This window comes from Pyrus communis, chromosome 5 (genome assembly GCF_041283825.1).
Source record: "Pyrus communis isolate YQ-2024b chromosome 5, ASM4128382v1, whole genome shotgun sequence".
In the NCBI taxonomy this organism is placed as follows: domain Eukaryota; kingdom Viridiplantae; phylum Streptophyta; class Magnoliopsida; order Rosales; family Rosaceae; genus Pyrus; species Pyrus communis.
The window spans coordinates 2,045,289-2,102,309 of NC_142569.1; the positions used below are offsets into that span (position 1 = coordinate 2,045,289).

Consider the following 57,021-nt stretch of genomic DNA (forward strand, 5'->3'; position numbering starts at 1 on the left):
TAAACTCAACCACTTATCTTTTTCTTTCTAATTTTCTTTTCTTTTATGATTTTTATGTTCGGTCGTTGTACATGATGGTTTATCTTTCTTAAATACAGGTTGCGCTGAGAAAAATCTAATATACTCTTTATTTTTCTTCAATGACAAGTTTTCCCTAAATATGGGTAACACAAACCACTAATTCCCTCTTTCAACAACTCTTCAACGTTCTTCAAATCCACCTCAGATGCGTTAACATTTGAACAACGAGAGATTTTTTTAGTATGACCGTCACACGAGGTGGTACATTACGTGTCCTTATATAAATAGTGGGTTATGTGTGTTAAAAGGTTAATAACTTAAAAATTAAAAATTTCCACCATTTGCATAAAAACAGATGATGTATCATCCATATTCCCGTCACAGCTAAAAATTTCTCCTGAAGAGCAATAGCCTAACGTTTGAAGAAAATGACCTTTTCAGCTCTTTTGTTTGTTTAGACCAATATTCATTTGCAAATGGGGTCACCTTGTTTTTTTTTTTGGATCAAGGTAAAGAGGACTGTCGGCTTTAGGTGATAGAAAAGTTTAGTAGTATTATTATTTATCAAAAAGTATAGAAAGCATTAGTTCGAATTAGTTCTTGAAGGCATTATTTTGAAATCTTGGGAGCATTATTTGACCGTTACTTCAGGAGAATATTAAGATCGTGAGCATTATTTTGAATTTTTTTTTCTTGAACAAACGATATAATGTTTCTAAAATCTTTCACTTACAAGTGAAAATGAATACTATTAGATCGTAGTACTAAGATAATTTTTGGCGTGGTAATATCATGATCATGAAAAAAAGGTTTCATAGTGTCAGGAACATGGCCCGACACACTAGGTGTAAAAATACAATAAGTTGTAAACTTGAAAAAAAATTCTCAAATAGTTGTGCTATTACACTTAATTTATCGAGCCGTATTCTTGTTACACCGAAGAGTCATAAACATGAGTCACTGGTCCAAGGGGGCGGAGACGCTCCTCCCTAGCAGCTGGCCAGTGACGGCCACCGCGTGTTTTGTACATCGCAAAGTGTACCTCTAAACCGACCACGTAACCTTGATCTTATGGCACTGTATCCTGCGGCTGAAAGATTATAAGAATATTTATTTGTTTAAGTCAACTTGATTAGAATAATGTTGACTAATCTTAACCATCTAATCGACTAATCACACGCAAAAGGATGATTACATACCTAAATATTTGTTTACTGATTCAACAAATGTACGTATACCCCTAAATCCAGCAAATTAAAAATTGAAAGTATTTTCCACACCACAGTTTGCACAATGAAAAAAAAACATTAAGTTTGATAACAAACCGTAGCATGACAAGTGAAAATTTATAGTCTTGATCCTTGGAGATGAACTTAATTTGTCTCATGGCGTGTATATTTATATGGGGCGGTTAAGTGGCACCAACTTTTACACATTTTTGCAGGGCTCATTCCGTAATGTATGTTAACTATCCGAACTGTTTATCTTTAACAAACGTCATTCGTAGATCATCATTGAAAAAATTAGACAAATTCAAAACTATTAAAACATTTGTTTGTAGTGGAGAAAATAAACAATATGATTTACAAATAAACCTTAAACCCTTAATCCAACTTTCATATGATTTTAGATTTGAGTGATTTTTGGTAGACATGATCCTTGATAGAAGACCTAAAACATAGATGATTCAAATCGTTGAAATATATTACGAAGTGAGCCCTATAAAACCATATGTTAAAAATTGTGTTAAAAAAGTTACATCACAGATCCATTCCCATGTATATATGTGTGCACTTGTTAACATTCGTTTAGGAGAAGAAAATAACGAGAGAAACTTTCCTACACTCTCAGAATGCCGACCGCAGTGCTGATGATATTGTGCCATATATTTTATATATATCTTTCCTACATAACATTATACCATTGACGTTGAACGTCTTGGTAAAATCTGGGAGTGTAAGTAAGTTTTCCCTGAAAATGACAGTTAATTAATAATTTGACACAGAAGCAAAGAGGGGCATTGAGATGGTTGGTGCTTGTCAACTCAACTAAATATATGATTATTTGTGTAGAGACATCTGACGAGTGACCATACGATGCATTCATGAAAATGACCTACAAATATTTGAAGTCTTGAAGAAGATCAGTATTATCTATTATTTCAAATTTAAATAATAATATCCACACTTAACATGGCCCATATAGCATTTGTAATAATACTACCACAATTCCTAACCGACCATTGGTGAAAAACGGACTGCCGAAACAAACGGGGAAGTTTCATGAAGAATACTGAAGAATAATTAACAGATAAACAAATGGGCAAACTGAAGATTAGTCAATTGTTCACTTAGATGTAATTAGTATTTTGGACGTTAAACTACAGGTAATTACTTGGTAATTATATATGGAAGTTAAATTGTCAATTAAGCGATCGATGTATATATTTGAAGAGAAACAGCAGGTCAATCTCAACAGGTCGGTGTGCTTTAGTTTCAGTTGAACTTCTGGTCGTGACACTTTTTTGTCGACCTGAACTCACCCAAATTGCAAAGCAAAAATCTTTACTTATATTATGACATGTGAGTTAGTAAGATCATGTATATTATTAAACTCAAAAAGCTCTCAAGTGACATAAAAAAAAGCGACTCTAAGCTAACAAGGCTTCCGTTTTGTAAGGGTTGGAGGAAACATCTATTGCATGCAACCTTACTCTTGCTTTGTAAAAAGTCTGTTTCCACGATTTGAATCCGTGACCTTTTGGTCACGAAGACGCAACATTTCTGTTACATCAAGACTTGCAATTCTAATAATAATCCAAGGAACCACCAAATTTATATCAACTAGTGTGCGTGAAATCTGAACGAAGGGCGGACTAATTGCGTCTTTAATTTGTGTTCTTTTGTATAGACAAGGTGCATATCATGGTATGAAATTGTAACTAGTCGCTCTCAAAAATTAGTTAATTGCAGAAGAAATTAAATAAATAGAGGATAAGGTAACTGATTGATAAAGATGCATCGTTAGTTGCCTCCTTCCAGAGCTACCAGACTACCCAGGGAACTCCTCCGAAGTCCCATGAGATAGGTCATTGTTTTATGAGCTATTTTTTTTTTAATTTTTTTTTATGAATTTGGGATACGGTGGCGTAATATTACTATACCACTAAAAATAATAGCACACGAATTAGTATTTCGTTACTTATTTTAAATATATAATATATTAATTATGTCGTTCATCTTTATTATAACTTATGAAATTATATACTAGGTGATTTGTGCAGCTGATTCACAGAAAAATTTATGTTTGCTTCGTGATGTGGCAATGTCATGCAAGATGTTAATAGCTTCCCTTTAAACGAACAAAATATTTAGGCTATCATGGACATGTAGAAATATTTGACCGACTAAACTACAAATATCATGAACATGTAGAAAAATTGGCAGTTAACATACACTAATTATGAGCGAAACAAAGAGGGACAGATAGATGGTGCTTGTCAACTCAAATAATATGCTGTAGGTTTATTTGTCTGACCAGATGATGAAAGATCATCTAGAACTTGTGGAAAATAACCAAGATTTAAGAGCAGTTCCAGCGTGGGAATCCTCTCCCCAGGCAATACACTATGTTATCCACCCAGTGAACAGTAACTATCCTTAATAAACAGTAATCGTCTTTTGCATCTCCACCCCTACACTGAATAGCCTTGACAATTGACAATAAAATATTACTATTTCTGTCTCCTCAATCGCCCACCCAAACCATTCTCTCTCTCTCTCTCTCTCTAAAAACCACAACTTTTTTCTTCCTCTCTCTCTCTCTAGAAAACCACAACCTCCAAATTTCTTCCTTTCCATCCATCTATATCTCTAAAAAAACAAAAAAAAAAGAGAAGACGACAGAGATCCATCTCTCGATTGTTCAAAATTTGAATGATAAAATGGCACAGAGAGTGAAGAAGGAAGAGACGGAGTTCAAGGTCCTCGAAACGCTAACGCATTGCGTCAACAGCTGCAGCGTCACTGGCAATCCCTCCAACAACATGTGCCAGAACTGCTTCAATGCCACATTGGCCACCACCACCGCCACCGCCACCACCACTATCACTTCATCGTTGTCGTCAGCGGCGATTGTTTGAGATAAAATAGAGGAGGATGGAGAAGCAAACGAAGATAAAGACAGAGGAGATGGAGGGACGCCAACGTTGGTGAGAAGATCGGAAGTGGTGGCGTTAAGGTCGATGGGTGCCTTAATAACGTGGCTGACGTCGCCCTAATGTCAGCCCACTTCAGATAGCCTTCGGGCGCTCGAGTCGGCACGAATCCACGAGCCTGGAGCTCGGGCCTGCTCGGACTCGCTCGCCAGCCAACGCTGGACTTCCTCCATCGGGCAATCAAGCCCTGTTCCGTAGCCTGTCTTTCGAGCAGTTGCTCCCGCTGGAGCTGCTCTAACAATATGAAAAGCAAGTCCACATCGAAATACCAAGTAAATTGCAAACCGTGGATATATAGATAGATAAGGCATTTTAACCAAAATCGTATCTGAGATTGACATAAGTTTTTACTTTGATTCTTGAGATTTGAAATCATAGAAGTGGTCATGAGTTCCACCATCAATCATTTTGGTCAGTTCGTGAAAAATCTCTATTAAATAAGGACCAAAACAATAAAAATATTCTCAATTTAATAAACAATAGGTTAAAATGATTTGACAAATTTGAGGTTTTTTTTCTTCATTTTGGTTGTATTAATGAAATTTTTTCATGAAATAACCAAAATATTTGATGATCTCAGGAACCAAAGTGAAAAGTTATACCAATCTGTTAAGCTCTTTTGGCCTATAGATATATAGGCCTACTAAATAAGAAAAACTAGTAATAGTGATTGACATTTTAGTGTCTAAGTGTAAAGGACGTATCTTATAGTGTCCCGACAACTAACAATTAACCACCTCACCCTAATTATACTGTCATGACAACTAACCATTAACCAGCTTACCCTAATAGGACCCGGCTTTTCTGCCCTCCCACTTTCCATGCACTTCTATCCCTTCCTATTTTGTACGGTCACGGTTAAGCCACGTCAACATCTTATATTGATTTTTTTTATAGAGATAATAAGATAAAAATCAATAGTAATATAAAATGTTGATGTGGCTTAACCGTGACCGCACAAATAGGAGAAGATGAGAGTATATGAGAAGTGGAAGGGCAGAGAAGCCAGGTCCACCCTAATATCTGTCAATTTTCATATAGTTAGGCTGCATATATATATATATATATATTTAATACAAGCTATATGAGAAAAAGTGAGACTCCAACGTGACTTCGAACGGATGGACAATACCTTTAACTTAATGAGGTAGAAACTGCATATTGATAGGATATACGCGTGTGAGGATGTTGTCGACTGTCAAGAGATTACATTTTTGCATGGTTGGGTGGACTGCTTCCTAGAGCCAAACCGACCATCCATGGAAAAAACGGATAAACGAAACAAATGGGACAAATATTGACTTAAATGGCAGTTTATTGTTCGTTGAGACTTGGGAGGTAGTTAATATACGGTTCAAATACAGACAGTTGATAAATAAATATATGACAGTTACCTTGTCAATTAAGCAATGCATGTATATTATCTCTATTAATTAATGAAATCTTTTTTATCAATCAAAAGAAGGTAAAAAGATAACTTAGTCTTTTAGCATACAAAAAAAAAATGATGGGCAATAATGTAATTTCACATGTTCAAATTTAATATTTTTTATTGAAACCTCACCTACATGTGATGTTAAAATATCTCTAATATTTAAAATTAAAAAAAAAACAAAAAAATAAAAACCTCCACACTGCCCCCATGTTCTTTTTTTTCTCTCTCTCTCTCTCTCTCTCTCTCTCTCTCTCTCTCTCTCTCTCTATATATATATATATATCTCTCTCCCCCTCTCTCCTTCTCATTTTCTAAAAAAATATGTTCATACACACAAATACAGATAAACAGAAGAAGGATAAGTCAATTTGTTCGTGGTGCCTTCGTTTCAGGTAAGTCTGTCGGCCTTAATCTTATATACACGGCACTTTTCTGTGGACCTAATCGTCCAAATTGCAAAATCTTTGCATGCCTACGATTTCTCCAAATGGCCAACTTCTACGAAATCAAACGTAAACTTTACAATGTGCGTGTTCATCTTTTTTTCCATCTATACCTTATCCAACTGCCCCCAACTACATGCATAAATTTTGATATGGATAACGTGTGCCCCAGTATAAAGGGAATATTTTTTTCGTTAAGAATTTATGGGATATTACGAATGCTAGTTTCGTATTTCACACTACACTTCCTGAGTTTGAATTCTGCATTGGTGAATCATAAAATAGTGATCAATTGAAGGTTAAAATACCTATGTGCGTCCTTCCGACTCCTTAAAAAAAATAGAATGCAATGAAAAAAACCACCAACTAATCTCTTTTAGGAATGAAAACACAATATACCACTTATTATTTATCTCCAGTGTGAACGAAGGGTGGACATGGGGCCATTGACAAGAAAAAAGTGCAAAAGGGCCGTTACCATGTTATGGGATTGTGCTAGTCGTTGTCATGTTAATTAAATTACTTAATTTTCCAAAGTAATTTGAATAAGGATAATGAAGGTAGCTAATCAAATTAAATTAAATTAATCATAAAGATGCATGATTACTTTTGCATGCCAGTGATCTGTCACCCTCTCCTCAAAATATTGGATTGGGGATCGTGGGCGGGCGGTGGTGAGAGGGAAAAGCCAGCAAATGGGTGTGCTGATTGGGCAGCTGCAAGACGAGGGAAGGATATTTGGTTACGTACGTACGAGGATTCCCAGTCAAAGTCTTCTTACTGATCAACAGTTTACCGTTTACACCGTCCATTTATTGAGTGTCTGCCATTTGTAAATTTCCTCCATTGTTACGGTTTACAGAATATTCATGGTTGCATATCAGTATATTCTTTATAATCTGAATTGGATCACTCAACCCTACACCTCAGACAATACTCACACAAAAAGTAGAGATTTTTCAGTGTAACCGTCACAAGAAAAATACGTGATATACCATCTGTGTTTCCGTCACAACTAAAAATTTCTCCACGAGAAGAGAGATGGAAAGAACATGCTCATGGGTCATATTGGTCGTTTTTTTATGTACTGCGCATGAGGCTCATCGATCATATGATCAAATTAGAATCTTTCTCAATAAATAGTAAGACAAGTTTGAAAAGGTTTTTTAATGCTCAAATTTAACAATAGCAGTTTTTTCACAAAAATTTTATGATGCGAGACATTATTTTAATTTTAATTATTTTTGCGAACAAAACTATCATCTATTTTTGTACGGTTGTAGGAGGCTAGGAGCATCGTAACTTTATTGGTATTTTTACATTGATCTCCTCTCACATTGCTAAAGAAAACTGAAAACCTAGATTATATTCAACAAAAAAAAAAAAATATATATATATATATAGTGTACAGCTAATAAGTTCTGACTTCTAATCATGTAAATCATGAAGGACACAACAAAAATAACAACAAAACCTTATTTCACTAAGTGTGGTTGGCAGTATGAATCATAGAAACGCCACTGCTTCAAACTTTAGTAGTTCTGGACTTCTAATCTGAGCTTACTTAACTGCTTGTTGTGGAAGCACGCATGGTGGCTATGCTAGGAAGTGGTGTCGGCCACCGTGGGAGGACAAACGGGAACGCACGGATTTTTTTATCATCCGATTCATGCTTAGCCAAAACCGTCTCTGTACGAATGTTGCAAATGAAGATGCATTTATCCACTTCTAAATACACGATATCCTCATCAAACGAGTTCAAATGCAGCAGTTTAGTTGAAGCACGGTGCAAGTGACGAAGACCAGATTCATCGAGCATTGGGGACAAGGAAACGTTATATATCAAGCAAAAGTTTCCTTCCTCAATCTCTCCTTTGAACCCCCAAATATGAACGCGACTCCCATTGACCACATCTGTGATGCACAAACAGCCTCGCCGCACACATAAGCGTCTAGATCTAGAGTAATCCGATTCATCTGGATGCTCGTGATCAATGTTAATGAAGCGACATTTATCGAAAACATCAGCATTACTAGTACTACCAGTAATGTTTTTGTTACTGTCGTATGCCAACGGATCGAACTCCATAATCCCGGCTTTACCCGACCAATACAACTTTCCTTTGAAAGCAACTCCTTCCGGCTGGGCCAAATTCATGTAAGACTCGCAGAACACCAAATGAGTTTTTGGTCGGCATGGTACAACAAACTCTCTCCATTCACCAGTCTCGGAAGAAAACATCACCATGTTTAATTTAAGAGCATTGTATTTGTGATGAATTAGCACAACCCTGCACCTATATTCAGCGTTACTACTACTAGAACCATCTTGTTCCAAATTTTTATCATCTTCCCTGTAAGGATCGCAGATGAATCCTACTCTATCTCTCCTCCATTCGAATTTCAATGGCGGAAGAGCAACCCATTGCATGGTGTATGTATTGCAGATATAGTAATAACTTTCCCCAGCTTCGTTGTTGCACAAAGCTAAGTCATTATACATCGACACTAACAGTGATTTGTAAAATACACCGTCAGAACGCCGCGGAAGGAAACTCTTAGTATAAAATCTCTGTGTTATAGATTTTGGGAGCTTGGGATATAGGCAACGATTGTAGCGACATAATGAAGACCAAGAGAACAACACACTACCCGTGATGGGATTTTGTTCTAATTCCCTTTGGAAACGTGAAAACTGGCGAACAAAATACGAACTATTGAGGAGCACGAACCAACGCTTGGACACGCACATGCATTGGAAAACCAAGTTGCAAGGGAGCCATGAAAGGATTCGAACGAATAGGTGCTCAGGGAGATCATCAATATTCACGACGTTCTTTTTATAGTACTGATGCTCCATGGGGAAGGAAAGACTTGGAGATACCTAAGATGAACTGATTGTCTGATAGTAATTAGCTAGGGCGATACCGGAACTATATTCTGAAATTATGTCAAGAACAGGTTTACCGTAATATTTCAATCTGAGTACTCTTTGAATCTGTTCGTCGCATTGAGAAGGTAAATATATTATATATAGAGATTCATAAAGCGTGGACAGCAAGAAAGGCCAAATAGACGTAATCGTACAAGGATAAGTTATACACTCTCAATGCAGGAGACGGAAAATAAAACTCTCCTAATTAGACAAGGATTACTATTAGGGTACTCCTAATCAGCTTCCAAATTAGTTTTCTTTCTTCTCGATGAAAACTTGCAAACAAATTGGAAACGGGAACTGTTATTGGCATTCCAAAAAACCTTACATTCCAATTAAAAAGAAACCGGGATGACATTTCTATAGTGCCAATAACAACTCTATTAGAAATTTGAAAACTTAAAAATAAACCAGCCCTAAAGCTAGTAAGAATTAAAGAGGTATTAGAACTAACCTAGAGCAAAAAAAAAAAAAAAAAAATGGAACTAAACCACAAATTAGAAGGAATCGTAAAACAAATATGAATCGTATTTAATCAATCTTGATCTCTAAAGGGGAAGGGAATGAACATGACCTCGTGTGCTGGGATGAACACGTTTAATCCTAGCTTTCGTCATTTAACAAAGATGAAAAGGCCTAATTACAAGCAACTAAGAGAAGGTGAATTCATTCCAAGCAATACGAACCCAAATTTATTGAGACAGGCCTACTGATACAATTGAAATCAACATCTTATGAAGGAATCATCTAAAATACTATTGCTCCAATAATTCTCCATCAATTTCTTTCATTCTGTAGAATCTGTACCGATGATTGATTAAAGCGGCTCATTTTACTCGCAGCAGGAGCAACTGCTCACCGTTTGGTAAACAATCCTTGAGTTAATGATGAGAAATCAAAATCGCTTCCTGACTTTATTGAAGGGAAAGAAGATATTGGTGACGCTGATGAAAATCCGTTAGCTCCGATGTTTGTGACACCATTAATTGGAGTTACTGGCCTCGTCCAGTACATGCTGCAAGAAAAGTTTCACAAAAAAATCACATGGTTAATCAATGTTCTTCATTTTTTTTTTTTTTCAAAAATATTTCAGTCTGAATCATATGGTTTCAGATACCGGCCTATATTATAGTACAGGGTGAATTTATCATGATCATGTCGAACTGATATATAATGTGTACCTTGATGTTTGGAAAGGAACTGTATTCCCTACCGGCCGTGTATGATGGCTGTTTCCAATCTGGTGCAAGAAAAGCAATGACAAGATAAGACATGGAACATCAAATGGAAAACACTAGTTGTAAGCTTTGTCATAAGCACAACCTGAGGATAATGTTGTGGATGAACAGGTACCAGGTATCCAGGAACTTGGCGACCAATGCTTTGCCCATTTCGGGCAGCAAAGTGCTGGATAGAATGGGAGCCAGGTTGTACGTATGCAGGAGCGGAATGGGATCCACTAGATTTCACCACAGTCGCCATGGGTAATGCTTGTTGTTGGGATGTCATTGCAAGTTGCTGCTGATGCACAGAGGATGGAGAAGCCACGCTGGACTGCCCAAAATCCAATATGAAATTTGTTAAACGTAAACCTACATAGTTCATCGACAGATCAAATTCTACCACAACACTGTATCAATAGTTAGATATGGCATGCTAAACAACTTTGCAACATATACCTTCTTGAATAAGTTCATAAGGTCATTCTGCACATAATTCTGAGGTTTCATTGAAAACGGTTGAGTGTCGGGGGTTGGATGTACAAATAAATCCTCGAGACCACCATATTTTGGTTGAATCTTGCTTTCGGATGATTCTGGCCTTTTACTTTTCTCTTCTGTCAACTTTGTTTCAACTGCTGCATGTTAAAGAGGTACGAGGTCAGTGGTAAGGCCAAAGCCAAACTTGTAAGATGTAATCGATTTGGAGATTTTCATCGATGGAACGCGAGATAATGAAGCAACAGTTCTCTCATGATGATAAATAAAAGAAACATACCCTGGTTACCAGCCAATGTATTCGTATTGGCAGGTATCACCGAGTCATTTTCTATAGCTTCCTCCATGGATAGCAAATTGAACAAATGAGTAGCATAATCCACTTTAACTGGTTCCGAAACGGGCCTAACACTACCTGCCTCACTTGCTGGTTCAACTTTCAAGACTACTGGTTTTGGTTCCTGTGCAAGTTCTTGTGGTTTAGGTTTCTGATCAAGTTCTTGTTGTTTTGGTTTCTGCACAAGTTCTTGTTGTTTTGGACCATGACTGATCTGTCCACCAAGACCAACAAGTTTACTTTCATCAACACCATCAACAGAGAAAGGAACCAAGAGATATACTAAAACAAGAAGCAGCATGATATGTATCAGTTTTCAATCGAGAGGGAAATAACCGAATAAAATCTACCTGCTGCGTTGTCAAGTTATTTGTACTGTGTGTACGAGCACCTTTCTGCTCCTCAGAAAACTGTTCCATCTTTTTCAAATGGACATGTTGAGTACTAGTTTCAGGTCTCGCTCTATAAACGGAAGTCATTGCCTCACTCACCCTCGCAGGTGATTTCGCTTTTCCATCCCTAGGAACCCATTTTTTGTGTTCATACCTAATGGAGAACATAAGCACTCAAACACCTAAGCCCAAAATATGAACCGACAATGAAAAACTAGTAGTGCATCATACATATACCAAGAATCTAAACCAAGAAAAAACGAAGTCATACTTTGCTCGAATGAAATTCTCGATTCCAACTCTGTCATACTTAGGAGGCAACTCGGCTTCCCAATAACTATTTGCTTTATCGTTTCCCATAGCTAGCAACCAAAATGAATTTCAGTACTTGCGCCATTATTTCAAACTCGACTCCCACCAGAATGATAAGAAGCTGGTAAAACAGCATTGGTACTTACATTGGATAAACGCAACCTGCTCTGGGAGCCATGTATCCAAAGTCGCAGATCTCACCTTCAAAAGCATCCAAATCATCAGAATAATGCGGGAAAAAAATTGAACCGAAATTCATTAGCATAACGTAGAAAATATGGAATTGAGCACTATACAAACAGGAAAATGAATTCGAAGTTTGCATAGCCGAAAATTATACCTGTGATATATGTACCCCAAGACTCCTGTGGATCCCTGAACATTGCATGCATATGAAGATACCAAGATTCACGCTGGCCCATCGTGGAGCTCTGATACAAAAAAATGAGGTAACATTACAAGAAGTTACCCATTCATATAAGATGTTAAGAATGAAATAATCCTTTACCAAAATACAGTATTAAAACTAAATAGCTTGCATTAGTCGGTTTCTTCCCCTTGCTGTTTGCAATTCAACCTATCGTGTGCTTATGATTTAATGAAAAAAAAAAATATTAATCTCAATAGTTCGTCACAATATACGTACTTGGTTTTGCAGTCTGCGCATTCTCTGTTATCTTGTAGTTTAAGAAGACCCTCCAATATCTACTTACAAAAAAAACAGGCAGATGAAACCAAACCAAATCAGAGGTAATAAGATGAACATCACTCTAGCTTAGGTAGATAGGGTCGTAACCAAAATAAGATTAAGAATCACTCTAGGGTATTTTAAGAATAATACGGGACAGTGACAATATCATAAGGATTCAATGTGGAAAAAATTGAGTGCCGACTGTTGACTATCTGAAGCCCTCATGTGGTTTAAGACCGGCAGCGCAAGATAAACTTAAATGGTTGGTGACAATGATCAAAAATAAAATTGTTGATGGGTTTTGAAGAAATTTTCAAAACCGATAAAAATCATGACTTATAAAAACCCAGTTTGATCAGCCAAAATAAAAAAGCAGCACTGAAAAAGTTCATGAATCGCAAAAGCACATAAACCCAATTACAGTTTTCCATCTAGAAGCAAACTTGGAGCGACATCCTTTTTTTTTTTCATTAAACAAACACTGAATTTAGTAATTATCTCTATCCAGTCCAATCCAATCCTATCTAATCCTTAACACCAAACAAGGCCTAAGATTGCAAGGTATTATGCCATAGCCAACTTGGAACATATCTGTTAATTCATGCTGAGCTAAAAACTCAAACCAACGAAGCCAAAAACTCCATTCCCGCAATAACAAGGACTTGCGGGAATAGAGAAAATCAAATCTTTGAACCAAAAAGTAGAGAAAATTACAGAACTTGATATTACAAAAGTAAAAAAACGAAGGGAGAGAGACACCTTTCTGTGTTTGGCATTAAGCTCTTTTGAAACGCTAGCCTTCTGGTTCATGTTGCTGCTGCCACCCAATTATCCAAACACCCTCTCTCTCTCCTCTGTTTCTCTCTCTAAAAAAAGTTGCGTCTTTGTTTGTGCTTCTGGAAATGGGAAAAGTGGGAATATTTGCTTTGCTGATGATGTCGTCGTTGTGTGTTGGACATTGGAAGGTGGCATGGACTTATTGGCTTTTTCTCTTCGCGTCACGCGTGTTGTTGGCCTTTGACGGCGCCGACCTCAGTTTTTTCATTCGTTTGGAATTTTCTTCTCCACTCTACTGTTTGGTTTAACGACCAGACAACCATACATATTTTTAGTCCCTTTTATTTAGTCCCAACTCTCTTACCTGCCGCTTCCGTCGATCAAGAAAACAAAACAATCTGTCGCTCCCTGTGCAAACTCTACCTTGTAAATACCACCAATTTTTTGTAATTAGAGGAAATACGTTTTATTACGTGTTATGTTGTAGAAAATATAGGTTGGTTATCTAATTCATCTCGACAGCATAATATATACACAACTTGACACAACACATAAACAAAGTATTCTCCTTTCTTTAGATTACGTGGATTAAATCAAAATCCAATGCAACGAGCAAGGTAATACCAAGTTTTCATAAGCAAGAAAGGGATGACTTGTAATTAATTACTTTATTAGGTACAAATATGCATAAATTATGCCCTGATTATGATGTGGGTTACTGCCTCATAGGATCTCTTGCTGACGAGAACGACTTTCATGGCACGAGTACTCTCCTCGCTACACATTATGATTGATGCATGGTTGTAATATTAATTTGGTCCTTTGGTTTGGTTGTACCAACACCAATAATACATTTTTTTTTTTTAAATTTTAAATCATCAATTATAAACACCAACTAAACACAAAATATAAAATATTATCTTTGCGAAATATATTGTAAAAAATACATGAACGAACTAATTGAACACCTCATCTTCAAAGAATGAGAGAGTTGATCCAAATCCAAACCCAGGTAATATGACAGAGGTAAAAATACGGAAAACCAAAAATCGCATTCACGTACACGAGAGAATGCTTCGAATCACTCCCTCTTCTTGTTTAACATCTTCTTCTCCACGTCTCCGCTGTAAGGAGCAACGTGGTACGCATATTGCTGAAGAACCGAAAACACAACCATCTCCAAACATGTCAAGACATTTTGAATAGCTTCCTCGATGTGCTCCACATCTAACCAGAAATGGTGAGATCGAATGACGCCCACAGCAGCTAATATGTCAATGACCACTCCCTGCGATTGGATCAAAACCTTGTGTGTTAATAAATGGCACAATCAAAAGTTTATAGAGTGAGTGAAGTCGATAATTGGCCTTAAAATAATCTTTAGGTGGCGTTTAACCAAAAGCTGATCAGTTACAAAACCGAGAATGACAAACCAAGGTTGCAAATAATCACTCTTAGATTGTAGTTCTATCAAATTATGCGAACAGTTTGGAACAAGTAAAATAAGTTTCATATCCTTTTCCTCGGTATCTTTGTGGATTTGTTTACATTCTATATCCTTGGCTGCATTTTCTCTAAGGCTGCATACACAAATTGGGCATGCAAAAGAATGAACGAGATGTACCTGCCAAAAGACGAAGAAGACAATTCCCTTGATGCACAGGAACTTTGCAAGGGGCGAATGCGGTGCCAATTCCTTTGCAAACACATGGTAAAACAGCACTAGAGAGTACAATGCTAAGGAAACAGAAAGGTTAAGAATCACAGTGAAGGTCCAGCCCAACCAACTGGGGTACAGCCCAAGTCCTTGTAGAGTTATCATCAAAACAGAACAAACTGGGCGTATGATGACAAACTGCCACGTCCAATATTTGAGTAGCTTCAGGGTCTGGTGGTTTAACCGAACAGTGCGAGGCTGCAGTTTGTAAAGCCACATTGTATCTGTTATTATATGATAGATTTAACATACACAATGAATTATGCTTACATATCCATTGCGATGAAAACTGAAACAGCATAAAGCTAACTCGTACCTGAAAAAGAGTCATAGGAAACGAGTGGTGAATTTCTCTTCCTTTGATTTCATCTGGCACGATATTTTTGCTTATGGATATCTTCAGGTAACTATACATAAGAGCCAAGAACTTAGCAATTACCTGGAAGTAGGAACACAAGAAGTTAGCATTTGTACAAGCCATATGAAACAGTTGACAATAACAAAAACCGTAATGAAGTTGGAGGCACTCACCAAAGCCTCGTAACATTCCTTAATAGAGTCCAAAAACATGAAAAATGTTTTGCTTCCCTTAATATCCAATAAACCCACAAAGGAGTCAACTGCATATATAGGAGCCATAAGAATAATAATTATTATCGCCTTCTGCTCCTTCGGGTTCTTCCAGTAAAAGAGATGTTGCGACAATAACTGTATTGTGAAATGCATTGTGAGCATCACACAACCTGCGGATCCTAGCAGGGTCAACTGGCCACGATCCATTGTACTAAAATCCATTATTCAGCAGTCGGATGGAAACCAAGGTTGCAATCTCCCCAAAGAATATTAAATGATCCTCCGATTCTACTTGTTAAGTTCAATGTGGAAGGTATAAAAGTCAGTCATATCCGAGTGATGCATATTCAAGCATGCCTATCAAAGTAAACATTTACAGGAGCAACACCTCAAATAGACACCTACAATCTCCATCAACATATATGTTCTCGAGCGTCTACATACTACAATCTCCGAATTGCCTAACATTGTTAACGTCTTACTCCAAAATTTCACACTACAGTTGGTTGTTAAGGATGTTGCAATAAGACTATGGAGATTCGAGACCGAAACTCTACAATTGGTTCCACTATTCATGATTATTTCAAGTAAACCAGAAAAATTCACGATCATTGAGAGTACCCTTTTTCCAAATTTCACTTCCTCGTAAGATTTTAGTTCAGACAGCCACTTGGCCATCATTATACCTCTAAAGCTCGAAAATTCCAACAAAACAACCATCTTGATTTCACTAGACATATAAGCATTTCGTCTGAGTTTTCTAAAACAACTGACAATTCACACAGAAAAGAATAACACAGAAAACCCATGATTTATCGAAACTAACATAGCGAAAAACAAGATTATTAGATAACGAATTTGAAATGTTGGTGAAAGAACCCAAAAAAAATAAAAAGAACAAGGTTTTTCTGAAACAGTTCAACTTGTTCCAGAAATCGTATTAAAGCTAATGTCTTTAAATAAAGATTGTAAACAAGTTGCAAGAATTGAAGGAGCAGAAGAAGAAGAAGAAGAAGAAGAAGAAAATCACCCGAATCCGAATCCGAATCCGAGTAATTGAGTGGATCCAATTCACGAAATCTGAGAGACCCCTCTGTGTTTGAGCTGAAATTTAAGTGAAGGAATGGGATTTTCGCCGACCCACTTGAGCTTGTGATTTGAATTGGATCAGTGAGTGTGCATGCCGATTGCTGTCTTGTTATCGGAAGCTGAATACTTTACTCATTTATCACATGCCAACAACCCTCTCAATCTCTCAAGGTGGGATTATGTTTTTATAGTGTTGTTATTGTAAAGGAGAAGGATTCTCTCATCTCTTTTTTTTTCCTCTCCTTCCTTTCTCTCGTATTTGAACAATCACAATTAAACCACGTTAGTATCTTATATTAGTTTTTTATAGAAAAAAAAAATATATATAAGAAGAAGGGATGGAAGGGGATTGAAAGCGGAGAGAAAAGAATCTTAGTCCTTATGAAAATTATGCCCAAGAGGCGAATCCCACTTTTAAAATAATCTCATTAATATTTCTCATCATGCAATGGGGTTCAACCCCATTGTCGTTTTATGCACCGGGACGAGGTATTGTCTCCCCTTTTGTGCTACCGTGGCGACTAACGCTAGTTCGTGTCCTGCTGGACACGAACCACGGAAGAGACCTTGTTCAAATAATTCGACTGCTATATTAGCCGCCTGCCCGCCATCAGCGCCATCCCTCTAATTGGTCTGAATCTCATGATCCATCTCTACATACGTATAGCATTCGTTATGTACATGTTCAAATGGCACGTCTTTTGTATGAAAATTGGAAACTGAATGATCCTTTTTCTGTAATTTATTCTCATAATACATGTTTTCGACATAAGCATTGCGATACCACATATGCGCAGCCAGCGTTATTCTAGACCCGACATCACGAGGTGGAAACTATATTGTTCGCTTGATCCAACTTAATTGCAATAATCACACAACGAGCAGTATCTTTCCGATATGCTGGCTACTTTCCATGAGCCGGTGAGCTTCCGCTGCTTCAGATAACGGAAAAGACTTGTATATCACAGTTTTCACCTTGCCAGCAACAATTGCTGGCCACACATTGTTCTCCACCTCCCTAACAATTACCGCTTTGTTCTCGGGACTTCTGTATCGCAAGCCAGCAGCTGCATACACAACCAACCATATAATATAAGGATGTAACTAACACAAATTATTAGATTACACAATGCACAAAAGCTTTTTGCAAATGCGAGGAGAACAATGTCACTAATAACTGGAAAAATCAGTACTTGATTGAAAGCATATCACTTAAACTACGTCAACATCCTAAATGAGAAAAACCCAAACTCGAATGTCCAAACCAAGTTACTAAGACCCAGTATAAATTCTACTACCTTGGATGGTGAGACGCCTCGAAAGCACAGCACGAAGATCTAATTCTGTAACAGGACCACTCATGAGCCCAATAACAAAAAGCCTCCCATCAAAGTTTAAGCTGTCAAGGTTCCGCCGGAAATAGTCTGCCCCAATGCTATCCAAGATAACATCAACACCTGCCATTGTTATACCAATATGTTTTTTTCTTATCCCATAGTACCACTAAATAAAAATTAAAAGGTACGGTAATCTATTTTTGGGGATGACGAATGGGGTGTTGATGCAAGTTGATGCAAGTGACCAAACCTTTGCCGCCTGTTTCTTCTTTCACCCGTGCAACAAAGTCCTCTGTCTTGTAATTGATGCATACGTCGGCTCCAAGATTCTTGCAAACAGCTAACTTTTCCTCATTTCCTGGAGATCAAGATCTATATCAATAAACATGAAAAACTGATTTTATGCCATAAAAAAAAGAAAACTCGCCGGCTTACCCGCTGTGACAAAAACCCTTACTCCCTGGTATTTGGCTATCTGAATTGCAAATGTACCAATTCCACTGGAGCCCCCATGAACCTGAGATTTTAGCAGGTCGTTCAGTGATATATAAAGTGATGCATCACAGACGAAGAAAGCAATCGACTTTATCACTTATGCTAAAGTAGGTCTGGAAGTTACCAGAAATGTTTCACCAGCAGAAAGCCGACTCATCATAAATACAGTCGACCAAACAGTGCACGCCACCTCAGGAAAGCTAGCAGCATCCGTCAAAGAAATACCAGGTGGGATGGGAAAAACTTGTCCTACTGGAACAGCCACCTTCTCGGCATACCCTCCCCCACTAAGAAGAGCACACACCTGCACAACACAGGATGACACGGTTCAAGTACACTACATCCATCATCTCTATACTTGAATCAATAAACCCTTTGAGGGAAAACAAAGACTCAAATCCTATTTCACTGCCAGAGTGGAACAAGGGGCTATAGTAAAATACAGTGAAATGCTAACGACGCATATCTTAGGTCTAAAACTAAGTTCATACGGGGTGTCTCCTGCTCCTCCCACGATACAATTCATTTCCTGACCATTCTCTCATGTTAAGAACTCCAACCAGTCCAATGCTTCTTAAGCCAAACACTATAGGCAACTGGGACCTGCACTATGAACAAGCTAAGCGAAAACCGCTTCCTTTTCCAGTTTTGCAAGACTTAACTCATTGCCCCAAAAAGTTTCGATGGGCAAACTTAGGATATCAATCCATTACCTTGTCCTATATATAGAAAGTAAAACTCAAGCAAATTCAAACAGTGATCACCCCAATTTAACTTCCTTATATGATTCATTTTTCATCTTAGTTTCAGCTTACTTTAAAATACACTACGAAATCTCTCCAATTCCCTCTAATTCCTCAACTTTCTCAAATACTTTAAAATCAATTTCTAATTGAGTACACCGGATTTCTAAGGATTTTAGTAAATTATCTTAAAACTCTAATTGAATACACCTACAATTTCAGAGAATCACTTAAAATCCTGATTGAATTCCCCTAAAATCATTAAAAGAATTAAAATCCCCAAAATTCCAATTGAATACACCCCCTAAGTCAACTGAATGTTAAAGTCTGGATTCTTTTGACAACGACGATATCATAAACGACTATAATCTCGAAGAGTGAGGTTTGAACTTGGGCGCAAAGCGGCGGGCACACTGCCCTGACAAATTTCAAGCCTAACACATCTGTAGAAAAAGCTCAAATTTTTAAGAGCGGACTACCTTCTCAAATTTCTTTCATTCAATATATGCATACACCCAAATGACCAAACACCTATCTTCCTTCTACTTTCCCACCATTTTCTCACCAGCCAAACACATCAAAAACAAAAATCCAAATTTCAAATTACCCGATCACCGGCTTGCCAGCGCGACACGTGTTTCCCGACGGCCTCGATGGTTCCAGAACACTCGAGTCCCAGGTAGGGGCTGGAACCCGGAGGCGGCGGATACGCCCCCTTCCTCTGGATCGTGTCGGCCCGGTTCACCGCCGTGGCGGCGACTTTGATCAGAACTTCATCGTCTTTGAGCTGTGGGTCCTGGACTTCCTGGAGCTTCAGGACGTCGGGCCCACCTGGAGACGTTATCACTACGGCCTTCATTGAAGCTTTCGACTTTGAGCTTCCCACTGACAGCAGGACTCTTACACGTTCGCTACAGAAGAAGGTTAAACTAAACGGTGGAACAAACGACATGCCGTGGGGCAAACTACGTGCCGTGGCGCAGTTTTTGAGGGACCAATGAGGAAACGACATGTCGGGCTGTGATGGTTGGTTCTTTTTCCCCTTTGCTTGGTTTCTGAGAAAATAGAACCAGCAGTCACACTGTCACAGTTCCAATTCAAATCCGACCAGAGTTCTGGGCCTCACATTTTCTCAGCAGCCAAACAGTGGGTTAAACTCAAGGTACTGATTTTCTCGGGAAATTTGGATTCTTTCTAGCTTAATTCTGCTGTGACAGTGATGGGTGGGACTGGGTTTTGGTGGACTTGGAGGGTGCTTGGGTCTCTGCTTTTGGTGCCAGGAATTCTGTGTTGGGGCAAAGAAGGCCACTACACAATTTGCAAGATTGCAGAGGTGAGTTTTGTGCTAAAACACTGGGATTTTGGCTGAGTTTTTTTTTTGGCTATATTAGTAATTTGCTTTAGAAAAAACTGAAATTTATGAAATTAGGAGCTTAATTTTGGCCATAAATTTAAAAATTCAGTTACTTTTGTATATTTCTTTGATTTTTCAATAATTTAGGCTGCGTGATAGGTCCTGGGAAATTTATGAAAATTTATATCTGGAAAAGGTGCAAGGTTTTTTGCTCTTGTATTTTGTAAATATGTTGGATACTACAAGATTTGGATTGATCAATGTGAATAGCTGTATGGAGAAATTACTGGATTGATATGATTGGTAATTTGGTATGAAAATTGCTACATGCTTAATTTGGATGATTCTCAATCGGTTTCTTGCCTTTCAGGGATTTCTGAGTGAAGAGGCTCTCGCTGCGGTGAAAGAGTTGCTACCAGAGTCTGCCAAAGGTGATCTTGCAGAAGTTTGCTCCTGGCCTGACGAGATTCGTTATAGCTACCATTGGCGATGGAGTAGTCCCTTGCACTATGTTGACACACCGGATTTTAAGTGTAACTACAAATACTGCAGTAAGTTGCTAACTTTTGATGGTATACTGGTGCTAGTTTTAATGTAGTATGGTTTACGTTTTATGAATGTTTCTCTAAGTATATGAACGTGAGATTCTTTAATATGGAATACTTTGACCTGTATGATTAATTCAGTAGCTTGTGCGTGCTGTTGTATACTCTGTGTGTGTGTGATCACGGATCAGTGATTGTGAAGTTTAAGTTCAATCTGAAAATAAAAGATAATTGCCCGTCTTGAATAGGAGACTACCATGACTCTGCTGGACATAAAGATAGATGAGTCACTGCAGCGATTTACAACTATTCGATGCAACTCTCTTCGGGTTACCATGAGTCCATCTCAGCATCAGGATGTGAGCAGCCATATTATTATATAACTTCTGTTCTAACATATAACTGTTTGGATTAGTAATTACCAAATTCCTCCTCCTTTTTCTATTTACTGACAACTTAACAGAGGCACTTATGTTCTTGTCTCATTTTATTGGGGATGTCCATCAGGTTTGTTCTTTGTACTGATACATAAAAGCTTTTACTGTCTTACTTAAAAGGCAAACAGTACGATGGCATACTACTTGAATGTTTTCTTGGAAAACAAATATTACATTTTTTTTCATTAAATATTTTTAATTTCAATATGTATATGATTTTTCCATCCACATTGTAGAGTTTATCCAAATGAATCGGTGTAAATTAATGAAACACATTATTTGAATGGTTTAGACTAGAGGCTTATAGATTTTTTGCAAAATTTTGTACGAGAAAATATCCCTTTTATTTTTCTTAGAAAATTCATCTTTTGCTGTGACAGCCCCTACATGTTAGCTTCACTGGAGATGAAGGCGGGAACACAATAATAGTCCGATGGTATCGCAGGAAGACGAATCTCCACCATGTAAGCCTTAAATCTCCACCTGTTTTCTGGCTGTATGTTTTTACGAGAATGATTGTTGAGACAACGATATCTGACTTTGCAATGAGAAAAGATGGCTTATGTGTTGTTGATGTCATTTTATAAGCAGCATGTAGTTTGATCCTGTGAAAATGGTGTTATTGCAGGTCTGGGATAATATGATCATTGAATCTGTTGTAAAGACTTACTACAGTAAGGATCTTGCAATCATGATAAAGGCCATTGAAAGGAATATTACAGTATGATGTTCATCTTTTGTTGTCGTTTTAGTTTGTTAGTTTCTTCTGCTTCTTGTCCTCACAAATAGTACACATCATCTGCTGCAATGCGATACTTATATTCTCCTTTCTGTTTATCTGTATATTACTATTTGTAGGATGGTTGGTTCAATGTTATACCGTCATGGAAGATTTGTGCAAATAATCAGACTGTATGTCCGAACGAGTATGTAAATGTTCTCTTAGTTTCTTTAATGCTCGAGACATCATATTTAGATATGATTTGACTTGTTTTTGGTCATGCAGGCATGCCTCTGAAAGCATTAGTTTGGCATGCAAATATGCTTACAGAAATGCCACGCCTGGAAGCACACTGACAGGTATGTTTTCTCTTTCATAACAAAGCCTTGTAAGCAGTGTTAGGTTTGGATTTAGCACCAAACAGATTCCCATTGTAAGTTTCGTTTACTCAATTGGGAAGGGGTAACCCTCGGGTTGGCACCATGGTCCATGGCATCCCGGACCAATGTACAATATCACTATTCATGTGTTTTAACTTTCACATAGCTTTTTAAGTCTCTCCTTGGGAAGGGAAAAGTAGATAACATATGTGGAGTTATTGGTGTAAAAATGGAGAAAAAAACTACACCTGCAGCGTTGTTGTGGCAATATTTCAAGCCTGCCACGACCCATCATGTGTCTAGACTTTCTTGCATGACAATGCATGATTGACTTGGAATACCATCACCATAATTGCATGTCCAGTTGCATGTAAGCTCTTTTTGAATTGTTGAATATTGCAGCAAGGACAACCCACCTGCATAATTGCATGTCCTACAAATGTTTGTATAATCACGTTTCTGGCTTCTTTAGTCCATTTTTTCTCCACATCACATGGAAGTGGATCATCATCATCAGTTTTCTCAAACAACTGACAATTCACACAGAAAAGAATAACACAGAAAACCCATGATTGATTGAAACTAACATAACGAAAAACAAGACGTTATTCAAATAATTCGACTGCTATATTAGCCGCCTGCCCGCCATCAGCGCCATCCCTCTAATTGGTCTGAATCTCATGATCCATCTCTACATACGTATAGCATTCGTTATGTACATGTTCAAATGGCACGTCTTTTGTATGAAAATTGGAAACTGAATGATCCTTTTTCTGTAATTTAGTCTCATCATACATGTTTTCGACATAAGCATTGTGATACCACATATGCGCATCCAGCGTTATTCTAGACCCGACATCACGAGGTCTAAACTATATTGTTCGCTTGATCACACTTAATTGCAATAATCACACAACGAGCAGTATCTTTCCGATATGCTGGCTACTTTCCATGAGCCGGTGAGCTTCCGCTGCTTCAGATAACGGAAAAGACTTGTATATCACAGTTTTCACCTTGCCAGCAACAATTGCTGGCCACACATTGTTCTCCACCTCCCTAACAATTACCGCTTTGTTCTCAGGACTTCTGTATCGCAAGCCAGCAGCTGCATGCACAACCAACCATATAATATAAGGATGCAACTAACACAAATTATTAGATTACACAATGCACAAAAGCTTTTTGCAAATGCGAGGAGAACAATGTCACTAATAACCGGAAAAATCAGTACTTGATTGAAAGCATATCACTTAAACTACGTCAACATCTTAAATGAGAAAAACCCAAACTCGAATGCCCAAACCATGTTACTAAGACCCAGTATAAATTCTACTACCTTGGATGGTGAGACGCTTCGAAAGCACAGCACGAAGGTCTAATTCTGTAACAGGACCACTCATGAGCCCAACAACAAAAAGCCTCCCATCAAAGTTTAAGCTGTCAAGGTTCCGCGGAAAATAGTCTGCCCCAATGCTATCCAAGATAACATCAACACCTGCCATTGTTGTATACCAATATGTTTTTTTCTTATCCCATAGTACCACTAAATAAAAATTAAAAGGTACGGTAATCTATTTTTGGGGATGACTAATGGGGTGTTGATGCAAGTTGATGCAAGTGACCAAACCTTTGCCGCCTGTTTCTTCTTTCACCCGTGCAACAAAGTCCTCTGTCTTGTAATTGATGCATACGTCGGCTCCAAGAGTCTTGCAAACGGCTAACTTTTCCTCATTTCCTGGAGATCAAGATTTATATCAATAAACATGAAAAACTGATTTTTTGCCATAAAAAACTAAAAAAGAAAAAGAAAAATCGCTGGCTTACCCCCTGTGACAAAAACCCTTACTCCCTGGTATTTAGCTATCTGAATCGCAAATGTACCAATTCCACTGGAGCCCCCATGAACCTGAGATTTTAGCAGGTCGTTCAGTGATATATAAAGCGATGCATCACAGACGAAGAAAGCAATTGACTTTATCACTTATGCTAAAGTAGGTCTGGAAGTTACCAGAAATGTTTCACCAGCAGAAAGCCCACTCATCATAAATACAGTCGACCAAACAGTGCATGCCACCTCAGGAAAGCTAGCAGCATCCGTCAAAGAAATACCAGGTGGGATGGGAAAAACTTGTCCTACCGGTACAGCCACCTTCTCAGCATACCCTCCCCCACTAAGAAGAGCACACACCTGCACAGCACAGGACCTGTTCAAGTACACTACATCCATCATCTCTATACTTGAATCAATAAACCCTTTGAGGGAAAACAAAGACTCAAATCCTATTTCACTGCCAGAGTGGAGCAAAATACAGTGAAACGCTAAAGACGCATATCTTAGGTCTAAAACTAAGTTCATACGGGGTGTCTCCTGCTCCTCCCGCGATACAATTCATTTCCCGACCATTCTCTCATGTTAAGAACTCCAACCATTCCAATGCTTCTTAAGCCAAACACTATATGCAAATGGGACCTACACCATGAACAAGCTACAGCGAAAACCGCTTCCTTTTCCAGTTTTGCAAGACTTAACTCATTGCCCCAAAAAGTTTTGATGGGCAAACTTAGGATATCAATCCATTACCTTGTCCTATATATAGAAAGTAAAACTCAAGCAAATTCAAACAGTGATCACCCCAATTTAACTTCCTTATATGTACTCAATTGAGAATTTAAAAGACTTTAATGGATTTATAAATCCATAGATTTTTATAGAGTTTAATTGATTTGTAGAGATTCCATATAAAATTTTGATTCAATTTTCTCGAAATCTCATAGGAAGAGGTGAGATTTGTGGATGCTTAAAATACACTACGAAATCTCTCCAAGCCCCTCTAATTCCTCAACTTTCTCAAATACTTGAAAATCAATTTCTAATTGAATACACCCGAAATATTACAAACTTTTTTAAAATCCTAATTGAATACACCTGAATTTCTAAGAATTTTAATAAACTATCTTAAAATTCTAATTGAACACACCTATAATTTCAGATAATCACTTAAATTCCTTAATGAATAACCTCTAAATTCATTAAAAGAATTAAAATCCCTCAAATTTCCAATTGAATACACCCTAAGTCAACTGAATGTTAAAATCCGGATTCTTTTGACAACGACGATATCATAAACGACTATAATCTACGAAGAGTGAGGTTTGAACTTGGGCGCAAAGCGGCGGGCACAATGCCCTGACAAATTTCAAGCCTAACACATACCTGTAGAAAAAGCTCAATTTTGTAAGAGCGGACCACCTTCTCAAATTTCTTTCATTCAATATATGCATACACCCAAATGACCAAACACTTATTTTCCTTCTACTTTCCCACCATTTTCTCACCAACCAAACACATCGAAAACAAAAATCCAAATTTCAAATTACCCGATCACCGGCTTGCCAGCGCGACACGTGTTTCCCGACGGCCTCGATGGTTCCAGAACACTCGAGTCCCAGGTAGGGGCTGGAACCCGGAGGCGGCGGATACGCCCCCTTCCTCTGAATCGTGTCGGTCCGGTTCACCGCCGTGGCGGCGACTTTGATCAGAACTTCATCGTCTTTGAGCTGTGGGTCCTCGACTTCCTGGAGCTTCAGGACGTCGGGCCCACCTGGAGACGTTATCACTACGGCCTTCATTGACTTTGAGCTTCTCACTGACGGCAGGACTCTGACATGTTCGCAACAGAAGAAGGTTAAACTAAGCGGTGGCACAAACGACATGCCGTGGGGCAAACGACGTGCCGTGGCGCAGTTTTTGAGGGACCAATGAGGAAACGACATGTCGGGCTGTGATGGTTGGTTCTTTTTCCCCTTTGCTAGTTTGCTTGGTTTCTGAGAAAATAGAACCAGCAGTCACACTGTTACAGCTCCAATTCAAATCCGACCAGAGTTCTGGGCCTCACATTTTCTCAGCAGCCAAACAGTGGGTTAAACTCAAGGTACTGATTTTCTCGGGAAATTTGGATTCTTTCTAGCGTAATTCTGCTGTGACAGTGATGGGTGGGACTGGGTTTTGGTGGACTTGGAGGGTGCTTGGGTCTCTGCTATTGGTGCCAGGAATTCTGGGTTGGGGCAAAGAAGGCCACTACACAATTTGCAAGATTGCAGAGGTGAGTTTTGTGCTAAAACACTGGGATTTTGGCTGAGTTTTTTTTTTGGCTATATTTGTAATTTGCTATAGAAAAAACTGAAATTTATGAAATTAGGAGCTTAATTTTGGCCATAAATTTAAAAATTCAGTTACTTTTGTATATTTCTTTGATTTTTCAATAATTTAGGCTGTGTGATAGGTCCTGGGAAATTTATGAAAATTTATATCTGGAAAAGGTGCAAGTTTTTTGCTCTGGTATTTTGTAAATATGTTGGATACTACAAGATTTGGATTGATCAATGTGAATAGCTGTATGGAGAAATTACTGGATTGATATGATTGGTAATTTGGTATGAAAATTGCTACATGCTTAATTTGGATGATGCTCAATCGGTTTCTTGCCTTTCTTTTGTCCAGGGATTTCTGAGTGAAGAGGCTCTCGCTGCGGTGAAAGAGTTGCTACCAGCGTCTGCCAAAGGTGATCTTGCAGAAGTTTGCTCCTGGCCTGACGAGATTCGTTATAGCTACCATTGGCGATGGAGTAGTCCCTTGCACTATGTTGACACACCGGATTTTAAGTGTAACTACAAATACTGCAGTAAGTTGCTAACTTTCGATGGTACACTGGTGCTAGTTTTTAATGTAGTATATGAACATGAGATTCTTTAATATGGAATACTTTGGCCTTTGTGATTAATTCAGTAGCTTGTGCGTGCTGTTGTATACTCTGTGTGTGTGTGATGACGGATCAGTGATTGTGAAGTTTAAGTTCAATCTGAAAATAAAAGATAATTGCCCGTCTTGAATAGGAGACTGCCATGACTCTGCTGGACATAAAGATAGATGTGTCACTGCAGCGATTTACAACTATTCGATGCAACTCTCTTCGGGTTACCATGAGTCCATCTCAGCATCAGGATGTGAGCAGCCATATTATATTATTATATAACTTCTGTTCTAACATATAACTGTTTGTATTAGTAATTACCAATTTCCTCCTCCTTTTTCTATTTACAGACAACTTAACAGAGGCACTTATGTTCTTGTCTCATTTTATTGGGGATGTCCATCAGGTTTGTTCTTTGTACTGATACATAAAAGCTTTTACTGTCTTACTTAAAAGGCAAACAGTGCGATGGCATACTACTTGAAAGTTTTCTTGGAAAACAAATATTACATTTTTTTTCATTAAATATTTTAATTTCAGTATGTATATGATTTTTCCATCCACATTGTAGAGTTTATCCAAATGAATCGGTGTAAATTAATGAAACACATTATTTGAATGGTTTAGAATAGAGGTTTATAGATTTTTTGCAATATTTTGTACGAGAAAATATCCCTTTTATTTTTCTTAGAAAATTCATCTTTTGCTGTGACAGCCCCTACATGTTGGCTTCACTGGAGATGAAGGCGGGAACACAATAATAGTCCGATGGTATCGCAGGAAGACGAATCTCCACCATGTAAGCCTTAAATCTCCACCTGTTTTCTGGCTTTATGTTTTTACGAGAATGATTGTTGAGACAACGATCAGATAGACTTTGCAATGAGAAAAGATGGCTTATGTGTTGTTGATGTCATTTTATAAGGAGCATGTAGTTTGATCCTGTGAAAATGGTGTTATTGCAGGTCTGGGATAATATGATCATTGAATCTGCTGTAAAGACTTACTACAGTAAGGATCTTGCAATCATGATAAAGGCCATTGAAAGGAATATTACAGTATGATGTTCATCTTTTGTTGTCGTTTTAGTTTGTTAGTTTCTTCTGCTTCTTGTCCGCACAAATAGTACACATCATCTGCTGCAATGTACTTATATTCTCCTTTCTGTTTATCTGTATTTTACTATTTGTAGGATGGTTGGTTCAATGTTATACCGTCATGGAAGATTTGTGCAAATAATCAGACTGTATGTCCGAACGAGTATGTAAATGTTCTCTTAGTTTTTAATGCTCGATACATCATATTTAGATATGATTTGACTTGTTTTTGGTCATGCAGGCATGCCTCTGAAAGCATTAATTTGGCATGCAAATATGCTTACAGAAATGCCACGCCTGGAAGCACACTGACTGGTATGTTCTCTTTTCTGGTAAATGTTTTCTCTTTCATAACAAAGCCTTGTAAGCAGTGTTAGGTTTGGATTTAGCACCAAACAGATTCCCATTGTAAGTTTCGTTTGCTCAATTGGGAAGGGGGAACCGTCGGGTTGGCACCATGGTCCATGGCATCCCGGACCAATGTACAATATCACTATTCACGTGTTTTAACTTTCACATAGCTTTTTAAGTCTCTCCTTGGGAAGGGAAAAGTAGATAACATATGTGGAGTTATTGGTGTGAAAATGGAGAAAAAAACTACACCTGCAGTGTTGTTGTGGCAATATTTCAAGCCTATCACGCCCCATCATGTGTCTAGACTTTCCCACATGACAGTGCATGATTGACTTGGAATACCATCACCATAATTGCATGTCCAATTGAGTGTAAGCTCTTTTCGAATTGTTGAATATTGCAGCAAGGACAATCTACCTGCATAATTGGATGTCCTACAAATGTTTATATAAGCACATTTCTGGCTTCTTTAATCCATTTTTTCTCCACATCACATGGAAGTGGATCATCATTATCTTTTGATACTGGCATATTCTCATCTAATTTTGTTGTTAATCAGATGATTACTTCCTCTCTCGGCTACCTGTTGTGGAGAAGAGGCTAGCTCAAAGTGGGGTCCGCCTGGCTGCTACCCTCAATCGTATTTTCTCTTCCCAAGCAAAACAAATTGCTGATGCATGAAGAGGAAGGATGGACATGTACCAAACTAGCCAAGTCTTAGGCGAAATAGCCCCAATAGTCCATCTAGTCTGTTCGGATTTTCACTTCCGTCCTTATAGTTTCATTTTGTTAGCCCGTTAATCCAATCCGTCAAATAAGCAAAATTCCTTGTTACTTGATCTGTTAAAATGAGATCTGCATAAAAATGGATGAAAAAAAAAAAAACCAACTTGACGGATTGGACTGTAGCAAAAACAAAATGAAACTGAAGGACGAACAGAATAATCGGTATTGATGATGGTGAAAATCCGAGTAAACTACAGTGACTATTAGTGCAATTTAACCTAATTCTCAGCATATCCCTACGATGGTGCTGATGTCCAGAATATCCTCTGCAGAATATGCTCCACCTCATCTCCACCTTGCTTGCGTTAAAGAAATACTCTTAGGGTACTTAATTTAGTTAAATAAAGACATTAAAGGTACTTAATTTAGTTGGAAGACCAAACTTGTACTCATCGACCACCTTTGATGTCTTGTAATATAAGGAACCAAGTCCTTCTGGTGGGCCTATAAATATAGTCTGTATGTGTACTGTCGACATATTAAGGAACATAATAAGATGGAGAAGTACAGATGCTTTGGGGGATTTTCCCTTCATTGGTTTGTTTTGTTGTTGGTTTTTGTTTGCATTATTATGGTTCCAAGAGCTCAAGGATGGAGCAAAGAGGGTCACATGATGACGTGCCGGATAGCGCAGGTAAATGAGCTAGTCTCTTATGTGTGGTGCCGGACACGCAGACCCAATGAGCATCATTAGGGTCTGCACGAGGGAATTTCTATGAAATGAGTTGCCTCGAAATCCAAGTTAAAATTATGTCCAAAAGAAAAAAACCGTAAAAGCAATTACGCGAAGTAATTTATGCGTCTAATTCTTTTTTTTTTTCTTTTTTTGATTTGATAATCCAACTTACCCCATTCTTTACATGCCCTAAACAAAAAGGAAATAAAAAAGCAAACAAGCAAAGGCTGATCAGTTCTAGATTTTGAGTTTTCAAAGAAGCTTAATCCTTCAAGTGTCCTCTCTCTCACTAACTAGTGATAAGCTGCAGGCACTCCTAGAGCCTGAGGCTGCAGAAGCTGTTCAAAATCTACTACCTCACTACGTGGATGGCGACTTGTCAGCTCTCTGCGTATGGCCGGATCAGATCAGGCATTGGTACAGATACCGGTGGACTAGCCCGCTTCACTTCATTGACACTCCAGATAATGCTTGCACCTTTGACTACTCAAGTAAGCTTCCCCCTGACTAATTAGTATTTAGTACTGCTTGATTAGCAAGAAAGCAACGTTGAGTCAAAGTTTGGTTTTTGAAAAAAATAGGGGATTGTCATGATCAACATGGCGTGAAGAACATGTGTGTTGCTGGCGCCGTCCAAAACTTCACCTCTCAGCTTTCACACTACACAGAAGGAACATCTGACCGTCGATGTAAGAAACCCCGTTTTTTTTAATGCATAGATTGATTGTATTGCTTTAGGGTTTGTCAATCGTTAATTTCTTGTATTGCACGACAACATCATAGTTTCTTTTGTATTTGATATTTGCAGATAATATGACTGAGGCCTTGCTTTTCTTGTCACACTTTATGGGAGATATCCATCAGGTAAAATACATACCCGTGGGCAATTCCAACAAATATGAATGTCATTTTTTTTCTCTCTCTTGGGATTTAATTTATATGAATTTCTGCCGAGTTTTTATGATCGTCTTCGTGCGTCCTTTGGCAGCCAATGCATGTCGGGTTCACGACAGATGAGGGAGGAAACACGATAGCCTTGCGTTGGTACAGGCACAAATCCAATCTTCACCATGTAAGCCCTTGAAGTTGGAACAACCAAATAGTAGTCCGGCTATGGAACGAACATCCATTCTTTATTAAAAATCGAAACTTCTTGTTTCTGCAGGTGTGGGATAGGGAGATCATACAGCAAGCTATGAAGGACTATTATGACAAAGACATGGAACTCCTCCTACAAGACATACTGGCGAACATCACAGATGTAAGCACCAATGTTTATTAACTTATAAGGGATCGATCGATATATGGAATTATGTGACTGAATTATTAACTATGCTAACAGGGAATCTGGTCTGATGATGTTACATCATGGAAACACTGCGATGATCAACGTTCATGTATAAACAAGTAAGCTTTGATCAACGTTCATGGTCTCATGCGTACCGAGCACATACATGCACGTACGTACATACACAGCTTTTATATTTTGGTGGTCGATGTTAGTGTTGAATACCTTGTTATGTATGTACGTGTATAGGTATGCGACGGAGAGTATAAACATAGCTTGCAAGTGGGCTTACAAGGGCGTTAAGGCGGGTGATACTCTTACAGGTATATACGCCCAATCACATTTTTACCAGTGTACATACATTACACATACACATTCACTTCCAAATTTCAATACGAAATTGTTAACTAACAAACGATGTGTTTGAAAATTTTAGAGGATTACTTCCTTCCTCGGCTACCTGTGGTGGAGAAGAGGATTGCTCAAGGAGGGGTTCGCTTGGCGGCCATCCTCAACCGCATCTTCTCTTCCGGTCAAGATACAGAAGTTGATGATGACGTATCACATTCACCCACCTAACCTAATCAACTAACCGGAAGTTGCTGACCAAACTCAAGCATGAAGATTGAAGCCTGGCTAGGATCTTAGCTAGCTAAAGGAAGACTTGACATTCTAATTTAAGGCTCAATTAGTTATTCTTTATCCCATTTACAGATTCCTTTCATATTAGGCAATCGACCAAGATTTGTACTTTCGTATCTGGAAACTTGTTATTTCACTTCAAATTGCTAATGTATATATGTTGCCTCCAATGTGCTATAAATAAGTTATCCGAACCCCCTAGCTTCTTATAGTTCCAAATCGAAGGTTGAAGATGGAGTAATCACGAAGGATCTTGCAGAAAATCAGGAATCACATTTTTTTTTTTTTTTACAAAATCGTATTTGTTTTATTGATTTTCCTTTTTTCTAACTTGAAAATTAAAGAAAAAAAGCACATATGTGGCTTGATAAATGATAAAACCGCTTCAAAATAGTTTCTAGCATTTTTTTAATAGGCAAGAGCTTTCCAAAACTCAGCAATACAATTTTTTCAAATAAAAACTGTGCACTAACTCACAATTTTTAATAGGTTTTGGGTGATTCTCCAAAAAGACAAATGCTAAGGGAATTCGCCATGAACTATTTATTACCTCATAATTTAACGTCAATTTCTCAGTCAACATTATAAAACATTATGCCAAAAACATGAGATGGCAGAAAATCCAATTTTTGAAAAAGTCTTCTTAACATTTATCCTCCAAAACTTATCACAAAACTTATTTTCGAGGGATTTCCGCCACATAAAAGCAATCAAAATACTTGGATTGGGATAGGTATAGGCCCAATTTGAGTTATGGTTTTTGGGTACAAGTAGTGCGCCTTTAGGGGAAGGGCCATTTTCTGAGACCCATAAAAATTAGAAAAGGAAAGTCAAAAGGACGCCCCGAAATTGTGGGAGGCGCGACAGTTGTACTGTGCTCAATCACGCCCTACCTACCTCAAATCTTGACCGACCGCCATTCTTTGTCTCCTCTCTCACTTAACAACCAGGGCTTAGGGTATAACACTCACACGCATACAGTATTACAGCTTGGAGAAAATGGTTCATGAAAGTGGGACCCACTGAACAAAACGACACCAAAACGTATTACTTACGCTCGTCGTACTGTCCACCACTCTCTTCCTCTTTCTTTCCCTCTGCAGTTTTTCCTTTCCAGTTTCCACTTTTCGATTTCCCAGAGTGAAATATAAATGCCAACCATGGACTTTTGTCATTCTTTTACTGCCTAATACTTAATAATATTTACATATCGAATCCCAACAACCTTCCTTGCGTCGCAAGTCGGTGCCCTTCAAACTTTCTCTTGATTTCCCATACTTTTTACTTTCCAGATCAGTTCTTAGATTTTGTGATCTCCCACCAGCTTTATATAAACGGACACCGAAAACCCTTTTGATTTTTTTGTCCTAAGAAGCTGCTCCAAGATTCTTGGATATTCCAAAGCAAGCAACTTTCATTGATTTCGTCGCTCCAAATTTACTGTAAATATTCTTTAACTTCAATTTCTGCTTCACAATGGGTTGCTGTTAGATTTGTGTTTGATTTCTGGATTTGAAAGTCTCTATTTTTTCGCTTTCGGGTCGTTTTTTTTTTTTGTGCCTTTGGTGTTGATCTTTGGCAGAGATGTTTATATAGCTTTGTTGCTTTGATGCAATACAATTTTTTTAGCCAAACTATTGAATTTTTGAAAATTTCATGAATCTGGCTGTATGGATTCATTCGGGTTGTTTTTTAATGTTTGATACAAGCGATATTGAGAGAGGGGGAGTCGAACACAGGACATCAAGCGCGGGTGTGCTTGTGCGTGTGACCTGTGTTTTGTGTGCTAGTTAAATGTTAATGTCTATACGCAATGCATAGAATTATGCTACTGCTTTTTATGGTCTTTCACTCCTCCTAAATTTACAAGAGCCTTTCTCTTTGTTTCCCCCATCAGCTGATGGCTAAATACAACTGGTTTATGTTTTCTAGCCAAAGTAGTATTTTCGACACGAATTGCTGTCATATGCTAATAATCTGTTTGGAGTGGTGCTCTAATTGTCCTGCCTGTTGTCTTCACCTCGTCATCTGTTTGGAGCGACAGTTCAGCTTACCTATAAATATTTCTGCCTTCAATTGTTATATAGTGGTAGCGATTTTTGTAGCTCACTTCCTTTGGCTCAATTTCAACAGGTTGAGCACGCACCATTTTGGCATCCTTTAGGAGATCCAAAGAGTACTTACCACTCTTGCTTCGGGGGGAAGTACTCAATCTGAACATGGCATTCGAAAGGATTGCTAGGACTGCTCGACATGGATTCAGAAGGTCGCCATCAGGAGCATCTGCGCGCACAACTGAGAAGGATATGTTGTGTGAGCGAGCATCCACACGCAAATATTGCTCCGTACCTTCCCTCGAAAGTGAGATGAGAAACAACAATCTTTCATACCTCTCCAGCATTTCGAAGGTTAATCACAATAGTTTCTGGAGCAGGGGAATAAGCATAACCCCGAATTATCAATTCCCTTCTGCGGAAAGGATTGTTGAGGAGTCTGATTCGGAGTGTAATGACCCCAAGTATCCTGGACTAGAAGCAACCAGACCGAGTGAAAAGCCAAGAGTGGTGGTCCTTGGTACTGGCTGGGCTGCATGTCGATTCCTCAAAGGACTAGACACCAAGGTATATGATGTTGTTTGCATATCGCCGAGAAATCACATGGTCTTCACTCCTTTGCTTGCTTCAACTTGCGTTGGTACCCTGGAATTTCGCTCGGTAGCTGAACCTGTTAGTCGTATACAATCTGCATTGGCAACGAGTCCCAGTTCATACTTTTACATGGCATCCTGCGTCGGCCTTGACACTGACAAACATGAGGTGAGTGAATTAATAGTTATCAACTGGATTAGTTCGAATTTGGAAAATATTTGTACAGTTTGTTCAGTTATCATAACATATGGCACACTGACTAGTGCAGCATTGTTTAAGTCATATCAGTAGAAAAGTTAATCTTCTCCTTTCTTCTAGGTCTACTGCGAGACAATTAGCAATGGCGGTTTGTCTCATGAACCTTATAGGTTCAAAGTTGCGTATGACAAACTCGTCATAGCTGCCGGAGCTGAACCCCTGACGTTTGGCATCAAGGGTGTGAAGGAACATGCATTCTTCCTCCGCGAAGTGAATCATGCCCAAGAGATTAGGAAGAAGCTTCTCTTGAACCTCATGCTTTCTGAACATCCAGGTGAGTTTTATATGTGTCTCAGAGTATACAGATATTCGAAGACTTGAGTGAGGACAATCTTATGCATTTTACTTTGCAGGCATATCGGAGGAAGAAAGGAAACGCATCCTGCATTGTGTTGTTATTGGAGGTGGCCCTACAGGGGTGGAGTTCAGTGGCGAATTGAGCGATTTCATCATGAAAGATGTACAAGAACGGTATAGTCACGTTAAGGATTACATCAAAGTCACTCTCATTGAGGTACTCATTTGTAATTCTCACATATATTTATGGATTGGCTTCTTGCGGAGATAAATTATGAAACCAATGATCTTTTTCTTTTCTTTTTTTTTGGTGACAGGCGAATGAGATTTTGTCATCGTTCGATGTTGGGTTAAGGCAATACGCAACAAATCACTTGACCAAGGTAAGTTTGGTCTGCTTTCCAATTCTGGAGGCCACTTCTTGTTGATTCTTAGGATGGATTTGAAATGTGGACCTTTTCACCAGGTTGGCGTTCGCCTTATGCGAGGCGTTGTGAAAGAAGTGCATCCGAAGAAGATAGTTCTCAACGATGGCACTGATGTTCCATACGGCCTTTTGGTCTGGTCTACCGGGGTTGGTCCCTCAGAGTTTGTGAAAAAACTTGATCTTCCAAAGTCCCCGGGCGGGAGGTATATCCACCAGCATTTCTTTGCTTTTTTTCGGTTGGTTTCTTTTTTATGTTCAATGGAGCAAGGATCTAAGATATTCTTTTATTGAGTGACACAGGATTGGTGTCGATGGGTGGATGCGGGTTCCTTCAGTGGAAGATGTGTTTGCACTAGGAGATTGTGCGGGTTTTCTCGAGGAGGCGGGGAGGCCAGTCCTTCCGGCTTTAGCTCAGGTTAACTTTTAGTTTGCTCTAGAAATTACACATTGCTGTTCAAGCCTGTCATACTTCCTACACATTCCTTATAAGTGACTATTTATAGTATAATCTTTCAACCGAATTCGGACTTTTGAACTTACTGATAGATCGACGCAGAAAGAGCAAATGAGCAAACGTGAAGCCACCTTCGAACTAACCTAGTTCACTTTGTTTCAAATAGGTGGCAGAAAGGGAAGGAAAGTATCTGGTAGAGTTGTTTAACAGGATTGGGAAGCAGGATGCCGGGAAGGCCTTCAGCGCGAAAGACATTCCTCTCGGGGAGCAATTTGTGTACAAGCACCTAGGAAGCATGGCAACAGTTGGAGGCTATAAGGCTTTGGTTGATCTGCGCCAGTCTAAGGTAGATTTTCTTTGCCTTTATGCTGAAGGGCAATGTGCTTCTCCGCCGAGCACTTTCAAAGTACTTTTCTACCAAGCATTTTCCTTAACCTGTTGATTAAAATTTTGCAGGATGCAAAGGGCATATCCCTTGCCGGATTTCTCAGCTGGTTAATTTGGCGCTCCGCTTATCTGACGCGTGTTGTCAGCTGGAGGAACAGGTTCTATGTTGCGGTGAACTGGGCTACTACTCTTGTCTTTGGCAGAGACAACTCAAGAATATAGGTTGATGCTACAAGTCACACCACACACATTGCCATATGTTATAGGCTAGTGATATTCACGCTCCTCGTTTCGCCTTTTTCCGAATATTAAGGCTACATATGTTTGAGGCTTAGGACCTTGATCCCTCAATTTGTTGAATTGGGTGAAATATTTTGTTGCAAAATATTGTCAATGTTCAGAGTATCTTGCATTCACTTTGTAGCATTGATACTAAAAAAAGATCTCGAGCATTTGTATTCATCGTCAATTAGTTCTGAGTTGGATGCTCATATTGTAACGGCTGGATTGAAAACGGAAATAAAAAAAAAACAAGAGTATTAAAACATATTCCACTCATCATAATGTTTTAACTACAAAATTTTTACAGCCTTTTGTTGCAAGAAAAGAGCTAAAAAAAACCTTTACCCCTCCCTGTCACACATTCATCTAAAAAGCAAAACTCTTCCACCAAAAATCTGGCCTGGTTGGTTGATTGTCCAACACATGATCTGATCTGACCAGTTAAGAGAAGTGATGAGCATCGCCGGATTCACAGCTGCCGCCGCCACGGCGGCTGCTGGCAGAGAAAATGGATGAGAAAGAGTGACGCAGAACCCCCACAATAGCCACCTTCACCTGACCCCTCTTGGGGATCAAACGGCCGGAGAAACTCCCACCGTTGATCATAGCATTCCTTGCACCCTCCATCTCTTCTTTCCCTTCTGATTATCTTAATTTTCGAATATTCTACACTTCGAAAGCTCTTCTCGATGCGGAGATCAGTCTTTCTACTACGCCAGAGAGAAGAAATGGATGTTTGGATCTTGAAAGCTTGAAACTTTTGAGCTGTGAATTTGTTTTGAGATTTGGGTTCTCTTGCTTGGGTTTATATAGTGCCAAGGACATCAATTTTTATTTTATTTTTTTTTAATTTGGGGAAATTAATATTTTTATTACACTTTTTTTTTTTATGGTCGTAGAATTTGACTGTGTTTTATTTTATTTTTTGGTTTGAGGAAGACAATCTTGACCTTGTCGTGTTCACACTTCACAATTTCACTGGCTTGCTTTGTCGGTTTTACATTTTATAAAATCTTTTATTCTCCCTCTGCTCCTTGAATTCATAAATCAAATAGTTTATCCCTTCATTGAGTTCATTCTTCCCAACGACTTGACCAGGAAAAGTCCAACATAAATTATACATAACGAACCACCACAGGTTCAATCGTTGAACATGAATTTAAGCCAGTACTTTAAACGGAATTTTTTGAGTTTAATTCTTGATATTTGTGAATTTCTTTGGTTCTAAAAAAAAGTAAATTAACGTAAGAAGGCCACAAGTTGATCTATTTTTTAAAAATTGTATAAATAGGAAAATACTTGGCTTTTCTCATGTATAAAGAATAATAATAGAGAAATGTCACATTCGGAGCTACTATATATGTCATTTGAGTCTCTTAACTATTTTTGCGTATTCGAAATGATCTAAGTTCTGAGTGGTAATGTATTTTACAACTATTTATGTGAGTTTGATTTCTATATACAAGAATTTTATATTATTGTAAAATTTAATAATAGAGAAAATGGCTGGTTAGATAATGTGAACACGATTATATATTATTATAAAATTGAACAACTATAAAGAAAAATGAAAAAGAAATAATGCATAAAAATCACATGGCCATTTGTCTTTAGCTCTAAGCCTCTACCTTTTCTGAAGAGCCAAAGCAAAACCTGGATCCGGGCCAGCCCGGTCCCATAAGGGCATGTACTATAGTCAAATTCAAGTGGGCCTGCCCGGTCTCGCAGGTCCCAATACCACCCAACTCAGGAAAGGGATTTTCTTCAAATCCCTTCCTCCCAATTCATCAAGTTCAAGAATTTAGACCATTGAAATTTGATTTAATTGGTAAAATTATTATAACTTAGCCCCTATTTGTAGATTTTGGATCAAATTTCAATAGTCTGGATCTCTGAACTTGGTGGATTAGGAGAAAGGGATCCGGAGAGGATTCCTTTCCCCTAACTCAAACCTCTTTTTTTTTTTCTTTTTGTTTTTGGTCAATGAAGGCCTAGTGATTAAAAGCTGTTTAAACATAATGTCCCTGCCAGTAATATAATTAATTTTTTTTTAACAAACGATATTATCTACATTAAGGGGGAGAGATGGCCACAACCTCACAATGAGCTAGCAATAATGTGGTTCAAATTTGCCTTTGGCCATAATCGAACCTAAAACATTTCACTTATAGATGAAGAAGAATATCATTAGACCGTAGTACTAAATGGTACAAATATAATTAATTAAACGTAAACTGCTAAGACCATTCACAGAATCTGATAGTGAGGGGGAATACCTTGATTCTTTGTATTTCACCTTAATTATATTTTAATTATGTCAGATTATGTCTGGAAAGGAAGAGATTTCTTTTTTTCTAAAGTACAAATGTTTTTCTAGTAGTTAGAACTGAGTACCATGAAACAGTGATTCTAAACCAGGAAAGAAACATCGATATGACTATTTGATTTGGGCAATGTTTGAACTGGCCATACAGAAAGCTTTGATATATCGAAGTTTTTTTGGTTTATTGTATCTCATATTTTTGGGACGTAGTGGTTTATTCATACAGAAATAGATGTTGTATACGATTGCCAGCTAAGGTAATTTTCTCCCATTAAGTCCGACAATCTCAAAACTGTTACCGAAGATTTTCTCATCCACCAAACCTTTTTTAACTCGAACTATAGGTCTCCAGTCAAAAACCAATTTGTTGGCTTCCAAATTTCCTTCAACTTAAAGTGCCACGGGCACAACACTTCATGAACAATTAACAAAAATTAATCTTTGGGTTTATGAATACTTTTTACATTTTATTTGATGTAGAATAAATGGTCGAGTGGAATAAAAACGAAATGGGACGAGGGAAGACAAACAGAAACAGTGAGCATTTACAAATTTGATGTTCGAACCCCGTTTCGGACGCATAATACAATCCCCAAAAGAGAGCGACGTTCCAGTTCAAACGCACCGTTTTGCTATGATGTACAATTGATTTTAGCTATCTAATGTCGTTTAAACTTTCAAAATCGCATTTTAAAGTTTTTAATAAAAATCAAACTTTTCATTTTACGTCAAATTTACTTCTTTTACATTTTCTACTACTTTCCAAATAGTCCTAATAATCGAGTTAAGTATATTTAAACCTTATGCCTGGTATTATAGTCATCATTCAAGAATTTTTTAATAAAAAATTTCTGTTTTCTCCCCACTCAGATTGATTTCATAAAATTTTGTTTTTCAATGGGATACGATGTATTCTTTGTTGGCTTGTGCTGCGTCAGTATTTCTTTACGGCTCTTTGTTTTTGTTACTGGCGACATTGACCCTGCCAGCTGTTGATTTCCGTAGCCACCCATTCATCAAATGAAAACCAACAAAAGAAGCCAGCAAATATGAATACGACAACCTGGTAAGCAAAGAATTTGAATATTAATTATTAGGTTTTTTTTTAGCTAAAATGATCATTGAGATTTGCATAACACATCATTTTGGTCCTTGAGATTTCAAATCAATAGAAGTGGTTCCTGAGATTGTCCATCATCCATCATTTTACCGTCCATCATTTTGATCATTTCGTTAAAAATTCTGTTAAGTGTTCCGGAACTTTTTAATTGAATCTGGATGTATGGAATATTGAGAGAGGGGGACTGAACACAGGACATCAAGCGCGGGCGTGTTTGTGTGTGCGCGTGTGATCTGTGTTGGGTGTGCTAGTTAAATGTTAATGTCTGTACGCAATGAATAGAATTATACCACTGCTTTTTATGATCTTACACTCCTCCTAAATTTACAAGGGCCTTTCTCTTTGTTTCCCCCATCAGCTGATGGCTAAATACAACTGGTTTATGTTTTCTAGCCAAGTAGTATTTTCGACACGAATTGCTGTCATATGCTAATAATCTGTTTGGAGTGGTGCTCTAATTGTCCTGCCTGTTGTCTTCACCTCGTCATCTGTTTGGGGTGACAGTTCAGCTTACCTATAAATATTTCTGCCTTCAATTGTTTCTCATATGGTAGTAGCGATTTTCGTAGCTCACTACTTTTGGTTCAATTTCAACAGATTGAGCACCCACCATTTTGGTATTCTTTAGAAGGTTCAAAGAGTACTTGCCACTCTTGCTTCGGGGGAAGTACTCAGTCTGAACATGGCATTCGAAAGGATTGCTAGGACTGCTCGACATGGATTCAGAAGGTCGCCATCAGGAGCATCTGCGCGCACAACTGAGAAGGATATTTTGTGTGAGCGAGCATCCACACAAGCACCTAGGAAGCATGGCAACAGTTGGAGGCTATAAGGCTTTGGTTGATCTGCGCCAGTCTAAGGTAGATTTTCTTTGCCTTTATGCTGAAGGGCAATGTGCTTTTCCGCCGAGCACTTTCAAAGTACTTTTCTACCAAGCATTTTCCTTAACCTGTTGATTAAAATTTTGCAGGATGCAAAGGGCATATCCCTTGCCGGATTTCTCAGCTGGTTAATTTGGCGCTCCACTTATCTGACGCGTGTTGTCAGCTGGAGGAACAGGTTCTATGTTGCAGTGAACTGGGCTACTACTCTTGTCTTTGGCAGAGACAACTCAAGAATATAGGTTGATGCTACAAGTCACACACACATTGCCATATGTTATAGGCTAGTGATTTTCACGCTACTCGTTTCACCTTTTTCTGAATATTAAGGCTACGTATGTTAGAGGCTTAAGACCTTGATCCCTCAATTTGTTGAATTGGGTGAAATATTTGGTTCAAGTTAAACTCGATCTTCCAATATTTTGTTGCAAAACATTGTCGATGTTCAGAGTATCTCACGTTCACTTTATAGCATTGATACTAAAAAAGATCTCGAGCATTTGTATTCATCGTCAATTAATTCTGAGTTAAATGCTCATATTGTAACGGCCGGATTAAAAAATGGACAAAAAAAAAAAAAACAAGAGTATTAAAACATATTCCACTCATCATAATGTTTTAACTACAAAATTTTTACAGCCTTTTGTTGCAAGAAAAGAGCTAAAAAAACCTTACCCTTCCCTGTCACACATTCATCTAAAAAGTACAACTCTTCCACCAAAAATCTGGACTAGTTGATTGACCATCACTTGATCTGATCTGACCAGTCAAGAGAAGTGATGAGCATCGCCGGATTCGCAGCCGCGGCCGCCACGGTGGCTGCTGGCAGAGAAAATGGATGAGAAAGAGTGACGCAGAACCCCCACAATAGCCAGTTTCACCTGACCCCTCTTGGGGATCAGACGGCCGGAGAAACTCCCACCGTTGATCATAGCATTCCTTGCACCCTCCATCTCTTCTTTCCCTTCTGATTATCTTAATATTCTACACTTCAAAAGCTCTTCTCGATGCGGAGATCAGTCTTTCTACTACGCAAGAGAGAAGAAATGGATTTTTGAATCTTGAAAGCTTGAAACTTTTGAGTTGTGAATTTGTATTGTGATCTGGGTTCTCTTGCTTGGGTTTATATAGTGCCAAGGACATCAAATTTTTTTTTTTTTTTTTTTAAATTTTGGGGAAATTAATATTTTTATTATACTTTTTATTTTATGGTCATAGAATTTGACTGTATTTTATTTTATTTTTTGGTTTTGGAAAGACAATCTTGACCTTGTCGTGTTCACACACCTTCACACACCACAATTTCACTGGCCTGCTTTGTCGGTTTTACATTTTATAAAATCTTTTATTCTCTCTCTGCTCCTTGAATTCATAAATCAAATAGCTTATCCCATAATTGAGTTCATTCTTCCGAACGACTTGACCAGGAAAAGTCCTTCAACATAAATTATAAAAAAAACTAACAAAAAGATTTGAAAATTTTGAGTTTTAATGATAAAGATAAAATAAAGGGTAAAGTGAATAGTACCATGATTGACTTTTTAGTGTAAAAATGTGATTTTTCGTTAAAGTGAACAGTACCGCGAGATTTTTGTTAAAACTTCCTAAATTATACATAACGAACCACCACAAGTTCGATCATTGAACATGAATTTAAGCCAGTACTTTAAACGGAACATTTTGAGTTTAATTCTTGATGTTAATAAATTTCTTTGGTTCAAAAAATAAATAAATTGACGTAAGAAAGCCATTAGTTGATCCATTTTAAAAAAAAAACTGTATAAATAGGAAAATACTTGGCTTTTCTTATATGTATAAAGAATAATAATGGAGAAATGTCACATTCGGAGCTACTAAATATGTCATTTGAGTCTCTTAACTACTTTTGCGTATTCCAAATAATCTAAGTTGTGAGTGGTGATGTATTTTACGACTATTTATGTGAGTTTGATTTCTATATACAAGAATTTTATATTATTGTAAAATTTAATAATAGAGAAAATGACTGATTAGGTAATGTGAACACGATTATATATTATTATAAAATTCAACAACTATAAAGAAAAATGAAAAAGAAATCATGCATAAAAATCACATGGCCATTTGTGTTTAGCTCCACCTTTTCTGAAGAGCCAAAGCAAAACTTGGATCCGGGCCAGCCCGGTCCCACAAGGGCATGTACTAGATTCAAATTGAAGTGGGCCCGCCCATTCCCAGTACCACCTAACTCAATCGAGATCTTTTCCTTCTAATTCATTAAGTTCAAGAATTCAGACCGTTGAAATTTAATTCAACTGCTGAAATTATTATAACTTTTAAAATGGGTCTCTGTTTGTAGTCATTGAATCAAGTTTCAACAATTCAGTTCCCCGAATTTGATGGATTAGGAGAAAGGAATCCGAAGAGGATTCTTTTCCCCCTAACTCAAACCTCTTTTTTTTAGGTCAATGAAAGCCTAGAGATTAAAAGCTGTTTAAACATAATGTCCCTGCCACTAATATAATTATTATTTTTTTGAACAAACGATATTATCTACAATAAGGGTAAGGGGTAGGCTTAACCTCATAATGGGCTAGCAATAATATGGTTTAAATTTGCCTTTGACGAGAATCGAGCATAAGACCTCTTACTTACAAGTGAAGAGGAATATTACTAGATCGTAGTACTAAATGACACTAATATAATTAACTAATTAAACGTAAACGGCTAATACCATTCACAGAATCCGATAGTGAAGGGGAATACCTTGATTCTTTGTATTTCACCTTAATTATATTTTAATTATGTCAGATTATGTTTGGAAAGGAAGAGATTTCTTTTTTCTAAAGTACAAATGTTTTCCTACCGGTTAGAACTGAGCACCATGAAACAGTAATTCTAAAGAGGTTCATACTTTTGTGAGGTTTAAAATGATAATCTACAAAGTTCGACAATCTTAAAACTGTTACCGAAGAATTTCTCATTCACCAAACCTTTTTTTACTCGAACTATAGGTCTCCAGTCAAAAACCAATTTGCTGGCTTCCAAATTTCCTTCAACTTAAAGTGCCAGGGGCACAACATTTCTTGAACAATTAATAAAAATTTATCTTTGGATTTATGAATACTTTTTACATTTTATTTGATGTAGAATAGATGGTTGAGTGGAATAAAGACGAAATGGGGTGAGGGAAGACAAACAAACACAATGAGTATTTACAGATTTGGCGTCCAAAATACCGTCTCCAAAAGATAACGATGTTCCAGTTCAAACGCACCGTTTTGCTATGATGTACAATTGATTTTAGCTATCTGATTTCGTGTAAACTTTCAAAATCGCATTTTAAAGTTTGTAATAAAAATCAAACTTTTCATTTTACGTCCAATTTGCTTCTTTTACATTCTCTACGACTCTCCAAATAGTCCTAATAATCGAGTTAAGTATATTTAAGCCTTATGGCTGCTATTATAATCATCATTCAAGTATTATTTAATAAAAAATGTCTGTTTTCTCCCAACTCTGATTGATTTCCTAAGATTTTGTTTTTCAATGGGATACGATGTATTCCTTGCTCGCTTGTGCTGCGTCATTTTTCTTTACGGCTCATTGTTTTCATTACTGGCGACATTGACCCTGCCAGCTGTTGATTTCCGTAGCCACCCATTCATCAAATGAAAACCAACAAAAGAAGCCAGCAAATATGAACACGACAACCTGGTAAGCAAAGAATTTGAATATTAATTATTAGGTTTTTTAACCAAAATGATCATTGAGATTTACATAACATATCACTTTGGTCCCTGAGATTTCAAATCAATAGAAGTGGTTCTTGAGATTGTCCATCATCCATCATTTTACCGTCCATCATTTTGGTCATTTCGTTAAAAATTCTATTAAGTGTTCCAGAATTTTTTAATTGAATATGGATGTATGGAATATTGAGAGAGGGGGGACTGGAACACAGGACATCAAGCGCGGGCGTGTTTGTGTGTGTGTGATCTGTGTTTGGTGTGCTAGTTAAATGTTAATGTCTGTACGCAATGCATAGAATTATACTACTGCTTTTTATGATCTTACACTCCTCCTAAATTTACAAGGGCCTTTCCCTTTGTTTCCCCCATCAGCTGATGGCGAAATACAACTGGTTTATGTTTTCTAGCCAAGTAGTATTTTCGACACGAATTGTTGTCATATGCTAATAATCTGTTTGGAGTGGTGCTCTAATTGTCCTGCCTGTTGTCTTCAACTCGTCATCTGTTTGGGGTGACAGTTCAGCTTACCTATAAATATTTCTGCCTTCAATTGTTTCTCATATGGTAGTAGCGATTTTCGTAGCTCACTACTTTTGGTTCAATTTCAACAGGTTGAGCACGCACCATTTTGGTATTCTTTAGAAGGTTCAAAGAGTACTTGCCACTCTTGCTTCGGGGGAAGTACTCAGTCTGAACATGGCATTCGAAAGGATTGCTAGGACTGCTCGACATGGATTCAGAAGGTCGCCATCAGGAGCATCTGCGCGCACAACTGAGAAGGATATGTTGTTTGAGCGAGCATCCACACAAGCACCTAGGAAGCATGGCAACAGTTGGAGGCTATAAGGCTTTGGTTGATCTGCGCCTGTCTAAGGTAGATTTTCTTTGCCTTTATGCTGAAGGGCAATGTGCTTTTCCGACGAGCACTTACAAAGTGCTTTTCTACCAAGCATTTTCCTTAACCTGTTGATTAATATTTTGCAGGATGCAAAGGGCATATCCCTTGCCGGATTTCTCAGCTGGTTAATTTGGCGCTCCGCTTATCTGACGCGTGTTGTCAGCTGGAGGAACAGGTTCTATGTTGCAGTAAACTGGGCTACTACTCTTGTCTTTGGCAGAGATAGCTCAAGAATATAGGTTTGCTACAAGTCACACCACACACATTGCCGTATGTTATAGGTTAGTGATTTTCACACTCCTTGTTTCGCCTTTTTCCGAATATTAAGGCTACATATGTTAGAGGCTTAAGACCTTATCCCTCAATTTGTTGAATTGGGTGAAATATTTGGTTCAAGTTAAACTCGATCTCTCAATATTTTGTTGCAAAACATTGTCGATGTTCAGAGTATCTCGCATTCACTTTGTAGCATTAATACTAAAAAAATCTCGAACATTTGTATTCATCGTCAATTAGTTCTAAGTTGGATGCTCATATTGTAATGGCCGGATTGAAAAAGGAAAAAAAAAAAAAACACGAGTATTAAAACATATTCCACTCATCATAATGTTTTAACTACAAAATTTTTACAGCCTTTTGTTGCAAGAAAAGAGCTAAAAAAACCTTACCCTTCCCTGTCACACATTCATCTAAAAAGTACAACTCTTCCACCAAAAATCTGGACTGGTTGATTGACCATCACATGATCTGATCTGACCAGTCAAGAGAAGTGATGAGCATCGCCGGATTCACAGCCCCCGCCGCCACGGCGGCTGCTGGCAAAGAAAATGGATGAGATAGAGTGACGCAGAACCCCCACAATAGCCAGTTTCACCTGACCCCTCTTGGGGATCAGACGACCGGAGAAACTCCCACCGTTGATCATAGCATTCCTTGCACCCTCCATCTCTTCTTTCCCTTCTGATTATCTTAATATTCGAATATTCTACACTTTAAAAGCTCTTCTCGATGCGGAGATCAGTCTTTCTACTACGCAAGAGAGAAGAAATGGATGTTTGGATCTTGAAAGCTTGAAACTTTTGAGCTATGAATTTGTTTTGTGATTTGAGTTCTCTTGCTGGGTTTATATAGTGCCAAGGACATCAATTTATTTTATTTTTTTTTAATTTGGGGAAATTAATATTTTTATTATACTCTTCTTTTTTTTTTTATGGTCGTAGAATTTGACTGTATTTTATTTTATTTTTTGTTTTGGGAAAGACAATCTTGACCTTGTCGTGTTCACACTTCACAATTTCACTGGCTTGCTTTGTCTGGTTTTACATTTTATAAAATCTTTTATTCTCTCTGTGCTACTTGAATTCATAAATCAAATAGCTTATCTCTTCATTCTTCACAACGACTTGACCAGGAAAAGTCATTCAACATAAATTATACATAACGAACCACAGGTTCGATCGTTGAACATGAATTTAAGCCAGTACTTTAAACGGAACGTTTTACGTTTAATTCTTAACGTTTGTGAATTTCTTTGGTTTAAAAAAAAAAAAGTAAACTGACATAAGAAAGTCACTATTTGATTCATTTTTTAAAATTTGTATAAATAGGAAAATAATTGGCTTTTCTTATATGTATAAAGAATAATAATGGAGAAATGTCACACTCGGAGCTACTAAATATGTCATTTGAGTCTTTTAACTATTTTTACGTATTCGAGATGATCTAAGTTGCGAGTGGTAATGTATTTTACGACTATTTATGGGAGTTTGATTTTTATATACAAGAGTTTTTATATTATTGTAAAATTTAATAATAGAGAAAATGACTGATTAGGTAATGTGAACACGATTATATATTATTATAAAATTTCAACAACTACAAAGAAAAATGAACAAGAAATAATGCATAAAAATCACATGGCCATTTGTATTTAGCTCTGCCTTTTCTGAAGAGCCAAAGCTAATCCTGGATGCGGCCCCGCCCGGTACCGCAGGACCCAGTACCACCTAACTCAGGAAAGGGATCCTCTCCGGATCATTTCCTTTTAATCTATCAAATTCAAGAATTCAGATCGTTAAAATTTGATCAAACTGCTAAAGTTATTATAACTTTTAAAATGAACCCCCGTTGTAGCCGTTTGATCAAATTTCAACAGTTCAGATCCTCGAACTTGGTGAATTAGGAGAAAATGATCCGGAGACGATCACTTTCCCCTAACTCAAACCTCTTTTTTTTTTTTTTTTGTCAATGAAGGCCTAGTGATTAAAAGCTGTTTAAACATAATGTCCCTGCCACTAATACAATTAATTAATTAAACGTAAACTGCTAATACCATTCACTGAATCTGATAGGGGAGCACCTTGATTCTTTGTATTTCACCTTAATTATATTTTAATTATGTCAGATTATGTTTGGAAAGGAAGAGATTTGGGTCTAATCATTTGGATTATAAACAAAGTGAATAGAAGAAGTATAGCTTTGCTAATTCTTTTTTCTGAAGTACAAATGTTTTTCTAGAAGTTAGAACCGAGCACCATGAAACATTAATTCTAAACCAGGAAAGAAACATCGATATGACTATATGATTTGGGCAATGTTTGTACTGGCCATACAGAAGCTTCGAAGGCTTCGATTTATCGAAGTTTTTTTGGTTTATTCATTGTATCTCATATTTTTGTGATGTAGTTGCTTATCCATGCAGAAATAGATGTTGTATACGATTGCCACATAAGGCAATTTTCTCCTATTAATAAAACCAATGCGAGGTTGATAAGATCAAAATATAGAAGAAGTTCATACTTTTGTGAGGTTTAAAATAATCATCTATAAAGTCCGACAATCTCAAACTGATCTCTGGGTTTATAAATATTTTTTACAATTTATTTGATGTAGAACAGATGGTCGAGTGGAATAAGGACGAAATGGAGTGAGGGAAAGAGATAGTGAGCATTTACAGATTTGGCGTCCGAACTCCGTTTCAAACGCATAATACCATCCCTAAAAGAGCGCGACGTTCCAATTCAAATGCACCGTTTTGCTAAGATGTATGATTGATTTTAGCTATCTGAGGTCGTTTAAACTTCCAAAATTGCATTTTAAAGTTTGTAATAAAAATCAGACTTTTCATTTTGCGTCCAATTTACTTCTTTTACATTCGCTACGACTCTCCAAATAATCATAATAATCGAGTTAAGTATATTTAAGCCTTATGGCTGGTATTGTAATCATCTTCAAGTATTATTTAGTACAAAAATTTCTGTTTTCTCCCATCCCTGACTGATTTCATAAAACTTTGTTCTTCAATGGGATACGATGTATTCCTTGTTAGCTTGTGCTGCGTCATTGTTTCTTTACGGCTCATTGATTTTAGTTGTTGGCGACATTGACCCTGCCAGCTGTTGAGTTCCGTGGCCACCAATTCATCAAATGGAAAACCAACAAAAGAAGCCAGTAAATATGAACACGACAACCTGGTAAGCAAAGAATTTGAATATTAATTATACGATCAAAGCAGTAGAGTTTGAGTTAATCAAAGCGAAAACAGCGTTAGAGTCCGCATGAATCACATGACCACTGTGCTAGCTCCCACTAAGAAAAGTCGGATTTATATTCTCTTCCAAAAGTGAAACTTGGTTGCGTTCGTGTAGGACTCCTTTGCAATTATTTATGGGAAAACTAATGAAAATGATTTGAAAACTTTGAATTTTAATGATAAGGACAATATAAAGAGTAAAGTGAATAGTACCAAGATTGACTTTTTAGTGTAAAAATATGGTTTTTCGTTAAAGTGAACAGTACCGTGGGCTTTTCGTTAAAACTCCCATTATTTATTAGTTCAAGGGTTAAAAAAATATCAAATAGCCTTTCATAAACAAAGATCTTGCAATCTCTCTATTTTGAATTTAAATTGCTTTCCGATATATGTAATAACCAGTTCAAGGCGAGCCTTAACACAACAAAAAGATTGCTATTTTGTGACCAAAATGTCACGGATTCGTGTCGTGAAAACAACATTTTTGCAAAATAAAGGTAAGGTTGCGTATGATGGACGTTTCTCTCTCCCAACCCTGCAACACGTATAGTCTTGTTGGCTTAGAGTTGCCCATTTTAATATAATAACCAGCGCACTTCGGAAAATAGGAGTATATGGTCAATATTTGAGAATGACTTTCATGTCACAAGTATATTAGTATTGTAGCCTTTTGAGTTAGCTATATAATGTCGTGTATCATATTTTTTTAAGTCGCATTGTATTATTAATACAGACATTACAATAACAGTGCACTTGTGCCATAAAAATTGTTCACTATATGAACTCGGTGGAGGACATGAAACCCTACAGTACGGCCATAAACAAAGTTATTACTAACTATTAGGACAGCAAATAATGGTATGGTACGATGCATGCACTGAATCTTATACTGAAAAGGACTTGGTTCATATATACGTTCGTCTAGTATCTGTAGGAACTAGTGTTTTAAGCATGTCAGATTGTGTTAAAAGAGGCATAGATTCGATCTAGGAAGTGAGATTGTTTTGATATTTGTAAGAGGTGCGTTGGTGGTTGTTTGGTTTTCTTTATATCGTAATCTACCCATATCTTACATATTAGATCACATACCCTTGTGCATAAACGAGTTTAAATATTTTACCCCAAATGTTATAAGATCTATCTGTGACTTATCTTAAAGTTTGACATATGTACACCCCCAAACCTTATGTTTTAAACGCCGTTAATCACACATCACCTGGGTTTCACGTTTTACAGTTGGGCTTCTGAGTCAACGACGTTTATACAGAGGATTTTGGGTGGACGGTGTCAAATTCTGAGATAGACCACAAAGAGGTCACAAAAGATTGTGGGTGTAAAAGATTTGGAGTGTATAATAAACAATTTGGATCATATGAACTTATGATAGGATTGAATTTAGCAAATTATTCAATCTAATCTATTCCTAGACATTGGATTTTGGATTTATATACAGCCAATCGTTTGTGAGTGGGTGAATTTTGATTATCATCAATTTGAGCTTTAGGATACATAAATCTATTATAAATCACACACCGCCTACCATAAATCAACAATTACGATACACTCCAACGGATGACAAACCATAAAAAGCTCTCATTGTACTTGCTCTATCAAAATTCATAATTCAATGCCTAATAAGCAGAAATTTTATTTTATGTATAGAAGCAATATTGTGGGATGGCGGATTTGAGCATAGAACCTCAAATACCAGGTTAAACGTTATGTACCATTTGAGTTACAAATTTCTTACAAATTGGGAGATTTACTACACTGAACAGTGTACACTAAATGCAAATTATCTGTTAATTTTTAAGTAAAACTTGCTATATATGCAAATATGAGTTACTGGGAAATCTGAAAAAGTAGAGAGTCGTTCCTAATATCCATCCAAATTCTTTTCTTTGAAATCATTCCTGCTCGTCGTGTTCCAGTTTTAGTTTTAGCTTTGCTTCTGTTAGGTTTTGAGAAAGTGCTGTACCAAACAAATGATTTGACCGAAGGAATGCAGATTTTTATTTCAATATATGAACCAAATTTTACAATATATGTACAAAGATTAAAATCCATTACATGAACAAATTAACAATGTGTTCAAATTCTCAGAACTTATTGACCTAATTACTCGGTCTCGATATTCGTCTGGGTACCTAACTACCTATACGAGTTATTTGGCTGCTTGCCTGTGTATTGATGAACCTTGAGGATTGAAGATGGAAGCCACAGAGTTGGTTAATCCCACCACGATCGCCATCTTCACCTGACCCCTCTTCGGAATTGGCCGGCCGGAAAATCATTTTGTTGCAGGAAAAGAGCTCAAACTTTTTACCCTTCCCTCAGTCATTCATCTAAAAAGTAAAACACTTTCACCAAAAATCTCGACTGCTTGATTTATCATCATGTTATCTGATCAGCTAAGAGAAGTGATAAGCATGACCGGATTCACAGCCGCCTGCTATCAGAGAAAATGGAGGAGAAAAAGTGAAGCAGAACCCCCACAATAGCCACCTTCACCTGACCCCTCTTGGGGATCGGACGGCCAGAGAAACTCCCACCGTGGATCATAGCACTCTTTGCACCCTCCATCTCTTCTTTCCCTTCTGATTATCTTAATAAGAGATCAAAAAGTATATATCAAGCAAAGAACACTCTCAGTATTCTACACTTCAAAAGCTCTTCTCGGTGCAGATACTAGACCTTCTAAGAAAACAAATGGCTGTTTGGATCTTTAAAGTTTGAAACTTTTGAGCTGTGAGTTTGTTTTGTGATTTGAGTTTTCTTGATGTTGTATATATAGTGCGTGGGATATCAATTTTTTTGGTTTTTTTAATTTTGGGGAAAACAATGTTTGATTATGCTAAGTTGGTCGTAGAATTTGATTGTATTTTCTTTGTTTTTGGTTTGGAAAGACAATCTTGACCTTCCTGGCTGGTTATGTTCACCCTTGACATTTTCTCTGGCTTGCTTTGTCGGTTTTCCATTTTATAAAGCTTCATTCTTCACAACGACTTGACCAGGAAAAGTCGTTCAACACTTCACAAACCACAATCACAACTTGAATTATATAAAGGCTTATTTTTGGGTACATTATTTAGAATTCGATTTTAACTTTACTTTGTCTTCTATAACTTGAAATTTGTCAGTTTACTCTTTGAAATTCAAATTCACTTGACTTTGCCTTTTATAACTTGATTTTGATTTTATTTTACTCTTGAAATTCAAAATTCGTCATTTTACAATAAAACTCAAAATTCGCTCTATATTATCAGAATTTTGTTAATTCCATTATGAGATTTTGATTTAAGTGCATCAAGCTAATCAATTTCTTTTTTTTTTTTTTTTTCCATATTTGCAACTCAAGCACATCAACCCAAAAAATTAAAAAAAAAAAAATTTCAATTCTTAATTTCTTCTTTTAAATTTAATATTTTCTGATTGTTAAATGTTAACACATAGTAAAGATTTATAATCAAATTCATTGGCACATGTGTGACATCCCACATCGCCTAGGGGAGTGGATCCTGTAAGTTTTATATGTATATTCCCAACTCTACCTAGCACGAGGCCTTTTGATAGCTCACTAGCTTCGGGTTCCATCGAAACTCCGAAGTTAAGCGAGTTGGGGGCGAGAGCATTCCCAAGATGGGTGACCCACTGGAAAGTTCTCGTGTGAGTTCCCATAAACAAAACCGTGAAGGCGTGGCCAAAGTGGACAATATCGTGCTACAGCGGAGTCGAGCCCGGGATGTGGTTGAGCCTGGGTCAGGATGTGACAATTTGGTATTAAAGCCAATCCATGGCTGGATGTGTGCCGATAAGGATGTCGGGCTCCTAAGGGGGGTGGATTGTGACATCCCACATCGCCTAGGGGAGTGGATCCTGCAAGCCTTATATGTATATTCTCATCTCTACCTAGCACGACATCCGGGGCTCGACTCTGCCATAGCACGATATTGTCTGCTTTAGGCCCCAACCACGCCCTCACAGTTTTGTTTCTGGGAACTCACATGAGAACTTCCTAGTGAGTCACCCATCTTGGGAATGCTCTCGCTCCCAACTTGCTTAACTTTGGAGTTCCGATGGAACCCGAAACCAGTGAGCTCCCAAAATGTCTCGTGCTAGTAGAGATAAGAATATACATATAAGACTTACAGGATCCACTCCCTTAGACGATGTGAGATGTCATACATGTGTCGTAATCTTATTAAATAGATGGTCCCACATAAAACAATATAGAGCCATTTTTAAGTTTTAGGAAAGAAAAAGTGTCCACAAATTAAAATAAAACGAGTTTTGTACCAAAAAAAAGAAATATTCTGGCACGTTATTAATGAAAATGACTCGTAAGCAATGTGAACACGACTGTATTATTATAAAGAAATATTGCTTGAACCGCACATGGCCATTTGCATCCCATCACCAAAATTTGAAATTTATCCCTCTACTTCAAAAGCACATACGCCACGGCAGCTTTTCTTGAGCTCTACTTTTTCTGAAGAGCCAAACCTAATCCTGGATGAGGGCCAGCCCGGTCCCAAAAGGACCTGTACTAGATTCAAGTTCAAATTGAAGTGGGCCAGCCCGGTCCCATAAGCTTTTTAATGTCCCTGCCACTAATTAATTAATTATAAACTGCTAATACCATTCACTGAATCTGATAGTGTAAAGGGTACACCTTGATTCATTGTATTTCACCTTAATTATATTTTAATTATGTCAGATTATGTTTTAAAAGGAAGAGATTTGGGTCCAATCATTTGGATTATGAACAAAATAAAATGGAACAAGTACAGCGCTATGCTAATTCTTTTTCTAAATTACAAATGATTTTCTGGCAGTTAGATCAATTTCTGAAAATCGAGTACCATGAAACTCTTGACTCTAAACCACGAAAGAAACTTCGGTATGACTATTTGATTAGAGCAGCGTTTATACTTGTTTTACAGAAACTTCGATATATCGAAGTTTTTTTTTTATGAGACTATTTTGAGGTTGGATGGGTTCAAACGCACCGATTTGCTGTGATGTGTGATGAATTTTAGCCATCTAAGGTCATTTAGACTTTAGTTTTGTAAACTTTATAATAAAAATCAAACTTTTCGATTTGCTTCTTTTACATTTCTAAAAACTCTCGTGAACTTTATGAGGATCGAGTTAAGTTTATTTAAACCTTATGCTGCTACTGTAATCATCATTCAAGTATTATTTAATAAAACTTTCGGTTTTCTCTCAACTTCGGTGGATTCCATTAAACTTTGTTCTTTAATGGGTTACGTTCGCATCCCTTGTTAGCTTGTGCTGCGTTCTTTAGAGCTCATTGTTTATTATTTGTTGGCAACATTGATCCTGCAGCCAGCTGTTGAGTTCTATAGCCACCAATTCACCATCGTAATACATTTTTTTAAAAAGAGGTTTTAACGATAAACTCGTTGTATTGTTCATTTTAATAAAAAATTATATTTTTACACTAAAAAGTCAAATATGGTGCTATTTATTTTACCCTTTATTTTGTCCTTATCGTTAAAACTCAAAATTTTCAAATCTTTTTAATTAGTTTTCTTTTTTTAAAATGGAAAACCAACAAAATTAGCCAGTAAATGTAAACAAAACACCTTGTAAGCAAAGAATTTGTATATTAATATGATTTAAAGCAGTAAAGTTTAAGTTAATCGAAGTGAAAACAGCATTAGAGTCCACAAGAATCACATGGCCATTTTGCTAGCTCCCACTCAAAAAAGTAAAGTTGTATATATATAGTGACAGTTGATGGGTCTCCTCGTGCAGGACTTATCTGCAATTATTTATTAATTCAAGGGTTAACAAAATTAATCAAATATCCTTCCTCAACAAAGATCTTGCAATCTCTTTCTTTTGATTTTAAATTTTTTCTCGATTAACATAAGAACCGGTGCGCTTTGAAAAAAGATGAGTAGATGATCAATATTTAAGAACGACTTTCATATTTTAAGTTGCTACTATCGTAACATTTTGTGTTAACAACATAATATTGTGCATAATATTTTTTTTAAATCGTACTATATTATTAATATAGAGCGTTAAAATAATAGTGCACTTGTGTCATGAAAGCAAGACCATAAACAAAGTTATATTGCTAATTATTAGGAGAACAAAGCCATAGTATAGTACGGTGGAGAGCAAAGCCATAGTATAGTACGGTGCATGCACTGAATCTTGCACTGAAAAGGACTTGGTTCATACGTATGCACATCCAAAATCTGTAGAAAACATGTGTTTAAGTATGTCAGATTGTGTCAAAAGAGGCATGGATTCGATCTAGGATGTGGGATTGTTTTGATATATGTAAGACATTAAGAATTAGTTGATGGTTGATTGGTTTTCTTCATATCGTAGTTGATGGTTGATTGGTTTTCTTCATATCGTAATCCACCCATATCTGATATCTTACATAATATTATATCAGATCCTAGTGCATAAACACATGCTCTGCATCCGGATCAATATTATGAACTTATGACAGGATTGATTCTAAATTCAATCTAGTCATTCCTAGACGATGAATTTTGATAAATATTGTATTTTGGGTTTGATCCGGTCAATCGTTTGTGTGTGGGTGAATTCTGATTATCATTAATTTGAGTTTTAAAATATATTAACTTATCGTATACACACCGCCTCCAATAAATCAACAATTAGGATACACTTCAACTAATGATAGGCCATAAAAGCTCTCATTGTACTAGCTCTATCAAAATCCTTAATTCAAGTATAAACAAGTAGAAATTTTGTTTCTATAGAAGCGATATTGTGGGATGACAGATTTAAGTATAGAACCTCACATACAAAATTAAACGTTATTTACTCTTTTTTTGTCAATTGAGATTCTCATTAACACCATAGATAAGGCAAAAGAAATAATAACAGAGCAACATGCAATGTTACATACAAGCGCACCAAAACAAAGGTAGGTGGAGTTGAGCTCTGCCTAACCTTGATTTACATTTTCCGGTTAACATGAGCCCGTCCCTTGACAAAACCAAAACCAAAGAGGGAGGAGGCCACGAGGCCAACCGTTGACGGCACACCGTCTTGACACCCAGGCTAGCAGCTTCATGTGCTGCTTTGTTCTCTTCTCTGTGAATAGTTCCACCGAACTGGAGCGAAAGATGAAGATAACCTTTCAAATCTCCTCCATGATGGGGTAATTTATCCACATACTTCCAATTGACTTCTTCATGATAAGGGGATTTACTACCCTGAACACTGTACCCTAAATGCAATTTCTGGAATTTTTAAGTAAAAGTTGCTATGCAATAAGAGTAACTGGGGAATCCGAACATAGAAAGTCGTTTGTATACATCCAAATTCTTTTCTTTGACAGCATTCCTGTTCGTGGTTTTCCAGTTTTAGTAGCTTTCATGCTTCTGTTAGGTTTTGCGATTTCATTTCACGCACCAAAAGCACTGTTGTACCAAACAAAATGATTTGACCAAAGATATGCAGATTTTCATTTCAATATTTGAACCAAATTCTACAGTATGTACA

General features: G+C 37.4%; 7 protein-coding genes and 2 long non-coding RNA genes across 16 annotated transcripts; 5 read left to right on the forward strand and 4 right to left on the reverse strand.

Moving 5' to 3' along the window:
- Window positions 1-9,560: 9,560 nt before the first annotated feature.
- Window positions 9,561-13,780, reverse strand: LOC137728572 (ADP-ribosylation factor GTPase-activating protein AGD5-like). Of its 4 annotated transcripts, none has more exons than XM_088693715.1 (11): window positions 13,260-13,780; window positions 12,456-12,514; window positions 12,150-12,240; window positions 11,956-12,010; window positions 11,769-11,859; window positions 11,456-11,651; window positions 11,049-11,319; window positions 10,730-10,905; window positions 10,374-10,604; window positions 10,232-10,290; window positions 9,561-10,065 (listed from the first exon to the last, which is right to left on the reverse strand). In XM_088693715.1, exons 1-11 carry the CDS (start codon window positions 13,308-13,310, stop codon window positions 9,906-9,908), a joined length of 1,440 nt encoding a protein of 479 aa, XP_088549841.1. In that variant the 5' UTR covers window positions 13,311-13,780; the 3' UTR covers window positions 9,561-9,905. The 4 variants fall into 4 exon arrangements, with proteins under 4 accessions (XP_088549841.1, XP_088549840.1, XP_088549843.1 ...); XM_088693714.1 differs by having other exon boundaries at window positions 10,730-10,908; XM_088693717.1 differs by having other exon boundaries at window positions 10,404-10,604; window positions 13,260-13,445.
- A 393-nt stretch (window positions 13,781-14,173) lies between these two features.
- On the reverse strand, window positions 14,174-16,921 carry LOC137726440 (uncharacterized). 2 transcript variants are annotated; one of them, XM_068465372.2, is made up of 5 exons: window positions 16,598-16,921; window positions 15,526-15,855; window positions 15,311-15,433; window positions 14,902-15,192; window positions 14,174-14,565 (listed from the first exon to the last, which is right to left on the reverse strand). In XM_068465372.2, exons 2-5 carry the CDS (start codon window positions 15,787-15,789, stop codon window positions 14,359-14,361), a joined length of 885 nt encoding a protein of 294 aa, XP_068321473.2. In that variant the 5' UTR covers window positions 15,790-15,855; window positions 16,598-16,921; the 3' UTR covers window positions 14,174-14,358. The 2 variants fall into 2 exon arrangements, with proteins under 2 accessions (XP_068321473.2, XP_068321474.2); XM_068465373.2 differs by having other exon boundaries at window positions 15,526-15,858.
- Window positions 16,922-17,355: 434 nt separating this feature from the next.
- Window positions 17,356-20,258, reverse strand: LOC137726436 (uncharacterized). The gene is made up of 6 exons (XM_068465368.2): window positions 19,839-20,258; window positions 18,613-18,792; window positions 18,429-18,510; window positions 18,244-18,351; window positions 17,955-18,113; window positions 17,356-17,723 (listed from the first exon to the last, which is right to left on the reverse strand). The coding sequence occupies exons 1-6, from the start codon at window positions 20,241-20,243 to the stop codon at window positions 17,527-17,529; spliced, it is 1,131 nt and encodes a 376-aa protein (XP_068321469.2). The 5' UTR covers window positions 20,244-20,258; the 3' UTR covers window positions 17,356-17,526.
- Window positions 20,259-23,388: 3,130 nt separating this feature from the next.
- LOC148696540 (uncharacterized) lies at window positions 23,389-26,442 on the reverse strand. The gene is made up of 6 exons (XM_088693718.1): window positions 26,047-26,442; window positions 24,677-24,856; window positions 24,493-24,574; window positions 24,296-24,403; window positions 24,005-24,163; window positions 23,389-23,773 (listed from the first exon to the last, which is right to left on the reverse strand). The coding sequence occupies exons 1-6, from the start codon at window positions 26,440-26,442 to the stop codon at window positions 23,577-23,579; spliced, it is 1,122 nt and encodes a 373-aa protein (XP_088549844.1). The 3' UTR covers window positions 23,389-23,576.
- A 130-nt stretch (window positions 26,443-26,572) lies between these two features.
- Window positions 26,573-30,190, forward strand: LOC137726439 (endonuclease 4). The gene is made up of 9 exons (XM_068465371.2): window positions 26,573-26,771; window positions 27,170-27,350; window positions 27,562-27,672; window positions 27,770-27,825; window positions 28,135-28,218; window positions 28,385-28,477; window positions 28,612-28,679; window positions 28,758-28,831; window positions 29,430-30,190. The coding sequence occupies exons 1-9, from the start codon at window positions 26,658-26,660 to the stop codon at window positions 29,549-29,551; spliced, it is 903 nt and encodes a 300-aa protein (XP_068321472.2). The 5' UTR covers window positions 26,573-26,657; the 3' UTR covers window positions 29,552-30,190.
- Window positions 30,153-32,456, forward strand: LOC137726443 (endonuclease 1-like). The gene is made up of 9 exons (XM_068465376.2): window positions 30,153-30,290; window positions 30,643-30,823; window positions 30,914-31,021; window positions 31,141-31,196; window positions 31,321-31,404; window positions 31,498-31,593; window positions 31,675-31,739; window positions 31,870-31,943; window positions 32,057-32,456. Exons 1-9 carry the CDS (start codon window positions 30,153-30,155, stop codon window positions 32,197-32,199), a joined length of 945 nt encoding a protein of 314 aa, XP_068321477.2. The 3' UTR covers window positions 32,200-32,456.
- A 921-nt stretch (window positions 32,457-33,377) lies between these two features.
- On the forward strand, window positions 33,378-37,287 carry LOC137726434 (internal alternative NAD(P)H-ubiquinone oxidoreductase A1, mitochondrial-like). Of its 2 annotated transcripts, none has more exons than XM_068465363.2 (9): window positions 33,378-33,704; window positions 34,396-35,078; window positions 35,229-35,442; window positions 35,522-35,682; window positions 35,783-35,848; window positions 35,932-36,095; window positions 36,193-36,307; window positions 36,513-36,692; window positions 36,803-37,287. In XM_068465363.2, exons 2-9 carry the CDS (start codon window positions 34,482-34,484, stop codon window positions 36,953-36,955), a joined length of 1,650 nt encoding a protein of 549 aa, XP_068321464.2. In that variant the 5' UTR covers window positions 33,378-33,704; window positions 34,396-34,481; the 3' UTR covers window positions 36,956-37,287. The 2 variants fall into 2 exon arrangements, with proteins under 2 accessions (XP_068321464.2, XP_088549839.1); XM_088693713.1 differs by having other exon boundaries at window positions 33,381-33,507.
- A 3,235-nt stretch (window positions 37,288-40,522) lies between these two features.
- LOC148696541 (uncharacterized) lies at window positions 40,523-41,772 on the forward strand. 2 transcript variants are annotated; one of them, XR_015962234.1, is made up of 3 exons: window positions 40,756-40,955; window positions 41,056-41,318; window positions 41,429-41,772. It is a non-coding gene; the product is annotated as an uncharacterized LOC148696541 (long non-coding RNA). The 2 variants fall into 2 exon arrangements; XR_015962233.1 differs by having other exon boundaries at window positions 40,523-41,318.
- A 3,593-nt stretch (window positions 41,773-45,365) lies between these two features.
- LOC137726738 (uncharacterized) lies at window positions 45,366-46,502 on the forward strand. Of its 2 annotated transcripts, XR_015962235.1 has the most exons (3): window positions 45,366-45,581; window positions 45,682-45,944; window positions 46,055-46,502. It is a non-coding gene; the product is annotated as an uncharacterized LOC137726738 (long non-coding RNA). The 2 variants fall into 2 exon arrangements; XR_011067685.2 differs by lacking the exon at window positions 45,366-45,581 and having other exon boundaries at window positions 45,588-45,944.
- The last annotated feature ends 10,519 nt before the right edge of the window (window positions 46,503-57,021 follow it).

Bases quoted from the DNA above. Each gene is read 5' to 3' on its own strand.
- LOC137728572 (XM_088693714.1), bottom strand. From the start codon at position 13,310: ATGAACCAGAAGGCTAGCGTTTCAAAAGAGCTTAATGCCAAACACAGA. The intron at 12,515-13,259 runs GTGTCTCTCTCC...TTTTGTAAGTAG, and splicing joins TTAATGCCAAACACAGAAAG to ATATTGGAGGGTCTTCTTAA. The intron at 10,066-10,231 runs GTACACATTATA...CTTTTCTTGCAG, and splicing joins GTTCCTTTCCAAACATCAAG to CATGTACTGGACGAGGCCAG.
- LOC137726440 (XM_068465372.2), bottom strand. From the start codon at position 15,789: ATGGATTTTAGTACAATGGATCGTGGCCAGTTGACCCTGCTAGGATCC. The intron at 15,434-15,525 runs GTGAGTGCCTCC...TCCTACTTCCAG, and splicing joins AGGAATGTTACGAGGCTTTG to GTAATTGCTAAGTTCTTGGC. The intron at 14,566-14,901 runs GTACATCTCGTT...ATCCAATCGCAG, and splicing joins TCTTCTTCGTCTTTTGGCAG to GGAGTGGTCATTGACATATT.
- LOC137726436 (XM_068465368.2), bottom strand. From the start codon at position 20,243: ATGTCGTTTCCTCATTGGTCCCTCAAAAACTGCGCCACGGCACGTAGT. The intron at 18,793-19,838 runs GTAATTTGAAAT...TGTGTTGTGCAG, and splicing joins GCTGGCAAGCCGGTGATCGG to GTGTGTGCTCTTCTTAGTGG. The intron at 18,352-18,428 runs GTAAGCCGGCGA...CTTGATCTCCAG, and splicing joins AAGGGTTTTTGTCACAGCGG to GAAATGAGGAAAAGTTAGCT.
- LOC148696540 (XM_088693718.1), bottom strand. From the start codon at position 26,442: ATGTCGTTTCCTCATTGGTCCCTCAAAAACTGCGCCACGGCACGTCGT. The intron at 24,404-24,492 runs GTAAGCCAGCGA...CTTGATCTCCAG, and splicing joins AAGGGTTTTTGTCACAGGGG to GAAATGAGGAAAAGTTAGCC. The intron at 24,164-24,295 runs GTTTGGTCACTT...CAACAATGGCAG, and splicing joins AGAAGAAACAGGCGGCAAAG to GTGTTGATGTTATCTTGGAT.
- LOC137726439 (XM_068465371.2), top strand. From the start codon at position 26,658: ATGGGTGGGACTGGGTTTTGGTGGACTTGGAGGGTGCTTGGGTCTCTG. The intron at 27,826-28,134 runs GTTTGTTCTTTG...TTGCTGTGACAG, and splicing joins TTATTGGGGATGTCCATCAG to CCCCTACATGTTGGCTTCAC. The intron at 28,680-28,757 runs GTATGTAAATGT...TTGGTCATGCAG, and splicing joins CAGACTGTATGTCCGAACGA to GCATGCCTCTGAAAGCATTA.
- LOC137726443 (XM_068465376.2), top strand. From the start codon at position 30,153: ATGGAGAAGTACAGATGCTTTGGGGGATTTTCCCTTCATTGGTTTGTT. The intron at 30,824-30,913 runs GTAAGCTTCCCC...TGAAAAAAATAG, and splicing joins TTGCACCTTTGACTACTCAA to GGGATTGTCATGATCAACAT. The intron at 31,594-31,674 runs GTAAGCACCAAT...CTATGCTAACAG, and splicing joins TACTGGCGAACATCACAGAT to GGAATCTGGTCTGATGATGT.
- LOC137726434 (XM_068465363.2), top strand. From the start codon at position 34,482: ATGGCATTCGAAAGGATTGCTAGGACTGCTCGACATGGATTCAGAAGG. The intron at 35,079-35,228 runs GTGAGTGAATTA...CCTTTCTTCTAG, and splicing joins TTGACACTGACAAACATGAG to GTCTACTGCGAGACAATTAG. The intron at 35,683-35,782 runs GTACTCATTTGT...TTTTGGTGACAG, and splicing joins TCAAAGTCACTCTCATTGAG to GCGAATGAGATTTTGTCATC.